The sequence below is a fragment of the Diospyros lotus genome, chromosome 8 (assembly GCF_014633365.1).
Source record: "Diospyros lotus cultivar Yz01 chromosome 8, ASM1463336v1, whole genome shotgun sequence".
In the NCBI taxonomy this organism is placed as follows: domain Eukaryota; kingdom Viridiplantae; phylum Streptophyta; class Magnoliopsida; order Ericales; family Ebenaceae; genus Diospyros; species Diospyros lotus.
The window spans coordinates 27,980,835-28,052,923 of record NC_068345.1 but is presented as its reverse complement, the minus strand read 5'-3'; the positions used below and the strand labels follow the sequence as shown (position 1 = coordinate 28,052,923).

At 36.3% G+C, this 72,089-nt stretch overlaps 2 protein-coding genes across 3 annotated transcripts; both read left to right on the top strand.

Moving 5' to 3' along the window:
* Positions 1-19,184: 19,184 nt before the first annotated feature.
* LOC127807955 (uncharacterized) lies at positions 19,185-48,081 on the top strand. 2 transcript variants are annotated; one of them, XM_052346209.1, is made up of 12 exons: positions 19,185-19,493; positions 20,023-20,096; positions 20,232-20,306; positions 21,695-21,801; positions 28,116-28,176; positions 31,461-31,520; positions 31,616-31,690; positions 33,114-33,260; positions 34,830-34,884; positions 43,460-43,582; positions 46,981-47,207; positions 47,615-48,081. In XM_052346209.1, exons 1-12 carry the CDS (start codon positions 19,478-19,480, stop codon positions 47,636-47,638), a joined length of 1,044 nt encoding a protein of 347 aa, XP_052202169.1. In that variant the 5' UTR covers positions 19,185-19,477; the 3' UTR covers positions 47,639-48,081. The 2 variants fall into 2 exon arrangements, with proteins under 2 accessions (XP_052202169.1, XP_052202168.1); XM_052346208.1 differs by having other exon boundaries at positions 19,187-19,493; positions 19,907-20,096; positions 47,615-48,080.
* A 4,198-nt stretch (positions 48,082-52,279) lies between these two features.
* On the top strand, positions 52,280-52,880 carry LOC127808471 (basic leucine zipper 4-like). Its single transcript, XM_052347034.1, has one exon. The coding sequence runs from the start codon at positions 52,336-52,338 to the stop codon at positions 52,768-52,770; it is 435 nt and encodes a 144-aa protein (XP_052202994.1). The 5' UTR covers positions 52,280-52,335; the 3' UTR covers positions 52,771-52,880.
* Positions 52,881-72,089: the final 19,209 nt, after the last annotated feature.

The following is a 72,089-nucleotide window of genomic DNA, read 5'->3' as shown; positions in this document are numbered from 1 at the left end:
TCAAAGGTTTACTAGAGTGTGAGAAAATAATACTCAATTATATAAAGTATCGTAGTCGATTATAGGTCTAAGAAACATAGCTTTAGTAAGAACATGCTTGAGTAGGTTTCTGTGAAGTCAATTGAATGACTTCAATACTCGATTATTTTAGAAAAATATTACTTGATTGAATCAAAAGTTGTTTTATATTGAAAATAGATGTAGAAGCATTAAAAGAATACTTGAATACTTTTCCTTTAAAAGCTTCATAAATACATATACTTAGTTGACCAAAAGGCTTTTATACTTTTTCAAAAACATTTTCTCAAATGCTTTACATCAAACTCGATCAATACAAGCTCAAATATTCCTAAATTCTTCAAAGTCAACTCCTATATATGACCAAAATACTTTTATACTTAGCCGATTTTCAAAAACCATATTTTGTTGTTTTCTCAACTACCATTAACCTGCATGCAGAGTCAATTGTGTGCTTCCAAGAGTCGACTCCCTTCACAGGGTAGTCGACTTTCCCGAGACACATAACAAAAATTTAATACCTGTAGCCATTAAATGCCAACCAAATTGCTAAACTTGACACATACAATCACGTATATGCATTAAATACTAAGTTGAGACTTTGGTACCACTAAAGGAATTTACTTATGGTGGTGCATGTAAAATTAAATATTTTGTGTGCATCAGACATACACAGTGGAAGCAATAAATACACACACCATATACAACTTAGATATTTAAGCAACACATTATTTCATCATATGAAATACAATAAATAAATACCTGATGTCTAATGCCAGGTTGGATACAAAAATCGTTTCTGTATCGAGATCGAATTCACCTCGAGTTATGGTGGTCCTACTCCATCCACACCTAGTGTGTTATCTGGTATCAATCCGTACACTTCTTCCTGTGCTAGGCTAAGGATTCTGTACCACCAACACCTGTGTGTCTACTGACGCGACACTCATACCCAATTAATTTCCTGTAGTAGAATAAGAAAGGACAAAAGAAGTAGATAAAGTAGAAGCTCAACCAAGCAGAGAATCTCTACAATTTCAATTTCTTTACTTTACGTCCAATTCCTTCACTGCCACATACCACTTGCCTCTCTAATTGCTTGCCACTTAGATAACACCAAGATAGGTTAAAGTAGCATCGAGAATCGACTCCCATCCACTAGGGAATAGTTGACTCCTAGACATGAGGTAGTTGACTCTCAGTGTTCTAACACATTAATAATTAACGTACTACCATCACTAACACTTAATGACATATCTAAGACACAATGGATACATAATGTCGATACCAAACATAATACTATGTGGTGTGTGACTTTCTAGATTCACTGTCCGCTAGCAAACTAATAGCAGCAAAACTCTTTTGGCACTAGTTAACACCTTGACCGATCACAAGAATCTCTCCATATCTTGGTGTTGATCCAAGAGTTCTTGAGAAGCCCCTAGCAGCAGTTCAAGACAATATAGAAGACAGTGAAGTCTCACTTCAAATAAAGCTATTACAATTGACAATTGTCATGTGTTATAATCCCTTCATCACATAACGTCCCAATTGAGCAAGAGTCATAGAATGATAAAGTCACAAACTTAGTAACTATGTGTTAAATCTTATCAATATGACTAGATGACACATCAGGAAACACCTTTTCTGATAATTAATCTACCCTTGTCAATGACTGTCCTGTTACACTAATAGTAGACCACATAAGACGTTTACCTCATCTTAACAACGAGGGTGACAGATCCTATCCCTAAACACATGCCCCTATATATTAGCAATATGGAACCACGCATATGAACCTCTTCATCTAGTAATTGGATGGTTTGGCCCATTAGTAAATCATGCACATCAATACACAAAACAACTATGTTAGTTCAAGTCTTAAGATCAGCTACACTATTGCAACTAGACGATATGACCATTATCCACAATGCCATGTGGTCAGCCATCGGCGTCACATTCAATGCATTGTTCTCTAACAACCACTCACGAGTTTACTAGAGATATACCCATGTCATATGGCATGTGACTCACCACCCTTACCATCTGTAACTCATACTGATCAATGTAGTAAACTCGGTGCTAGTCCATACTTGACTAATCAGAGTCCCCATCCGATTAATCTAAGGACCAAGAATCATTTAAAAAATTATGTCACCGGATAATCTCATCACATATTCTTAACACTTAAGAATAAGATTTTCAAATAGAAGATCTAGGGACTCATTCATATTTCAAACTAGAGAGTTTAATAAACTTGCATTTTATTAATATATATATAAAGATATAACAAATGTATTTCTTACAAGGCCAGTAGACGTCATCTAAATCTAGCATTAGGGCATACTATATTAACACTTTTGACCCTAAGAAGGGGATTTAATGTTTTCTCCTTAGCAAACAAGGTGTAACAAAACTTTATCTCGAGAAATTTTGAGAACTCTAAGTCTTCTTCTCTTAAGAGGAGACTTATTGTTGCAAAGTGACATTAGTACAGACTTGAACATTTTTTTATCTATTTAAACCCTTGGGTTCTTTCCCCAAAACCTTAGGGGTTTGGTCTCTTAGAACTTTGTGTTGGCCTTTTAATGAATGAGGTTATCAGTAAGGCTTTGTGTGTCGATTCCTTGGTGGACAAGGATGGTGACCAAACTCTTTTTAAATTATGCAAGGTATTCAATGGTTTTTATTTGGACATGTTTTGGGGTTTACACTTCTATTCATGAGAATGAAAGAAAAGAACTTGCTTTATTACTAAAAGTTTAGAGACTCGTTTGTCATTGTTGAGAGTTCCAAGATATTCAGCAAGAAGTGAATGAAAGCACAAGGCAAAGTGCCCAATATTTTGTAAATTACACTTTCAAGTGATTGGTCCTTGGTGTAAGTTGCGATGACTATCTTGGCTAAATAAAAACTAAGAAACCAAATTGGCCGGCGGCTGTCGAACCACTCCAGAATTAGATATCTATGTATCTCTTCTCTAGTTTGCAACAAAGTGCACCCTAGGTCGTCTCTCACAAGGAGCCTCACTTTCTTCTACCAACAAGGAGAACCAATATAAACAACAGTTTGTTTAGGGGGGGGTTTGACAGAAAACTAAGTAACAAAACAGAAATGAAATGAAAATCAGTAAATGAAATGCAACCAGCTGTGTATTTGTCCCCTCTGTGAAATCTTCCTCGTTCAACCTATAAATCTTGGCTTGTTAGATGTTTTAATCTCCGAATATCAAACTTAAAGCATCCCCAACAACCGTCCAAGAATTAGAATGATTGGAACAACAAAATGAATACAGAAATCTCTTATAAACAAAATGTAACCATTCACTCTCTATTCAACCCATCTGGAGCTATGCAAGAACAACCATTCAAGCACATTATATTCATTTTCGAGATGTTATACCAACTGGCTACAACACTCTATTCTCTTAAGCATTTAACAGAAAATGAATCCATGCAAATTCACACAAACCTGCCATGAACTCCATGCATTCGAGAATCTGCTCAAACTAAACCAAATGGAAATGAATAAGATTAAAACAAACAAACCAGGTTTTTGCAGCTCATCCGGGACTCAGATTCCACACGGGTTCAAGATACACAACCAGTTACAATAGCTCTAGCCTTTCATTATAGCAAGGAAGACAAAATGGAGACAAAATGAAGAAAACAAAAAAATGCTAACAACAAGAAAACGGCCAGAATCTCCTCTCTTTTTCTCCTCTCTAATCCTTCTAGAAATAAGTGCTAAGAGGCCTTAAATACATGGCTAAGAAAGGAAGAGCTAGGAAGGCTAGGGTTGGGCCTAGCCCAACAGAAAAGAGAAGAAATAGAAGAGAGATAAGTGAGCCCAAAACAACAAAATCGAGCAGCCCAAATCTGCTCCTTGAAAGTGAGCTCAAGCTCCTTTAGATGAGTCCCACAATTACCCAAGGCCGGCCTACCCTCATGAAGTCCGAAATGAGCCACTTCAAGTCTTTTTCAGCTGCTTCTCTAGCCCATCCAATATTCCCTAAAGCTAAGCAAGCTTGGATCCATAGAAGTAAGATAGAAAATAGTGTAAGGACGATTTGAAGTATAATAAAATAGAAACAATGAAAGATCAGCAAAAATTACTTCAAATGGCGTAATAAGACTGAGGTGAAATGCCAAAATATAGCATAAATATGCATGCTATCAACTCTCGTGAAAAGGAAAGAGTAAGGATGAAAGGAACCTAACCAATTAATGGTAATACTTTTTAAGGTTATTCAAGGTCCAGATATGGGAGAGAATGTCTTCATCTGGACTTTGAAACTTGTAGATTGTTGGTTGAATGATTAGATGCGATATCGGTCCTCCCACTTAGTAACTAGCTTCTCGTGCTTTTTAGATTGTGTCAATGAACCAACTTTCCAAAGCATCCAATTTCCTTCAATAAGGTCCCATATTTGCATTCTTCGATTGTAATAGTGAGTAATTCTTTGTCAATATGTTTTCTATTATATGAAATGTTGCTTCTCTACTTTCTTTTAGGAGGTCAAGGTTGGCTTGAATATCCGCTTGGTTAATCTCTTGATTAAAGTTCATCCTTTTATGTTTAAGAAGACTAATTTCCACAAGAAGTAGTTTTTCGATCCCAGAAGTTAGGGAGAAAAGGGGTTCCCTCATTATCATTCCCACCAAGGCTTAGTAGGCTCATAATATGTGTGGGAGTTCTTTTACCTAGAGATCCTTTATCGTGGTCAAATAAGTCTTAAGGCCTCGTAAGATGCTTTGTTTGATAACTTCACCTACCATTGGCTTGTGGGTGGCCAACTATCGAGAACAACTCTATAGTATATGCTTCTCAGATTTCCCTTGTTTATGATAATAATTCATAAGATTCTGAATTAACAAAGGATAAGTCAATTTAAGAAATCTTGGGTCTTTCATATGGTTATCTTCACTAGTGTCTCCATCTCCACCCATTTCATAATCTATTATCACTATCAAGTATCGTTTTTGGATAGTTGATTGGGAAAAGGGTTTGACAAGGTCAACCCCATTAATGAAATGACCATGGCTTGGCAAGTGTTTCATTGATTGAGACGAACAATGAATCTAATTTGAATGTCTCTAGCAACTATCACTCTTGGAGACTAACTCTTCAGCATCTGCAAAGATGGTTGGGTAATAATAGCCTTATCGAAGTACTTTGAATGTTCAAAACCTTCCTCAAAGATGGTCCCTGCATAACCCTTCATAGACTTTGCAGAGTATGTAGTTCACTTTACTTAGTCTTAGACATCGAAAGAGGGAGAGGCTATGAGACCTTCTATAGAGTTGGTAGTCTTTAATCATATAATGGACAAATTTAATTCATATATTCTTAGAATCTATTAGATCTTCTAGAAGCTTTCTTTCTTGGAGATAGGCAAATATTGGATCCATCCAACTAGGTTCATCTTCAATGTATTAAACCTCAAATTTGATGTTGGGTTTTAGAAGGGTTTCCACCTCAACATCTTTGGATAGGTTTTCTCTTGAAAATGACGCTCAATGGGATAATTGTCTACCTTTTCATTTTGAAAGTGAGATATTTAGAGAATAAAGAATAGTTTCAAAGTAGACATAAGCTTAGTTACCTTATAAAAGTAACTCACCATCTTTGGGTCTCTTGCTTCAAAAGTTTTGGAGTACCATAAGTTGGGAGTTGTTATACCCTTTTAGGTTCATTGTCTTTGCTTTGCAAGTTATTTTGAGTTTGGTGAGAAATGACTCATACTCTACTTCATAGTGGGTTGTTGGGAAGTTGAATCTCTGGGTGTATACGAGGGTATCTCCCTCAAGGCTTATTAATAGTACTTTACTGCCCTTACCACTTGAAACACTATCCATGAAAAGAGTCTATTTGGCTAGGATTTTGGGGTTGACTTGCTTCTTCAATGCTTAAATTTCTCAAGTTTGATGAGTTTAAATGTGAAGTCTACTAGTACTTGAGACTTTAGGGTTAGTTGAGGCATGTATCGATATCGAACTTGTTGAGTTTTATTATCCATGCTATCATTCTTCCCTTAAGGTCCAATCTCTTGAATACTTTCTACAGGGGCATATTGGTCAAGGCTATTATGGTATGAGAATAAAAATAATGCCTTATCTTCTAAGGCATTGTAACGAGGGTGAGAGCAAGTTTTTTGATAATGGAATATCATTATTCTACCCCATGAAATATCTTGCAAATATAATAGATGGGTTACTAATGCTTACCACATTGTGGCATTGACACTTCACTTAAGGTTTGCTCACTGATAAAGAGGTATACTAATCGCTCTTCACCTGAATCTGGCTTGGTTAGAAGTGAGAGAGAGGTGAGGTACTGCTTGAGATCTTCAAATTCTTTTTGGCATGTCTTGTTCCATTGAGATTGATTGACCTTCCTCAAGATTTGAAGAAAGGGAGGCACCTATTGATATTTCATGATATAAAATTCCCCAAAGTCATGATTCTCTTGGTTAAGCATTGGTTATCTTTGGTGCTTTTTGTCTCTAGCACATTTAAGATGACCTTTATCTTCTTAGGGTTCAGTTCTATTTCTTCATGCATCACCATATATCCTAAAAATTATCTTAAAGTTACCTTGAAGGCACACTACTTCAAGTTAAGCTTCATTTCGTAACACTAGAGTGTTTTGAACATTTCTTGAAGATTGTCAACATGATCCTCAATCTTTACACTTGAATTTAGGAGATCGTCAACATAGACCTCCAAGTTTCTCCCAATCTGAAGCTTATCACTAAGAGCTTCACACTTGAATTTAGGGGTTGGGAATTTTACCTTCAAGTGAAAAGTAAAGAATTACTACCTTTAGGGTGTTGAGCAATGGTTTCTCAAGAATTGCTTTACAATTGCTAGGTCCTCAAACTACCATGAAATCTACCACGATGGTCCTTCATCGAGGTATGGTTCTCATAGTGAGGCAAAGTAATGATTCCTTATTAGTTATAGCTTACCCATTGGAGTTGATGAGCAACCTTAAGGGTTGTAACTACTTCGAGTCCAATTTTAATTGATTGAAAGCCTTTGAAAGCAAAATATTAGCTAAGCTACCACTACCAGTATCTATAACTATATAGAATAGCTCATAATTGTTAATGATCATTCTTCCAACAACAACATCGTCATGTGGCAGTGTAACTCTTTCTAAGCCCTCTTTGAATAAGGACATAGATAAGATTAAGTCAACCCAATGTTGTTTTTCCACATGTAACACTTCTTCAAGCTACAAAGCGAACTATTATTTTATCCTTGCTTGTAGTCATAGTGAAGGACATCCATATATAGTATGGATGGCTCTTTGTGTACTTTCTAGATAAGGGGGATCTTTGGTCAATTCAAGGTCACCCTATTATTCTCTTCACATTTTTTTGTTGTTCTTTGACATCAAGTCAATAGCTTCCCCATCATAACAGGTTTTTAATTTCTTTTTATAGCTCATGCAATCGTTTGTATGGTGCCCCATCATTTGATGGTATTCACAATATTTAGTAGGACCCATCTTTGACACTAGCATATTTGTTTGAACAGGTCTTTGAGGCTGATGATCGCCACTAACCTCTATAAGGATTTGAGAAGGAAGTTAGTTGTAGGTAGTACGCTCCAAAGATTAGTGTTTTCCCTTCCAACTTGCAAAGTTTTCCTTCATTTGTTAGTCCTTAGTGTTGTGAATGTAGGGTATATCTTCCCTCTATTTAGATCTTGTGGCATCTATGTGGGCTCCTCAACTAGAGCGTTGTTCCTTAGCATTAATGTAATGCTGCGAGCAAACGTATTGCTTGTTCAATTTTTTTGGAGGATTTTTCAATAGAGAGAAATTGAAATTAGTCTCTTTTAATTCATTAAAAATAGTTGTGATGGCAAACAAATCTACCTTATCTACTTCGAAAGTGATGACATAAAACTTCTCTATGTATTACTTTAGTGTTTCCCCTAGCTTGTGTTTGACCTGGAGAAGTACCAAACTAATCTTCATGGGGCGTTGATTCCCTTAGAACCTTTTAATGAACTAGTGTTCCAATTAAGCAAACATTGCAATACTACCTTCAACAATAGTGTTATCAGAAGATAACTGCAAAACAGAGGGTTAGTGCAAACCAGATTCGATAACCAGATTAAACCAAAAAAACAAGAACATGAAGAACAGTAAATAAAACTTCCTGTTGAATTGTTCAAGGCTCAAATCAGGTATGTCCGTTCACCACTTGGGTAATGCCAATGAATAGAGACCACAAAGCCACAAAGAAGCCCCCAATTTGACAGCCTAGAAAACCCCTAACACCTCTCGACCGAAGCAGAACTAAGCGCTCTCTCCCCAATCCATCAAATCCACACAAAGTAGGTCACCACAAAGGTAGATCAGTCACAAAGATGGTGGGTTAAAAGCACAAAGCCAAGAGAGAAACCTTACCCATAAAAGAGACCTAAGTCTCAAATATGTAGAGGTCGAGATTGGCATCGAAGGATTGCCCCTTGCACACAAGGAAAGGCGGTCGCAAAAATGGAAGGATAGATCAACTCACAAAAGGCAAGAAGTCCCAATCACAATCAGATGAACATGGAAGGTGAGAGGAAGCAATCGACCAATAGAAGGAATCATGAGAGGAAAAGATTTTGACCACAAAAGGAAAGACAAACAAAGAAGGCCAAAATGCCCTTTTATATGAGGGCTTTAGGGCTAAGGATAATGGGCTTCTCCCACTTGAGCAAATGGGATGAGGTTCATTTCTCCTCCAAAGTGGGATTAGGGCTTGTAGCACAACTTCTAAAATGGGCTGTCTAAAAGTGGTGATGGACATGGGTTTCCAATCTTGGGCCGAAGCTTATGAAGAAAAATACCTGCCCAAAAAAATTCATCACAGCCTTGGGCCTTATTAGGAAACATAAACCAACATATGGTGTTATACCATCTTACGTCTTATGTAAAGTCTAAGCAAAACCTAAATAAAGCATTGGATTGAAGGCATCTCTATCTTCCATATTATCTTAGCAAAGATGTATGTGTTTGGTTAGATTCTTAGTTCCAGAAAATTTACATGGACATTTAAAGTGATCAAGAATGGGATGGTCAAGTACTTGGTAAGATAGGGGAACCATGGCTAACCATACCACCAAGCATCCTCATTTCCCATGAAGGCTTCACTTAAGATCACATATAACTTGGCGAACTTCTTGCTTATTCATGCTTCGACTTCAGGATTGAGATCAACTCCACCTAGTATAACGATCCTAGCTCCTTCTATATTCATCGTTCCTAGTACAAGAGCAACTTCTCTAGTTTTTGCAATCTCGATTTTCCTTTCTTTAATCTTTGTGATAGCAAGGTGGAAACTATTGAGGCAGAGTATTTCCCTTAATGATCCTTTAATCATCGTGGTTATTTGCTCAGTCTTTACTACATGGTTTCAGAGATGATTGTCTCTTCCCTTACCTTGATTGACTCAAATTTGATTTTTGTGTATAGTGTTGTTACTCCTTGATTTTTAATAAGGATTTGAACTTCTCTCCTTAGCTTATCCAATTGCATAAGAAATGCTAAGGGATCTAGGGCTTTTGGGTGATCATCCAATTGTCTTTCTTCATGATGTATTTCGATATTGAATTGATGATCATTGGTGATGGTGTAAATAGTTGGGTGGTTTTTTACCTCATCAAGTCAAAGAAACCTTTGGTTTTATAGACTATGCCAAATTGATGATGTAGGAATTAGTCAACAATTGAATTTATGGAATTTAAGCGAGATCTCAACCACATGTCAAGTTGATCTAGACTTTGAATACATGTGTAGACAAAAAAAGAATAACTATCCCGAGGCTCAAGTAAACACAAAAGTAGAGAGAGAGAGCGCTTGGAGGCTTATGTGAATAGTGTTGAATGTCATACATTTGGCTCACTTTCTTGAGGTTTTTTCATATCTTTTGGAATGAGCTTCTTGATGAGGATCATAATGAGAATGAGCCACCCCAACTATATTACAAAAGATTAGTTTATTCCTTTTGGTTTGGTGAGTTTATGATAGAGTTGAATTAGAATTGTTAGATGAGTATGAGTTGTCCTATCCTAGGTTTATAGAGACTTTAAGAAAGCTTGAAATGTCTATGGTACAATTCTTCTATACTGGATTTTAATTTATTTGCTTTGCAAATCCTATGGATTTCCTTAAATTGAGGGTTTATCGAATAGGAATTGCCTTTGGGGAAAGGTTTAATAGATAGATCCTCTAAAACCTTCTCCTACTTTGATCATGCTTCTAGAGTTAGCTCTTGTCTTATTTTACAAGATATTTGAGAGCCCTATCTTTTTCTCTCTCTCAAGCAACTTGAACTTTTTAACTTTTTAATTAGGTTGGAAACTAAATCAAAGGATTCACTTTTCTTGTGGGTTAAGGGATCATGAATAATTGTAAAATCATGTACAAGGAATTGTAATTTATGAAAACAATTCTTTCTTATATTAAACAAAAGCCATTCAAAAGGCATGAAAGCCTTTTTACTTAATTAAAACTATTTTTAGGACTATTATGTGTGTTTGGTAATTTTACTCAAAATTACATTGAATTATCTATAATAAATAGAACTATAAATAGCAGAGGTCACTACAAGAGGTTCGATTTTTTCTGGCAGTGAAAAAACTACTGGGAAAAGTAAAAAAACCGCCGGTAAAAGTTTTATCGGTGGTAATTGTATCCGCCGGAAATACCTCCGTCGGAAAATCTTTCCCGCTGGAAAATAAAATTTACTGACGGTTTATGATCTTAAACCATCGGTAAAAATAATCATTACTGGCAGTTTTTGTAAACCGCCATTAATTTCCAGAGGTTTATGAAAACCATCGGCAAAGTCAAAACTTTACCGACGGTTTAGAAACCGCCTTATCGACAGTTTTAAAATCACCGGCAAAGTTATGCATTTGCTGGCTGTCCAAATAAATCGCCAGCAAATTCATAACTTTGTTGGCGGATTTCTGAAACCATGTGGCAAAGGTGAACTGCCGGCAAAAACCTAAAAACTGTCGGCAACTAAAAAAAAAAAGATTTTTAAAAACCATATACACCTGTATAACATTAATTAAATGTATAACAATCAAAACCTGTATAACAAAAAGCCACCAACAATTTTAAAACATTCACCCACTACACACAATAAGTATAACAATTATATACAATAAATCTATTTAAGTAGAACACATTTGATCATTTAGAAAGATCGATCTTGTCTCGTCTCATTACACAAAACTATTTTTGCACATACAAATCAACCCTAAACTAAAACATGTCCAAATGACCTCAGATAACCCTTGATTATGCCACTATGCTGCTTCAACCAAAATTGCATATCATATTTTTTCGATCTGCATTGAAAAACAATAGATCTATTTAAGTATATACATTAACTATGAAATTGCATAAAACATGTTCAAAATTGCATAACAACTGTGTACAAAAACACTTACATCAGAAACCCTCCATGGTATCGTAGTTTTACCCGTTATTAGCATCCTTCAAGACACGCATCCCAGAAAATTATCGAGGCAATGGATATAATGGCTTTAGCACTTTCTGAATACTAATTTCAACAAACTCATTACCTAGCTCTACCCTTTCTACAGACTTGGTCGGATCAATGGACACAATAATTGCCTTAGCAACAATGTAGCGAGGTATTTGTCCATTCATCAAGTGAACAAATTCATTAATCTGTCATATCATACAGAATAATAAGAATTACTTTTTTTTCTTGTATGTAGGAAAAGTGCTTCCACATCTACATATTGAAAAGAACAAAAAATCCTAAAATCTATTTCAAAAAGGTAGTTCCTAAAAAAATTATGAGTTTTGGGCTATAAATTCATAAATCTAAATCATCAAAAAGATAAGGGATTAATAATGAGAGTTGAAATAGTTTCTACACTCTGGCCCTCTCACACGCAAGCAGTAACCTATATACATATATATCTAATTTCGATTAATTTGGGAGTGCATTTCTATGTATGAAAAAGTTTGTAAAATGTGCCAGATGATGATGGAGAAGAAGAGAGGGAGGTCAGTGGTTATCTCTGTTAATTATGTTTATGTATCAAGAAAAGATTTAACTTAAACCCAAAAGATTTCTATGTACTAACAGTTTGCATATTCAGTTTTTAGCTAGAGTACCAAAGACCCATATAGTAAATGTGGTCATTATGCATTGCTCTTTCATCTAGTAAATGTGGTCATGGTAGGATTCAAATTTTGAACCATGAACGATGAACTGGTTTCAGTTGATTAATTACTTCATTTATTTTATCCATAGTAAAATCCTTTATTGTGTCTAAAGTGTGTTAAACATATTTGGTTGTCTTGTTCACTTTTGCTTTCCCTGAAATCACTATATTGCTTTTTCTTTTTTCCTTTTTGGTAGGCATGGCTCACTACAATCTCTCTAGCTATTTGTAAGGTTGGTTTTATAACTTTTTTGTGCTTTATACACGAAATTTTCCATATTAACTATTTTTAGAAGTTCACTACAACCGTTTGCCATGAAATCATGTTATAGGCTTTTGATCTTCTGGAGATGTTAAAGAAAGAAGAAGAGATGCTTTCATCTATTAAGGAAACACAACTGGATTCTCCATTATGATTAAGTAGCAATGACTTTTAGTCCTTACATACTATTTCAAAATCAATAAGAACCTACATGATAAGTTACATTGTCAAGTAAATCCACAATATTTACTTAAAAACGAACAAACAAATTCAGAAATAAAAAAAAATTATGGCTTAATATACCTCTCGACTAGATACATCCACCAGAACATTACTGGTCCCGCAATTTGGACTTTGTCAGGCAGGTGAACAACTAAATGCTCCATTATATTGAAGAAGCTCGGTAGAAATATTTTCTCGAGGTGACAGAGCACCAATATAATGCATGACCTCAGTTGGTTACACTCATCTACTATAATGTTTTTAGAACACAACTATTTAAAGTAATTGCATAGTTCAATCAAAGTTTTACTGACATACTTCCTCTTGAACACCCTCCTAATTGCCAATGGAAGCAAATGTTGCATCAAAACATGATTGTCATGGCTCTTAAGTCCACTCATTATGTGTTCTTCGAGTTAGACACGACGGGATATGTTTGATGAGAATCCATTGGGTGATTTTATACTTTTCAATACTTTTAAAAATATATGTTTTTGTTTTCGATTCAACGTGAAAGATGCAAGAGGTAAATACTTCTTCCCACCTAAACGATCTTTAGGATGCAACTTTTCTCTTATCCCTAGTTCTTTCAAATCAAGACGTGCTTTCAAGTTGTCCTTTGTTTTACCTGAAACATTTAATAATGTCCAAATTATGTTGTCACAAACATTTTTCTCAATGTGCATGACGTCAAGATTATGTCCGATCAAATTGTCTTACCAATATGGAAGCTCAAAGAATATACTATGTTTTTTCCAACCGCTCATTCCTCTCCCAACACTAGTGTCAGAATTCTCACGATTTCTATACATCTTCTTAAAAAATTCAACATCTTTGAATACATCGTAACCAGATAACTGAGGAGGAGCAACACAGTTCTCAATGGTTCCATCAAAATTCTTCTTGTCTAACCGAAAAGGATGACTCATGTCCTCCAAGAATCTACGGTGAGCCATATAACAAAACTTACCACCATGATTTAACCATTTAGACTCCGTCTCTTTCATGCAACAAGGATAAGCAACTCTTCCTTGAGTACTCCATCCAGATAAATTAGTATACGCAGGAAAATCATTAATCGTCCACAACAATGCTGCATGCATGTGAAACCCTTCTTTTCTTGAAGCATCGTAAGTTTCTATCCCCTCGCTCCATAATTCCTGTAACTCTTGAATCAACAATTGCAAAAACACATCAATATTGTCTCCTGGTGCATGAGGTCCATCAATCAATAAAGACAAGATGAAGTAAGGTTGTTTTATACACAACCAAGGTGGTAGATTATATAGCATTAACACAACTGGCCAAATGCTATAGCTAATAGTCATTGTTTGAAATGGATTAAACCCATTAGAAGTCAAACCAAGTCTAACATTGCGACTATCTTCAGCGAATTTCAGATATTGTTCATCAAAAGATTGCTAAGCCAATGAATCAGCAGGGTGCCTCATTATACCATCCTTTGTTCTACCTTCTTAATGCCACCTCATTAACGATACTATTTTGTTAGATATAAACAATCTTTGTAGTCTCAAAATCAAAGGAAAGTGACGTCTTGTTTAGAAGCGAATTTTTTCACCTTCGGTATATCGTCGTTCACGTGCACCTCATATTCTTTGTACCTTGACTCCCCACAAAAAGTACATCTGTCCAACTTTGATGCATCTTTCCAAAAGAGCATACAATTGTTAGGGCATGCATCGTACTTATAGTACTTCAAACCTAAATCCTTACTCAATTTCTTAGTCTCCCAATACGATTGTGGCAATGACACTCCTTCTGGGAATGCCTCATTCAACAACTCAAGCAACATATCAAATATTTTATCTGACAACCCACCCAATACCTTTAAGTGTTGTAAACGAATAATAAACGATAATGTTGTGAAGTTTTTATAACCAGGCCATAACTCTGTTTCTGCCTTCTCCAACAATTCATAGAATCTCGTAGCTTCTTCACTGCTTGCAACATTGTTTTTGGGAACTCCATGTGCATCATGTATCATTCCCACCATATCATCTCCAATATTACATTCATGATCTTGAAATTCTTCTTGACTATGACGAGGCACATATAGCTCTCAATGAACCGTCCATATTATGTAATTAGTGTCAAACCCATTCAGAATGAGGTGTTCCTTTACAACATCTTGTTTATGAAAATATCTGTTAAGACATTTAATACACGAGCAATATATGCTTGCCCTAGGAGACTTATGTCTATAGGCAAATTGAAGGAACTCTTAAATTCCTTGTTTGTATTGAGGATCTAGCCTGTTCGATATATTAATCCAACTCTTATCCAGCTCCATTAGAATAATTTATATATCAAACTTGATAAGAACAATGATTCAAACTAAAGTGACCATTCCATTTAAACATATTTGCGTGGCCCAAACGATATAGGTTGTGCTTCTCATTTATCCACGTTGTGCACTGAATCAGTATAAATTGCCCAATATGAGAAATTCAAACTTGTACAAAATAAAGAAAATAGATGTGGTAAACAACTTGTGCAACATGAGCAAATAAGTGTTAAAAGTAGTTGTCACGCATATTAAGAACAAAAAAATGTGTGATAATCAAAGAATTTATTATTTTACCATTATTAAGTTTTCAATAGTTAATATTAGGAAAAAAAAGTTTAAGATAGTTGGCATGCCGTTTAGTTTCTACCGTGCTTCCTGTTGATTTCTCTAAGTTTTTGATAGGCTTAAATGGTATGGTGTTTCACATGAAAGATTAAGTGTTTATTTTTATTTTATTTTTTCCAAAATTGCATGACCGGCCTGTTTAATTAGTTGGCCTAGCTGGGCCAAGGACAACCTTTGTCCTTTTTCCCGCGATACCCAACTAGAGGACTGAGCAAAAATTTGTTTGCCTTTTAACCTCTAGTGGGCTTCTTTAATTTCATTATCTTATTTACCTCTAATGACACAGTTAAAGACAATAGTGCATGATAAGATGAATTCTAATCATAATGTAAATTATTACTTGATTTCACACATCATATTTCACATAAAACAAACCTCATGCATTATTTACAAATAATATATCACTCAGACAACATAAAATACCGCTAAATCCAAGTTGTCAAGATACATGCAACTGGCCTTACAACACAAAAGAGAACTTTCCCTTGCCCGGCCATGTGTAAATCTGCTGCACATTTATAAAATATCTTACATTCAACAATGACATGAATAACATTTGCACAACATTAGATACAATAAACTAAAACAATAATAGATTGCAAATTCAACATGCATTTCTCAAGCATGGCCATTTCGATATTTTATCAAGCTAAGGCACTTGCAATCTAACATATCATGTAAAAAAATGTTGAATAACTCCAATATTTGTTCTATTCTAGAGGGAGCAATTTAGTTTGGATTTTTTTTTTTTTTTTTGTATTTACATTAGTTTCTGATTTTAGTTATGTACTGAACGTGTATCTGCACTGCGTTGGAAAACAGATTGCACGTTGCATTATTTTAGGAATTCGTTTGCTATATATCTTTCTGCATTTTTCTTGTTGATGTATTAGTCTATTTAAAGACCAGCAATTATTGAATAATATTGTATCAAAGCACTTGTCTTCTCTCAAGCACTACTGTTTTATTTTCATCTATTAGTCATTATCTCTGTCAGTGGTTATCAGAGCTTCAAGAGAGAGACCGTGAAAGCCAAAGAAAAAAAAAAAAAAAAACAAAAAGAAAGAGAGTTTTGGCCAAACAATAATATACCAGCATCTTTGTTTTACTTGCAGTAGCAGTGAACACACAATGGCATTTGACAATAGCCATTGTCAAATGCCACAAAGTAGCAGCATAAACAAATCTAGTTTATTACAGCACAACTCTTGTACGCAAGCAGTAGCCACCATCCACCTCTTAATCTAACGAGGCATAGTCATGTCACATAATAAGTTAATAACAGGCACCCCTCACCAACATACGGAGACCATGGCTCTAGAACAGCAACATAGTCAAAAATAAAATAGCAATTAGCAACTTCACTAGAGAAGCTAAGATGAGATCAAGCAAGTCAGCCCTAAATTAGGCTCGTCTTATATAAAAACAGTGTCAGATACTCTGCAAAAGCCACCACGTAAAACAGTTGAAAATTAAAAGACGTCAAAGAAAACTAAACAGAAAAAAATATGAAATGGATGATCTATGGCGCAACAACAAAGAGACCAAACAGTTTTCTAAGGATAGTTAGTGAATATAAAGTAATTGAGGTACCTTGATGAGGTCAGAGAAAATGGCTGACTGGCTTATAAAGATTGCTTAAATGGCGAGGGAGGCAATGGCGAGAGCAAGGCAAGCGATGGCGAGAGCGACTGAGAGTGAGCAAGCGAGGGCGATGCGAGCGATGGTGAGGGAGGCAGTGGCGAGAGCGAGCGAGAGAGGATTAGGGTTTGTAGGGGGGATTTTGGGAAAGATTAATTTGGGCGGGGGCGTGTGAGGGCTAGTATATAAATCATATTCCCGGTGATTTTTAAAACTGCTAAAAATCGTCGGGAATGGGTCATAATTCTAGGCAATTTGTAAAACCGTTGGTAAAGGTTAAACATCCCCGGCGATTTTTAAAAATCTCCGGAGATGAGTCAACATCACCGACGGTTTACAAAATCGTCTGGAATTGTGGTGTTTTCCTTACAATTATACAAATCGCCGAGAAAAGTTCACCGATAATATCCCCTTTCTTATAATAGGTTGACACATAAATCTTTGCAAACTCGAAAATAGTAATTACGGATTATGGATTCTTGTTGATACAAAACAAGTAATCTTCTATGAATGTAAAGTAACATGTTAACTATTCTATACTTCTATTTGTTACATTACATGTTAGAACAATAGGTAAATTTCACTTAGACTTTATTTATTTGGATTATTTGTGAAAAAGACTCCTGTAGTTCAAAAATGTCTTTCAAAAATTTTGTAACTTATTGTTTTTGTTCAAACATTTGTAGACACTTATAAATTCTTATCGTTTAAAAATATCTTCGGAAATCACATCAACTTAATTTTTTTTACTTAGACTCCTCATCCAATAGACATTTTTAAATTGATGAAGGAAGCGTCAAGTAAAAAAAAAAAAAAAACTATAAAGATCTCCAAAAACATTTTTAAACTGTACAGAATTTTAATTTATGTAAATAATCTAAATTACAGGAAGTCTAAAGACAATTTACTCGAGAACAAATTTAATTGTATTTATGGGTACTTACACAGATATAACACCACAATTATGTATTGGACCATGGTTTATTCTTTTTCTTTGTTTTCTAGCTAAAAAAATCAAATGACTAAGGATACATAAAGGATACATAATACTACTTTATATTAATCAAACTAATGATTAGCCATTTAAATAACCATTAAAACACTAGACTTAATAGGACTTTTTTGAAGATATCTTTTGAAATAAGATCTCACATTTCAAGCCATTTGAGGGAAATTAATCAAACTAAGAGTGATTGTTTAAATAATAACCACTAAACACTAGACTTACAAAAGTTTTTATGTTTCTTTTATAAGTAAACATAACAATTGAGAAAAATCTTATCGTTAAACAAACTCAACCAAAATAAACATTTTTGTGATGATTACCTTTTCTATAAGTCAAGATGTTTGTATATGGCACTGGTATAATATCTTTTAGATATTGATACTTAAAAGGTACAATGTAATAATAAGAGGGGTAAAAGTATCTTTTAAATATGGTACTTAAAAGGTGGAGTTTAGTACATGTTATCGGTATTTTTTGGACTATTTCTTGTGGGCTAGACGCAACCCAACAGGGCGGCCCAATCTCTTGAAGTCTAATAAGCATAAGGCCGAACTCGTTAGAATAAGGTCACACGTCGCTGAGATCCGAGATCAAACCACGGAAATAAGCAAACTCTCAGCGATGCTTTTATCTTGTTGGTCTAACTGATCAGTTCGCATAATAACAAAGATCGCGAAACATTTGGAGGTCGGGATCCACCTACTTTATCTGAGACAAACCAGATCTCTGATAACGAGGAGTCCACTCCTGATTTTATAGAGATGATAGAGACACATTGTCCCCATAATATCATCTTTACATTTTTGTATTTTATTAAAATTGTAAATACCACACACTATAAAATAGGGATCACAAACCATTGTAAGAAAAAAAGGGAGAGAAAGACAATAATAATATATTGTTACTCTGCAACTAGAGAATAGTCGCGGAGTAGGCATCGTTCTGGCTGAATCACGTAAAAACTTCTCTTCGTATTGGTTCTATTTCATTTCTCCTCTTGGTCTTTGGGCTCATTCTCTTATTGCAGACCTAAGACCTAAGACCTAAGAATCATGGTTGACCAATTCCGAATCTTGATAGTATAATAATAAAATTATAATATAAAAATAAATGATATAAGACGAAAAATGCGATAAAAGAACAAAAGACGAGAGGACATGAATAGCCTTGGGTATCCTTTAGAATTGCCCCCCTGGGACTTCACGCTACCAGCATGCAGTAATTGGGGAACAATGTTCACCGTCGTCACTTGCTCTGTAAACAAAGCGAGAATACAAGTTTGCTCTCTTTGTACAGTTCTTTTGACGGTTGTCGAAGCGGCATCCCTCTGTCGTCTTCTCGACAATTCTTCAGCCTAAACCCTATATTCTGTATTGATCAGCGAAGCTCCATAAATTGCTCCGCGAATTCGTTGAATTTGGAAGCAGAAACAGTCCAAAAAGACATGCTTGGTGTTGGAGATGAGACCCCTTCTAGGTACCCTTTCCAATTCATTCTCGATTACGTTCATCATAGCCAAATTTAGGTTTCCCGTGCGAATTTCAGTTTTCGTATATCATATTAAGACGAATTATCCACTTTTTAAATCGGAAATTTGCTGGATAATGTTAAGTCACTGAATGGATGTAGTTCAACTCCTGAACTCGCAATTTGACTTGGGCAACAATTTTGTCGAGGAAATAAACTGATCACTTGCCCACCGGGAAATGAAAGTCTTGTCCTGTCAAATTTGACTCGATCTAAGTATCGATATTTACATTAAAAATAACTATATTTGACTAGTTGATGAGATGTGAGGATGTGGGAATTCATGCTTACTTTTGATTCTTTGAATTGTACTTTTACTATATTTGTTGTTTGTTTTGCGTTTGTAAACTGTTTGTTGTTAGATATGAGTTGTTAAGTATGGTGAAGAAGCATTCCAAGTTATTGGGGCAAACAAATTTAGATGAGGAAGATGGTTCAGATGTTGAAATGGATTCACGGTTTTGGTATGACATCATAGATTTGTATTTCATTCGGGGGAAAGAGTCAAGGGCCCGCCAGGATGATGACCTTTTATTCTTCGTCAGGAAAATGGTAGACCTTCTATCCTTTTGGCACATTGATTCATGGCATATATAACCTTTCAGAAAAATATATGCATTCGTATCATCATGTCTTTTTTTTGTTGTTCCTAGAGATCGTAGTATTGATTGAACTATCTTCTTCCAGAGCTTGCATGGATACGGCTTTAATGATAATGTGGAAGGCAACTCTCCTTACTTTGTACGCAGGTGGGCACCTAAGGTAAAGACAGCATGATACCAATTCAAGGTCACAATTGTGTCCTTTACTACTTGCTTGATATTGTAATAAACATAATCTGGAATTGTTCTTAGTGTAACTGCTTACAAATCAAACCTCCACCCTGCCTGCTCGTGGTTCCTTCATTTCTCTTTTGGGGTGTGCGTGATCCTATAGCATATCTTAAAGTGCAAACATGTCTTCCAAATTTGGCTCCTAACTAGTTGAAAATGCATGGAGAAATAGGATTTACGCAATAATATTCTTGTAATAATTCACACAACAGACATCGTTATTACAGTCCTCCTGGTAAAAGCATTTGAAGAAATAAATAATTTTCCACTCAAAAGGCCATGGGAAAGTTTTTCTAACTGAAGCTGCGCATGGTTGTTAGTATTTCAAGACAGCCAAATTTATTGAGATTAGTTCACAAACAAACTTCAGAATGCCACTACATTGAACCTATCTTCCTATTATTCGAGTAAGTAATCATTATTATTATCTTTTTTTTTTGTCTGAGTAACTAATTATTATTATTATTATTATTATTATTATTATGATTATTATTATTATTGTTATTATCTATTCCTTTTTGGGCTAAGAGTAACTAGATTTAAATGTTTATGTAACTATCAGAAAATTTATAATTTCAGATTTTAGGAAAAATACGTATATAGAAACTTGCAATGTTGCAAAATCTTAAGTGGGCTACTTTTTCAACTGCTAGGTTCTTCCTGGTTTCTTCATTGTAGATGCATATGTGATTAGGACTTGCAGTTTAATTTGACTGCTGAATACTTTTTCAATAGCACTTGATAAGTTGTTGAATATGTTACATTAATATGGAAGTTGATTTTACAAACTCTTGTCTATTGCTTATATTCTTAGCTTTGGTCTTGATATGAGGTAGCAAAATAAAAAATCTTTTCAACTTTGATCCAATTTCTGCCACTGATGAGATTAGTGGCAGAAAACCTGCAATGTTGCAAAATATTAAATAGGTTACTTTTTCAACTACTAGGTTGTTCCTGGTTTCTTCATTGTAAATGCTTATGTGAATGGGTCTTGCACTTGAATTTGGACTGCTGAATACTTTTTCAATGGCACTTGATAAGTTGTTGAAGATATTACATTAATATGGAAGTTATTGATTTTACAAACTCTATATTGCTTATATTCTTTGCTTTGGTCTTGATATGAGGTAGCAAAATAAAAAATCTTTTTAATTTGATCCAATTTCTGCCACTGATAAGGTTACTTGTTACTTTATGGACATTTATGACCATGCAAAGTTTAGTATTAGCTAAATATATACAATAAAATAGCATTTTGATTTTTCTGAATGATTTATTATTCATTTAAGATCATGACCTTATATTGTTGTCTACCAGCTGGATGATTTAGTTGATAAGAATTTTGTCGATGTGGACTGGAGGCGTTCATTTTACTTGAACTTAATTGCTCACACTTCGTTCAGTGTAACAGTTGCAATTTGCAGGTAGCTCTCCTTTTCCTTTTTAGTTGTTTGTACACCTTTTCACTTTTAATTTATACACTTCTCTAACATTGCCCTTTATTTGATCTTCTTTGTCTTCGTGGTTAACTGTTGACTGAAGGATTGACTGTAAGGATGGGGCATGGTCGATTGTAGGTTGACTGTCCATAACTAAAAGGCTATGGAAGAGAAGTCAACTAATCAGATCGACTATTAACCCTAAGGAACTGAAAGCGAGAATGAATGCACTTTCAAGGGGAGGTTTTGCACAATGATTTAAAGGGTTACTCTTACTCATCGAGTAAGGATTCTTGACACCATCACAAGCCTTGGTATTGTGATTCAGGACCACAGTAACCCATACCAAGGTAAGTCAACAGAATGGCATAGCCTGTGATGGAGACAAGACCGACATGCACTGATCCCGTATTACTCTAGTGATGAATGAACTCAATAAACATATCCAAGCATAGGTATATGCTATTTTAGATGATATTGTCTTGGTGAATGAGACAAAGGAAAATATTAATACTAAGTTTGAGATATGAAAGGACAATTTTAAGTTCAGTAGATCAAAAACCGAATATATTGAATATAGGTTTAGTAAAAATGTAAGCCTGGTTATGTTATGATGAGACTTGAAAATCAATTCATTCCTAGAAAAAGATCAATTCAAATATCTTTAATTAATTATCACAAAAAGATAGAGAGATTATTGAGGATTTTATTTATAAAATTAAGGAAAAAAGGTTAAAATAGAGAACTACATTCAGCATTTTATGCAAGTAAAATCCCATTAAAGCTAAAAGAAAAATTTATTGGGCAAATATAAGGCCAGTTTTGTGGTACAGTGCAGAATATTGGGCAATAGTACTACCATGTACAAAATATGAATGTTACGAGGATAAGGATATTACTATTTTTGTGTGGCTATGGAAAAGATAGAATTAAAAATGAGGTTATACATCATAAGGTCAGGGTGGTTCCTATCAATATGATGTGTGAGACTTGATTTAGATGGTTTGACAATTTAAGAAAAAGACTGATTGATGCTCCTTGGGAGAGAGTGGATGGAAATGAAGGAATTTTTAGCAAAAGAGATAGAGGAACACCAACAAAGCCTTAGTGAGAAACTCTTATGCATAACATGTGTTACAATGGCCTTGCTAGAAGATGTGGTCATGGATGGAGATGATTGGCGAGCTAAAATCCATATGGCCAAACCCACCGAGTGGGATTAAGGCTTGATATATTGTTTATAGGGGGCATAGATTGTAAAAAGCAAATGAAGTAACCCGAAATTCAAATCTTGGCTTAAGTCAACTTGAATAAGAAACACAAAGGATCAGGATCAGAAAGTGCTGCAGAAGGCTTACATTCCAAACTGACCATGTAGTCTGCAACACAAGCTTAGTGGAAGATAACCATAAATATGCTGAAAAGTTAAAAGTCATGTCAACTTATATAGACTACCAAGCCCCAAGAAACCCTATTACTTCAAAAGGGACATGGAACTAGTTGGTTATATTTGTTATATGACATAATCGTCCCAGGCTCTAAGATTTACCAGTTGACTAACAGTCAACTGTCATGCCCTCAATTGACCTCTAGTCGACTATAAGGCAGAACAACTTATTCATGAGATATAAGACAGAACAACTTTTGTAATCAAAACAGAACTAATATTCATATCATATGATTGACTTGATATATCAACATTTAAGCTTCTACAGAAAGTGACATGCTTCAAAAATACCTACATAATATCATGCATATCATCTCCCCTCATCTACCCCCAGGCTGGTCATCCTCTCCTACTCCTAGCATGGTTTGAAATGTTAAAAATGCAATACACGTGAACAAAATCTCGGTGTGGCAATGCGTTGCAATCTCACACAATGCTTATTGATCACACATTTCATAAAGGCGGCCTCTAACATTGGCATTTTGTCATTCACCGGATGCAGCTCCTTCTAGGCTCAAGCCCCTTTATTGCTTAGCATTATTCGCATGGACTAGGGGTCCACAACTGGCTCACCCTTAGCCAAACATTCTCTACCATTGCCCAAGGGTCATCACAACACATTCATGGCGTTGAATCTTTATTACTAGCACATGCTAGACTCATACTTTCATGCAGCATGCAAACTTATGCATACATATCATGCATGCATTTCAAATTGCACATTAGGCTGTCATAGAAACATTATGTGCATCATGCCATTCTGTAAGAACCATAACCATGCACCTACCCTAAGCTTTAGCTTCTCTAGCCTTTCAGCAAAGTTTCCTCCTTTCCTCAGCTTTCCTTCACTCTTTTTACCTTTTCTAGCAATTTCTCACTCTGAACTCTTTCCCTTTGAGAGCCTTTCATTCTATGATGATTTGTGCTGAGAATGGAAATGGGATGGCCTAATTATATTATAGGCCAAGAGAAGCAGCTAACCAGCTGCTAAAGCAGTTGGACAATTATTTCTTCCTTCTCTTGCCACCCTTTTCTCCTTTAGCCACTGCAACACCTGCTTCATCACAAGGTGGTAAGTCACACCTCATTTTAGATGTCTCTACTAGCTTCTCCCACTTTCCCAGTCCCCTACATAGCTGGACCATGAAGCATGGACACGGATGCGGGCATGAGGACAGGACATTTTTTAAACAAGTGGGACATGACACAATCAAGATACATCAATTAATAAAATAATTTTTTAGATTTTTAATGGCTAATAAAGTATCATAACTATATTTCAAACTAATAAATATGCATTTAAAATTAATAAGCCAAATTCCAAATGAATAACTCTAATCTAATTAGCAACCAACCCATAGTCTAGTCGTTTTTGTCCTTCACAATCTAGTTGATGTGTAAAGAGGAGCTGCAGAATAGAAGCGTGACATGTATGAAAACTAAATAATTATGGAATCAAAAATGAGGAAAAACAAAAGAATCATGCAATTGCCAAGTCGGAAAAGTGAAGAGTAAAAAAGAAAGCCCTTATTTTTTAGTCTTTGAAGTGCCCACACAGGGGACATGCATGTCCTACGCTTGTCTGCTGATGTATCCTTTTAAAAAATTTTAAGAAAGTGTCAAACACACCACATGGGCATGTCAGACTGTCTGACACATTGGTGACACTGGTACAGCAGCCCCCGGGAGTGTCCCCAGTACTTCATAGTAGCTGAAGCTTCACTAACTTGGTTGATTATCTTAGTTCCTTTATTGAGTCCTTAATCCAACTCTCATGCATCTTCACCAAAATGAATGATTTTTATATCATTGGAATCCTGTTATTATGCCTAATAACATATCCAAAATGCTACTAATTATCTCTTCATCTAGTCCTCTAAATTTGAGTTTAAAGTCAGCTATTTATCTGAGTTTAAACCTGCTTGCAATAGTTAACCCATTAATCAACTTTCCTCATTGATTGCTATCTTCTATGTGGCAGGTGACCCTCACAGTTGTCTGTTTTGTTGATTCCCGAGCCTCCTTTTATTTTTTTCTCCTCTTTTGCTCATATTTACTCATAGGGTGTCACAGTGCATATCCTTCATGTAATCCAATTGTAACTCAAAGTATTTGTATGTCCTATACACGTTTTAACACATATTTTAACCACATGATACATATATAAGCAATTCAAACTCCTTTTTTTATTTTTCTCTCTATAACCCCTCGACTCCACCCCCATAAGATTTCTTTGGGAAGCTTGTTATAAGCTTCTTCTTCTTCTTCTTCTTCTGATTCATAAACATCATGTCGAAATCTTTTTGTTTATCTTTAGACACTTTCATTGTCACATATATAGCCTTCATTATTGATCTACCAATTATGAAATCAAATTGATTTCAAATACCTTGGTTTCTCTGCTTAACCTTTGTTCAATCATTTTCTTCCAAAGTTTCATAGTGTCATTAGCTTGATCTCTCTATAAGTTCCAAAATTTGGGATATCTCCTTTGTTCTTATAGATTGATGCTAGAGTGTTCATCCTTTATTTGTCAGGGATCCTCTTAAATTTAAGGATCATATTACATAATTTCATTAACCACAAAAGCTTTTTAATCCATTTTTCGTGCTTCTATCGAGATATTATCTGGTTGAACTGCTTTACAATTTTTCATTTTTTTTTATGGTTTGCTTCAAATATGTCATTCGTTTTTCTTTAAGAATTATTAATATGTCTTAACATAATATAAATGTTTTTTTCTCCACATTCATTGAATAGCTTTAAGAAATTTCCTTCCATATCTCCTTGATTACCCCCTTATTTACTAGTTCCTTTTGGTCTTCATGGTATCTACACTTTGCTCAAGTCCCTTATTTTCTTTCTCTTGCTTTAGTTAACTTACATATATCTTTCTCCATTTATTGTGTCAAGTTGGTTGTGCAATTTTTCATAAGTTTTTGACGTTGCTTCACTGAAGTCCTTCTTTGCTTGTTTTTTGGCTAAAATATACCTATTAAAATTTCCTCATTAGGGCATGCGTTCCAAGTATTGTAGCAAGTTTTCTTGTATTTTCTCACACCAGTACAATGGTTCCTTTTGGTTTAGCACTTTTATTTTTGACTCTTCTAGAGCAGTTTTCCTTACTTTCCAATTATAGAAGCTATCCCATTCAACATTAAATTTGCCTTACCTTTCACACGCCAATCTCTTTTGTCACACATTTTTTTTCTTGAAAATAACTTGCCTTTTGCCTTTTGAATCCTACAATTTGATGCTTGGGCTTGCTTCTTCTCATCCTTCCTCTATTTTTTGATATGGAACTCTAGGACAATAAATCTATATTGAGTGGTTTTGCCCTCTCTTAGTAAAACGTTACAATCCTTGCAAGATAAGCAATCTTTTTGCTTCATAAGAAAGATGTCTATTTGGATTTTGGGTAGTCAATAACCTACTTTTGTATGTGATCAAATGTTCATCCCATTTCTTGAAAATTTTATTAGCTATAATCATGCCATGACAAAATCCAAAATAGCTTTACCCTTGCTATTTCTTTCTCAAAGCCATAACTGCCACGCACATCTTTTACCTTATTCGTTTCTCTACCTATATAACCATCCAAATTACTTGCTATATCTATCTACTTGTCTTCAGGTATTTCATGCAAGTGCCTCTCTAAATCTTCCAAAATTTTGGCTTTATCTCTTCTCTCAATCTAACTTTTGATTTATGTGCATTGACAGTATTCATAATCTTCTTTCCTAGAACAACTTTAACTACAACAATCGTATCTCCCAACCTCTTTACATCCGCTATCTTATTTTTTAAAGTCTTACCCACAATAATTCTCACTCCACTTGTATTGTCCTTCTTTTGTTCCAGAGTTTTTATCTTGACTCAACTAACATTTTAGATTATCTGAAAAAAAAACTAACATTTTAGCATTCTTACTAACCCATCTTGTCTCTTGGAGGCAAACAATATTGACTTCTTTTAATCATCGCATCTACAACCTCCATTGATTTCCTTTTCAAGGTTCCAATATTCATGATCCAACCCTAAGCTTTTGAATCTCGACTAACTTATTTACTCTCATCCGTTTGTGAAATTGTGAGAACCCTTTCAATTCCTACATTACATCCAGGTGTTGTTGTAGTTGCTCTAGGCAATTTTTCGCCATACATATTCAAACAATACAATGCCCCCTAGAGGGATACTGCCAAATAAAACGATATTTTGTCTGATAAGATATAATGATCCAATGATTTTGTGTTAGTTGTTGACTACCTAATGCAAGTCTCCTTTATTTGGGCTTAAGACCCATTGTGGTTATGAAAGGAATAATATTTTTAAAGCATTAAGGGGATTACTCAACCTACAGGCAAAGATACAATTTGTACGCCCTAATAATCTTACATTTTTATTTACTAAAGTAGTTTTGAATTTTCATTTCATTCTTAATTATGTTAAGTAGAATAAATCATGATTCAGTCTCATCCATAAAATCTTTAAGAGAATTTCATTTGGATGGTTTGTCTTGTTCAACTAGTCTAGTATCTTTATCAGAAAAAGGAATCTATCTCTCATCCACTGTTGCTTCCGGTAGAAGATTTTGTATTATAACTTTTCAGGAATGTATGGAAGGAATAAAAAATGGATGATTTTACTGTTCCTATAAGGATGTTTGTAAGACGTTCTTTGACATACAATGATGCTTCACTCTTGGTGTCGTTGCATCCTAATTCCAATATTCTCATTTTGCATCATCTGAAAGATCATAGTTCATGATCTCTATCGTTTTACATTGTGCAATGGTGTTTGTGCATGTGCATTATTTTTGCATGTAATCAGAAACAGTTTGTTCTTTATTCAGTCATCAGGTCCTTACAAGTCACCAGATGGGGCAAGACACACCTTTGTCTTCTATATACAAGGTATCTAAAACCTAATTCAATGCTTGAAACGGTTTCTGAATTATCTGACTAAATGTGCACTTGTTGAGCTTCTCTCAACCTTCGATTTTTTCTGTTTAAACATATTGCCAATCTATATGATACTTTACTATTGTGGAACATCTGCTCCATTATGTAAAATTGGGAAAAAGTGGGGGGCGAGGGAGGGAATATTAGGCCATGTTCAATTGGCTTGATAAGGTTGTGGGATTAATCTATAATCCCATTCCCAACTTGAAGGCTATTGGTTTGACCTTTGTGTTTTGCACAAGCAAAACCCATCCATTGGAACACATTTAAGGAGGAAGCGAGACGTGACACACCAACATAACCCTTATTCTAGTTATTCTATGTTCTATAGCACAATTTGTTCTATTACAAATAGCATTGTTTAGATGAGTTTGAATTGCCAGGCACCTGGCTTGCAAGTGACCTGTTAACCTTGACCCCCTCCCATCCAACTACTTCAATGGGCAGTCCTTTAGAAAGGAAGGACCTTGAAGTGACCTACTTAGGCTACCAAGGGTGTTGTGGGTTGGTGGCTAGAGATTGCAGGCCTGTCATTGGCATTACCCCTATCAAGGGATGCCGATCTTGTCTAGTTCAAAGAGATTTGTGGCATCCGAGTTATGACCCCATACATGGGTGTCAGGAACCTAGGGTTTTAAGAGGAAAATATCGAGAACAAAGAGATTTGGAGGGAGAATTGGACAGAAAAAGGGAGATAGCACGCAGAATTGGGAGGGAGATGCAAACAGAACAAAACAAGAGAGAGAGTCAGAGGGAAACAGGAGAGAGATCTGAGAAGCTGAGAGAGAAATCATAATTCAAATTATCATTCAACTATGACATTCTCTAACTAATCTGGCCTATTTATAGACTTTCCTATTCTTTCAATTACAATACAACTGAAAGGTACAATTACTATAACAAGAAGTACAACCACCAAAAGAATTATATAGAATACATAATTACTACCCTATCCTCGGGGTTATGATAATAGGAACCAACCCAAACTACCACCTGACATTCTAGAACCTTTCCTAAGCCACTCCTTAGATTTTTTGGGATACAACAACTACCTTCCATATGTTGTTGAGGTACAATAATCTTATATTTGATACTATAAAGATCTTATATTAGGTATTATAATCTTATTTGTCCTCAAGAAGCAAGCTAAACTAGGATGCATCAGTAAAATACATGGCTTGACATCGTTCCTCAGTTAAGTTGATTACTAAACATGTGCACAACTATTTTTTCTCTCTCTCCTTGATAAGTATCAAGAGGACACATTGTACATTCTCCTATAACTAAGAGATGCATAATATAAATATGAAGCTTTTAACCCTAAGAAGTTTTTATGAATGTTAAGAAAAAAGGGTCGAGTAACTTTGCAAGTCCTAATTTCACACCATTTATCACCTTTCATCTTTGTGGTCTGAGGGGCCATATCCCTGCAAAATGAGCTTTTTGGCTACTACCTCAACTTAGCAGTTTTCTACTTATTTCGATATAAGAGAAGACTATAGATAGAGAAGACCAGTGAGCTAGAATTCATGTAGCCGACCCCACACATTGGGATAAAGGCTTTTTATCTTGTTGTATTGCCAGTTTGTGAGTTTCACTGGAGAACCATTTCATGTATTGTTTTGGGTGAGATTTATTTACAGATTATGACCTGTTGATTTCTAGCTAACACCTTTTAAGGGAGTTTTAACTCTTATATTGTGTCTTAGTAGCTTTAGGAGTGGAATCAGTTTCCAATCATGCCCCAACTTTAGTCATATCATCTACATCACCAATTTCCCCACTCCCCATGATCCAAGAATTAAAAAAAAAAAAGAAAAGCCAAGGAGTGTATATTTATTGAGCGATTCTTATAAATATGAAGCAAACACTTTTAAGAAGACATCTTGTGTCAGAAATTCTATCTTTTAAATACTCTACTACATGTCTAAATCGTATTGTTAGTTTTTAGCTTTTCTAAATGGAAGACATATACGAAACTCATGGCAGCTTGGGAGGGAGGGAGGTTCTGCACCTACTTATGTCACTCTCTTTTAGGCTTTTAAATTTGGAATTTCTAAAGTCTAATACCTTTTATTTTAAAGAAAAACCTAAAAATTCTAATTTAATTTGTAAAGCTTTTATAAAATATATGATACAGCCCTTTCTGATAAAATGATTTGTTATTATTTTGCTACAATAAAACATAATCGTATTTGTAACATAAAAAGTAATCAAGATATATATATATATAAAATATTCATGTATTCTTGTGTCTTTTCTTTTCCTTCTTTCTTTTGTTTTTTTTTTTTATTATGATCGTTTCAATGTTTTTTGTATGGTTTCTCATCTGCATCCCATGTTAGTGTCCATCCTTTCATTGGTTTGCAAGAAGAGTTTCTAATAATAGATTTGACAATAGCTTGATGTGCATGTGGTTTAATATATGGTTAATCATCCTGTCATCTTTTGTACAATTTCATATTGCCTGTCATTTTTCCATTCTTTCAGATGCTTCTTATAGACTAGGTAGGTTATTGGCCATATTTAACAGATTTTGGTAGTTCTCTAATGGAACCATTTGAAATTGAAATAGTCTGTTTAGTTGTGGAAAATTGATTTCCAGTTTTTTATGTCCAATTTTCTATAAAATGGCTAGTTTTCTTTTTCCATAGAAAATTTGAGAAATGCGAAAAATACAGAAAACTAATTCCAATCTAAAAAATTGAAACATATGTTCAAAAATAGGAGAGATGTTTTAATTTATTTTATGTAACTTGTATTAGAGAAGGAGATGGAGATGATTTGGGGAAATTTTTTTGAAAACATGCGACTTCCAAATTTCTAAATTGATATGGAAAACCTAGAAAACTTATTTTAGGAGTCTCCCAAGTTTAGCTCAATTTTGGAAGACAGAGTTTTCCACATCACCATTTTCTATTCAGAATTTTTTTGTATTTGAACTAGTTTTCTAATTCAGTTTTTTGTGGAGTAATTTTCTAGAAAAGTGTGGCTGTTTTCCACAGCTAAACAGCCCCAAATTGAACTCAATCATTGTATAATGGATATGATTGTAGTTCCTATCCCTTTTCAGGCTATTTATCTTTTTTACCTCAATCTTGAATGCCTAGTCAGTCTGGCAACAATATCTCCATTATCAATGCTTCATTTTCTCATGCTTTTTTTGATTACTTGAAAGTAAAAGCTGACTGCATTTTGGTCACTGACTTCCATATGGTTTATGCTTCAATCTCTAGGTTGTAAAGACTGTTTATGCTTCTCCAAGTCGTGTTGAGTTCCATTTGGACTCCACAAAGGCAAGTTTCTGTTATTAAGAAGATCAAATTTTCTTTTATTGTTTTTTTAACTTTGTGTTTTCTTTTATCTGACACAATAATTGCAATCTGTCCAGGAAGTACAGACAACTCCTGCTTATCCAGACATATGTTTTGCAATTGATGACTTTGATTCCACATTTGATGCAGTGGTAATGTGTTTTTTTGTGACATATAACAAAAGTAGCTTATTATGCCTAGTACTTTGAGCTCTCTGTGATTTTTTTGTTTTAATTTTTAATATCCATAAAAGTTTAATGGCTTAAACAGAGAATGTTTTATAGAATATTAGCACAATTTCATGCAAATCTATACCTAGTAGAAGGAACCTGGTGTACCAGGACTTTTTAGTTACATGTGAGGAAGAGAAAGGAGAGTACTTGTGAATGGTACTGCCAACAGTATTGTCCATTGCAGAGACTTTTCATTTCAGATGATGACGAGAAACAAGAATACTTATTGCAATGAGTTCAACCAATAGGAAGCCCTCATCACAAGTCATAGTATATTTTGTTCAGCAAAGCCTGTTGCTGAGAGGACCTATGAAACATGTCTGTAAAGCTTTCTTCTTGTGTATTTTCTATGAAAGAATTATTTTCTTTTTCCTTTTACTGCTATATTTTTCTTGGAGGGGTGCAGCGGGGGAGTGACTATGTAATTTCAGTACTTCTTGTGTATTAAGAATTTCATGGTTTAGTTAACTATTTTAATTTGGATTTTTAGTTTGGCAAGGTCTCTTAATATTTTGGTTTGGTTTCTTAGATTAATTTGGCTTTCTATACAGATCTCTATGGCTATAAATACCTCACAAGGGTAGGGAATTTTCAAATAATAGATTATTGAGTACAAGATTTGGTTCTTTCTCTCTGGGTATTCTTTGTCTCTTCTCTAATTCTTTCTCTTCTTTTCTTCTGCTTTCTTCTTCGTCATCTTCTTCAATTTTATATCACAATAACCCAAAATTTTAAGTTTTGACTGACTCATAATTGCACTACAACCAAGACACTATTTATCAGAGTTCCATTTGTATCAGAATTTTAGTTTTGCTGCCCCCTATTAGTAGGATTAAGGATTACTGGTTGTTGTTGTTGTAAGTAAAGCCTATAATGTTGGGTTTTCTGGATATAGTATTGTTATCAGGTTTGACTAAACTCAAATCACTCAATTTTGTTTTGAATTTAAACCCATTAGGTATACTTCAGATTTGATCCCATGTTTTGTATCTCTGTGCTGAATATCAGCAGTTTTACTGTTAGTGTCAGATTCACAAAATAAAATATGAAGTAAAGGGAACGATTTATACCATCTTACAACTTAAATAGTAGATGTCAGGAATATTATGATTTTGGCATCCATGCTCTCTCTAAAATTGGTTGTAGATGTACATTTATTTTGTCCAATTCACATGCAAAAAGGTTTTTATTTTTCCTTTCTAATTAATGAATCCCCAGTCATTTTCAAGTGCCTTCTCTTAAGATTCAAACAAGGACAAGATTGAAATCTATATGGTTATATGGTTGATTACGTACTTATTCATGCATTATTTCATTTAATCAGTATTTTCCTTTTTGCCAGGTCTTGACCGAGACAGATCACTGCTACTGTGTGCTTCTAAATGCTGATGGTGGGGCAGCGTTTCCCAGTGAAAGAACAGCACAAGATTGCAATTCTTCTGATACTTCGAAAATCAACACAGATTCTAGAAAGAGAAACAAGACAAAGGTTCCATCTTCTGTTACTAAAGAATACTGGTTTTGTTTTCATATTTTTCCTGAATTTATGATTGATTCAGCTAATCATCCCATAATTGAGATGATTATATATAAGGTTACATTACAACATGCTTGGAATTAACTCTTATAAAATCAAAAGTTTAATTCCATAATTTTAGTGAATTAGAATTCTAATTATTTCGTTTGAAACAAAACATTACAGAGTAAAACTGAATTCTAATTTTTATGTTTCGAACCAAGATGGAAATGGAATTAAGTAAAAAGTTTGACCATATTATGCTGACAACTCAATCAAAATAATAAGTTAATATGCAACATTAAAAATTTGGTTTTAATTTTTAAATGTCAATTCTACAAAATAAATAACTGAGTTACATACTTTTATATCAACTCTACAGAATAAAATATTAAGTATTAGAAATAATATTACAGAGATGGCATCACATATGCAATCATGACATTGGTCTTTTGGTGAGAAAATCCATATTTCTAAGATGGAGGAGAATGAGATGATGAAAAAACCTTATGAATATGAAAAAACCCTAAGAGCATAAATATATTAGGGAAGGGTATTTTTGGAAATAAAATAGATAAATAAGTGTGGCTAAGAATTCCAATTCTTTTATTTAACAATTCTGACAAACTTTGGTCGGAATGATGATATAGAGTTTTGAGGGTAAATAGAATTCCAATTCTTGTGACTTCTTATTCCAAACAAGAGAATTCATTAAAACTCTGGAATCAAAATTCCAATTCCGGAGTTGTATAGGTTTCCAAACAGGCTGTTATTTAATCATCTTCAAGGTTGACGTAATTTTTCTTAACTTTTAAAGAAATACCTTATGTCCGGTCTAATTTCTGTGAACCACTGTTTTATATCTTAGCCTGAAAATTGACATGCATACTGTTTTCTACATCAAAAAGCATTTTTTATATCTTAGACCATTTATTGACATGTGCATTTAGATAAATCATAGACTTTTAAGTGAGCTATAATTGAAATGATTAAAGGTGGCCCTGGAGCAGCAGTAAAATTTGCTACATTTATCATCACATGTTCGAACCGTGGAATCTTCCCTGTATATTCAGGATGGAATATTGATTAAGCTTTTATTTTTGTCTGAGACAGTTCCTGATATGTCTCTTCAACTATTTCTGCTTCATATTTTTCAATTGTTTTCAATATGTTTTGCATCTAAAGCTAAATACGATTACATACTGGAATGAAATTTTAAACTCATGGATAATATATAAGCAAACTCCATCTGTCTCTCAAGAATTCAGAGTTCAATGAATTCTCAGTCAGGATTAAAGTGTCTAATGACCAACTTAGAAACAACAATATTAGAAATGCTCCATTACAACCAGGATTATCAACTGATAATCCACTACCAGAAAATTGGCTAATCAAAGGGTGGCCTTGTCCATTCTCAATGTGCCACATTGTCTCCCCTGCCCCCTGCTCAAAAAAATAGAAAAAAACAAAAAAAATGGATGGTGATTTTGGTTTGTTCTTTAATTGTTAGCATCTAAACGAGTTGGTAGTTTGTGATTGCAGATAACTCTTTTCTCAGGATTTGTTAGCTATCAAATGGTTCGCGATGCATATGAAGGTATACTTATCTACCTTAATCATATACACCTCAAAAAACTATTCAAGTTACTGGAAATTCCTTGTGCTCATTAATTATAGTTTTATCATCATTTAACATGTTAGGACTGGGTCCAGATATTGTCAGGAACCGAGACCTTGCCTAGGGTTTTTAATGGAATTTGGAAGAAATCAAGGGAGAGAGAATATAAAGGGAGGGAGAAATCAGAAGAATGGAGGGAGAATTCTAAAGGAACAGAGAGAATTTGAGAGGGAAAGAATTCTGTTATCATTCAACAATAATTCCCATCCTCTAAGATTCAGCCTATTTATAGGCTTCTATCTTTCAGTTTCAGTTCTAAACTGAAAGGCACAACATGAACAACAGCAATAGAGTACAATATAGTAATTGCATTAATACTACAATTACTAATATATCCCCTTCCTTGGAAAATTTGTTGTCCCCAAGAAATTACAGCAACTGGGCTGCCCTTGGACATTGCTTCAGCAAGTCTGGCAAATACTCCCATGTTGTATGATCCGGAAGCAAGTGTGACCACTGAACTATTACTTGAGTAAGGGGCAGTGTATCTGATATATCGCCCTTTTATCCAAGACAACCCAGGGCTTAATATCAACTGTAAGGTCTTCATCTATAGGAGGAATATTAGGACTGATGGTTGCATTGGGTTCCACAGATTTCTTGAGTAAAGATACATGGAATACAGGGTGAGTATTCACACCAGCTGGCAACTGCAGTCTATAAGCCACTTTTCCCACCTTAGCCACCACTGGAAACGGCCCATAGTATTTAGGACTCAGTTTAGAAGCAGGATTAGTAGAAAAAGAATGCTGCTGAAATTGTTTTACCCTTAGGTACACCATATCACCCACATTAAATGTTCTTTCACTTCTCTTTCTGTCAGCAAACTGCTTCATACAATTTTGGGCTGTGGCTAACTCGTTCTTAAAGTATTGTTAGTATCTCCTGCCGATGTTGTAAGTACTGGTTCACCATAGTCATGGAATTTGGATAGTTTATCACAGCAGGTAAGAGAGGGGGTTTATATCCAAATAATGCCTCAAAAGGAGTTCTCTTTATAGAACTATGATAGCTGGAGTTATACCACCATTGTGCCAAGGATAACCACCTATTCCAGCTTTTAGGTTGTGAGAAACATACGCATCTTATGTATGCCTTGCCTCCAAACACCGATTCGCCCTTTTAGTTTGTCCGTCAGTCTCAAGGTGATAGGTTGTGGACATATGCAGCCCAACCCCCAAACTCTTAAACAATTCCTGCTAGGAAACACTGGTAAATATCTTGGTAGTCACAAAATCCATAGAGATTCCCTCCCAAGCCTGTTCGGGAATATCTAATTGCTGCAATAGACCAAGATAAGCAACCTGTTCATGTTTGTAACATTGACTGCACAGGTCGGTACAAAATTAGCCACATCCCTTTTTAAGGCCAGGCCAAAAGAATAGCTGCCTCACCTTATAGTAGGTAGCTCTCAGTCCAGAATGTCCTCCCAAAGGAGAATTATGCAACAACTGTAGAATCCTGCCTTTTAACTGCTCATCTTCCCCTATTACCAATCTTCCTTTGAACCTGATTAAACCATTTGAAAGTGTATAACCAAGTTTACCAGCTGGTCTGATTGTTAGGTGGGTCAAAAGATCTTTCACCCACCCAGTCTTTTCATAACTCTCAGAAATATCTTGCACCCAATCTGTTACAACTGCAGTAATAGCTTGTCAATTTCCTTTTTCTTCCCTCCTTGAGAGTGCATCAACCACCTCATTTTCCTTTCCCTTCTGGTATTGAATTATATAATCCAGTCCTAGTAGTTTTGATACTCCTCTCTTCTGTAATTGTGTGTGCAACCTCTATAGCAACAAAAGCCCGAGGCTTTCATGATCAGTTTTGATAATAAACTGATTCTCTTCTAAATAGTGCCTCCATTTATCTACAGTTATCAACACAACAATCAACTCTTTATCGTAAACACCAAGTCCCAAGTGTTTCGGGGCAAGAGCTTGACTAATGTAGGCCAGTGGTTTTCCTTCTTGCATAACACAACCCCCACTCCTGTGTCACAAGCATTAGTCTCCACCACAAATGGCTTAGCAAAATCAAGTTTTCAAAATTTGAATTAAAACTTCTCATGCCTTCCTTGGGGACGATTAGCCTTTATTTATATTGATTCCCGAAGTGACATGGGAGTTTTTTCCTGTTAAAAGCAATAACCACTTGGGTACAACCATACAAAGGATACACTTAGTGCTAGGCTTCTCAGCCGTTATTTCCCCCCTATTCCCGTGTATATCATAACAAGTAGGTACATAACAGTTTCATCTTGATTTGATGATACCCCGCCCTAAGGTCCAGTTTGGAAAAGATGGTGAGACTGGTTAACTCATCAAGCAGGTCTTCAATGATAAATATAGGAAATTTGTTTTTAATAGCAATGGCGTTGAGTTGACAATAGTCAACACAAAACTACCTAGTACCATCTTTTTTCTTTAAAAGAAGGATAGGTGAGGCAAATGGACTTTGGCTAGGCTAAATTATAGAATTTTTTTTCTGTGAGAGAGATTCATAGAACAAAAAACCAACGCTGAATCAGCTACAAACCAAAGCCAAGGCATACCCTGGACCAACCAAAAAACTAGGGGCAAGAACACAACAACGATCACCCTTTGGGGCAAAAAAAAGAAAAAGAAAAACTAAGATAAGAAAAACATAGGAAGAAGCAAAATAAAAGACATTATGTATATAAAATAAATAAAAGCCTGGGTGTGATTGAAAACAACAATCCATCTCGGAAGAACAAGCCCGTTGTGCTGATCACGAGCAGGAAAACTGAAAACAAAGCCAGCCCCAATTGGAGAGGCTGCATTGAACACAAGGCACCGGAGGGACTGGCGCTGAACAAGAGACTCTAGGATCACAAAAGCCAGCCCCCAACAGCAAGCAAGCAGCAACTCAATGGGGAGGGAAAACCTGGTCCCTCGGAAGCTGTCAAACATGACGAAGAGCATAACTCTGAATAGACGGTCTGAATCGGAGAGTCGTCAAGCTGGCCCTCATAACGCATTGAATCTGATGAGCCAACTGAGAGGCAGATCTCTTCTGATCACGAAAGCACCTGTTATTGCGCTCTCTCTAGGCGAAATACACCAAAGCATGAAGCACCAATCTGTTCGCCACCTGCCACGGACCCTTGCCACTCCATCTTTCAGTAGCCCAAAGCACACTAGTATCCCATCGACGTCAAGGCCAATTGAATTTCTTTGATTTGCGGAAGCATGTCAGCACATCTCTGGAATAAGGACACTCGAAAAAAAGGTGATTGTGTTTCCGTATTCATCTTGCAAAGGAAACATCTATTCGAAAAAGACAAAAAAGGTTAATACAATCAAGTGTAGAAAGACGCTCTCGAATCGCTAACCACAAAATAAAAGAATGAGCTGGAATACACTCCGACAACCACACAAGCCTATGCCAAGGAACCTGGGGACGCTGTTCCTGATAGTCCTTAAGCGTAGCCCTAACCAAAAAACCACATTCGCAGCCGGGAGCCAAAAATTCTCGTCCCTGCACAGAAAGCGGGGAAGGCTAGGAAGGTGATTCCTAATAAGATCGTAAGCTAGACAGGGGAAAAGGTCAGGCCAATTCCAAGAGCCATTCTCAATGAAATCAAAGACCTTGGCCAAGGTATGGATGCCTAATTGTCGGGGCAATTGGCGAGAGAAACGATCAATAAGCACACCCAAAGGGTGCCATTGATCATGCCAAAGGAACAAGTTGAATTTTAGAATTAGCTATCATGTCTTTGACTAGCTGTTCTATTTCAGCCTTTTGTACAGGAGCATATCTCTAGGATCTTATGTTCGCAAGTTCTAAATTTGGTTTGAGATGAATGGAATGGTCAAATGGTCTAGTTGACAGTAAGGAGGTTGGCTCAGCAAATAAGTCCTCAAATTCCATCAAAAGTAATTGTAAAGAGTCAGATAATTGTACCTCAGTAAGGAGTTGAAGAGTAGCAGTGTTTGCAGCCATTGAATGTTCTTCCTTTGCCCCTATCCATTCTTCCATCTCAACAGCCTGTATAGAGTACAGCTGTGACACCTAAGCCCCTTTCTTCTGTAACAGTTTCTACAATTTCTTACTGGTGATCACCTTGCATTCACCAGTTTCAAGACTCCCCATTAATGTCAATTTCCTTCCGTCTATCTCAGCAGTGACTTCTAATTCGTTGAAGTCAAAGACTAGAGGACTAACTGTCCTCATCCAGTCTACTCCCAAAACAATGCCACAGCCTCCTTTTCTCCAGAATTCTCAGATCTGCTGTAAACTCGGGCCCTTGCATCCTCCATACAAAATCAACACATTTGTATTTGCCGTACATTTTGCTACCGTTAGCCATAGTTACAGATAGAGGAATAGTGGCAGTCAATTTACATTTCAAGGCTTTTACAGTTGCTTCATTCAAGAAGCTATGAGTACTGCCTCTATCAATTAACACCATTACTCTTCCTCTTACCTGCCATTCCCTTCATCTTAATTATTTCCCTGGTAGGACAACCTTTTAATGCATTGAAGGAAATTTCTCCACCTTCATCTCCTTGTACTTCTTCTTGGATAATTTTTGTCTCCTCAACAACCTCTTCCTCTTCTTCTTCTTTTTCTTCATTTAATCCTTCCATATTCAGTAATTGTCTTCTGCACTCGTGGCCGGGACTGAATTTTTCGCCACATTTATAGCACAATCCTAACTGCCTCCTCTGCTCCATAGTAGGAGATTTGACTGAATTAGGGTTAGTATAAACACTAGGATTCAAATTTCCTTGGTTCAGTCCTACTGTTGCAGTCTGAGAGTTTCCTCCCAACTTCTGACTGGTGGAAGGATGATTTCTTGGTAGGATTTTGTGCTTTTTGAAAATTGCCTCTAACGCAAGCTCCTGCAACCTTGTCATCTTGGTAGCCTTCTTAACAGTTGCAGGCTGCATCATCTTTACAGCTGGCCTTAATTCATCCATTAGACCACTGAAGAAATTGGAAACAAAATAATGCTCTGTTAAAGCAAGTTGTGAATTCAACATTAAAGACCTCAATTCTTCAAACCGGTTCTGATACTCCATCACAGATCCTTCCTGCTTTAGTTTATTAAATTCTTCAATCACATCTGTCATAGATTTCTCTCCAAACTGGTCACATAAATTCCCTGCAAATTCAGTCCAATTGGCCTCAAATCGCCTCATTTTAATCCAACCTTGATACCACAAGTCAGCCGTAACATTGATATAGGCCGCTGCAAGGTTAATCTTTTGTCCTTCTGCTATATTATAATATTGAAAAAATCTAACATTATTGGATCCACCATCTCAGTTTTGTTCCTTGAAAAACCGGTATCTCCAGCCTTGGCATTGGAGTATAATGAGAGGTTTGAGAAGAACCTCTTACCTGGATTCCTGGCTCCAAGACTGGTAATTCCTCAGCTTCTTGCAATCTGAAAGCACAAGGAAGAATTCCAGCATCAGATAGGATTGGATTGGCAGTGGATCTAGGTGCAAAATCCACTGGTAAACTAAATTGAGGCAATTTTGAAAGCATGTTGGAAATTCCATTCAATTTTTGGCCAAAATTATCAAGATCTTTCTGCACACTTTCTCTTCTTACAGTGGTTTCTTCTCTGCTGCTACTCCCTTCTGAGTCTGCCGCAATCCTAACTCCATTGCCTCCATTCTAGCTTCAAGCTGCTTCATGCGAGTACTTTCTGCCATCTCCACTACTTGCCTCAAACTTGGACTCTAGATCGCTACTAATGATTGCCTGAATTTCACATGAATCACAACTGAGAATCAATTGGCTCTGATACCAAATGTTAGGAACCGAGGCCTTGCCTAGGGTTTTTAATGGAATTTGGAAGAAATCGAGGGAGAGAGCATAGAAAGGGAGGGAGAAATCAGAAGAACGGAGGGTGAATTCAGAAAGAACAAAGAGAGAGAATTTGAGAGGGAAAGAATTCTGTTATCATTCAACAATAATTCCCATCCTCTAAGATTCAGCCTATTTATTGGCTTCTATCTTTCAGTTTCAGTTCTAAACTAAAAGGTACAACATGAACAGAAGCAGTAGAGTACAATACAGTAATTACATTAATACTATAATTACTAATATATCCTTGGGGTCATGATAGAAATTTCTGAGAGTACCTTTTAGCAATTGCATTTAGCATGCTTGTCTGTACAGATTCCTGTTTCTGTGACTAATGCAGCCATTCAACTCTTCATTAAGGAATATTAGTTCTTATAGAGGTTGTTTACAGTCCAAAGAAATCATTCACTAGTTACAAAATATTTGAACCCACAATTATCGTTCACTGATAGTGAATGAATAAGGAACATATTTGTGCTTGAAGCTTGTTTTAGTCAGAGAGTTTAGTGTTTTATAATTCAGTGGACTACCAGTACTTGATGGGACAATATTTTATCGATGCATAAGTCCAAATGAAATAAGGCAAGTATTAAAAAAGATGAAAAATCATAAGGCGGTGGGACCGGATAATATACCAATAAAAGCATGGAAATGCATGGGAGAAGAGGGTATCTCCTGGCTAACGAAATTATTTAACGCGATTCTTAAATAAAAAAAGATGCCAAATGAGTGGAGGAATAGTACTTTGGTCCCTATATATAAGAACAAAGGAGATGTTCAAAACTGTGAAAATTACAGAGGAATTAAGTTAATAAGCCATACCATGAAACTCTGGGAGAGAGTAATAGAGCAGAGGCTCAGAAACGAAACAGAGGTCTCAGAAAATCAGTTTGGTTTCATGCCCGGTAGATTAACAATGGAAGCTATATATCTACTGAGGCGCCTAATGGAAAGGTATCGGGATCATCAGAAGGACCTACATATGGTGTTTATAGATCTAGAAAAGGCCTATGATAAGGTCCCTAGAGAAGTATTATGGAGGGTTTTAGAGAAGAAAGGAGTCCGAATAGCCTATATACAAGCCCTTAAGGACATGTATCATGGTGCAGAGACAAGGGTCAGAACATGCGGAGGGGATACTGAATCGTTTAAAATTACAATAGGATTGCATCAAGGTTCTGCACTAAGTCCATACTTATTTGCTTTAGTAATGGATGAACTCACTAAAAATATTCAGACAGAGGTGCCATGGTGTATGCTATTTGCAGACGACATAGTGTTGGTGAATGAAACAAAAGAAGGAGTGAACACTAAGCTTGAGTTATGGAGAAACAATTTAGAATCTAAGGGATTTAAATTAAGCAGAAAGAAAACAGAATATATGGAATGTAAATTTAGTAAGAATGCAAGAGTGGATGATGTTATAATAAAATTGAAAGACCAAATTTTACAAAGAAAAGACCATTTTCGATATTTGGGATCAGTGATTCAAAAAGATGGAGAAATTCACGAGGATATCACATATAGAATTAAGGCAGGTTGGCTAAAATGGAGAAATGCATCGGGGGTGTTATGTGATGGTAAAATCCCATTAAAATTGAAAGGAAAATTCTATAGGACAGCTATAAGACCAGTTTTGTTGTACGGTTCAGAATGTTGGGCAATCAAATACCAACATGATCAAAAGACAAGTGTAGTGGAGATGAGGATGTTAAGATGGATGTGCGGCCATACAAGAAAAGATAAAATTAGAAATGAAGTTATTCGTAATAAGATAGGAGTAGTGCCAATAGAGGAGAAGATGAGAGAGACTAGACTAAGATGGTTTGGTCATGTGAGAAGGAGACCAAGAGACGCTCCTGTGAGAAGAGTTGATGAAATGGAACAATTAATCAAAAAAAGAGGTAGAGGCAGACCTAAGAAGACTTTGAGGGAGACATTAAAATTTGATATGAAGTGTATGGATCTCAATGAAGATATGACAAAAGATAAAAATACATGGAAGTCTAGAATTCATGTAGCCGACCCCATATAGTGGGATAAAGACTGGATATGTTGTTGTAATTACAGTACTTCATGAAGGTCTGATATACAGTCATTTCTAATGTTGATGATTCATTATAGCTAATAATATCTCAATGTAGATGCAATTAACTTCTGGACTGCTAATCCACCGACAGGGTTCCAAATGCATATTGGTTGTTGGAGAATATTTTAAGCTTATCTCTTTGGTTTAAATTACTTTTTGTTTGAATATATTATTTTTTATAACTCCCCTCGAGATAACCCTTCCTCAACACTGAAAACTAAAAGTGAATTAATAAGAAAAGAAAATAAGTAAAACCTTTTTTTTTTTTTTAACGGCTGGGTGAGGTAAAATCTTATTCATAGCCATGCATCCATGTAGAAAATATTTTCTCCCCCTTCAGTCCATAAACAAAGACTTCGACATCAACAGTTTATATTTTTACTAAATTTGTGGTTTTTGATATTTTATCCCAAAGTTTACAACTAGCAAAATAAAATTTCAACTCATGATCTTTCCATTAAAAAGTTTGATTTGATCAATGTCCCAGAGTTACTCTATAATGTGCTTAAATGTTATGTATCATGCATTTTTTATTGGCCTCATCCTTCTCTCTTGTCATTACAGCTGGGAAGTCTGGCTTTGGCAGCCTTCTGTCCCTAGGACAGTCTCCTGGGAAAACCGACAGGATTTACATGAAGGGCCCTGGAGGACGTGGGGAGGTGGAAGTTGCTGTTTCTGGTGTTATAGGTAAATAAGATGGTTCCCCCCCATCCCCACAAAATAAAAAATAAAAAAAAATTCTGCATGTCCTTTCATTTTACTTTCCCTTGATTGTGGTCTTGGTTTTCTTAACCTTAATTGTGTGGTGGTGATAACTGTATTTCCCAGAGGAATATGAACTGATTATTGTTTGATGATGAATAGGGCAGCTTTCTCCCAAACCTTGATTCTCTTTGCAGCCATTGTCACAATTTAATTGAATGGTGTATTGCTGTGGCAGTTTTCTATTTAATTTGTATAGCTGATCCAACTCCTCTGCCGTGTAACACCATACCTACCTTTTGGTAGAAAGGGAAAAGGCTGAAATTCACACGTGCCCATAAAATGCAGTTTGCTGTGCTTTTATAATGGCTTGACGTTAGTGTAGAAAAGGTTGTCTAATAATTTAAAGTTGTAATAAATTCTAATACATAAATGACCTCTCCTGGCATTGTGAAGTGGGGAGCTTTGTGCAAAATTAATAATTTTATTTGAAACTTTTTGATAGGTCATACTCTTTTGTACTTTTATGGCTCATCTCAGTCCGCAATATTTTCCTTTTTTTTTCTTTGTGTGTGTGCGTGTGTGGTGTTGGGGGGGGGGGGGGGGGGGGGGGTAAATGTTGTCTGCCTTTTTTTCTTATTGCAATGGAAGAGAGCTTTACTATGTGTTTCATGATGTAAGGATGATCCTAGAGTCGACTAGGCGGAGTTTGGTTTGGGCAGAGCAAACGTTGAACTGTGACTTTTCTTGTTCTTTGCCTAAAATTTATTGATTTTCATGTTATGTTTTTCAAAGTCGAAGTATATTAGGGTTTAAAACATTTGGTGTACAGACATCCTTTTCTATATACTGACTTTTACCTTGTTTTCACTTGGTGCCAAAGGAGTTTTACATATTTTATTTCAAGGATCAGTACTTCCACATATCTCACTCTTAACAGATAATGCACAAAAATTGTATTATTGGAGTAAATGTGCACCACTGGCCATCCGTCATTTCTTTTCTTTTTCAAATTTGATAAGCAATGCAACATACTTCTTTCATATTGAGTGAAAAACTAAAAAAATAAAAGATTGTTTAAAAGGATGAGGGTTTAGCTGTTGTGTAGAAATTAGGAGTAAAATCCAACATTAATGAATTTTACTAAAAAGCAAGGAGATCTGAATTATTGTTACAAATCCAATACCAGACAGCTGAAAATAGAAAAAGAAAAAACTTATTACTTTTGGTTAGCATTTAGGGACCTGAGTTGCATATCTCATTTTGATGAGGTTGTTCTAGAGCTTTGGGAGGTTTGGTTGCTGAAATAAACTGGGCAAAAGGTAAATAATATGTAGGCGCTATAAGTTGCTCTATGTTTCTAGAAACCATTTTGAGTTTCAAAATAGGTACAGCTGTTACGCCTAGCATAACAGCCTTTACACGTGAATTCCATTAGGTTAAGCTTGAAATTTTTAAGTGTCATTTTTTGTAGCCATGTCTAAGAAATAAAAATTGGTCCCTGATCATTTGCTTATTCAACTACATACTTTGTGTACTTTTGGCTCAACTGTGAACTCTCCTGTTAACTAGACTATAACTTCAGAAGTTGGTCAATTTTCTCATTCTGATCATTGTGTCCCGATCTGATAAGAAATTGACATCAATTACTTGTCAAAGAACTATAAGAAAATGGGGAGCATTGCTTTGTGAAGTAGTTAAACTCTCAAGCTGTTAAACATGAGATGCATGCTCAAGTTTAAGAGGAGATGAATTATGAAGTGCTAGCAAAATTTCAGTTTTATATTCAGCTTACCCCACCCATCTCCCTTTCTTGCCAGAGATCCAGAACCAGGAAATGGTTTTTGTGCAATGAAACTGTGTGATGAGTAGTATTAACTGCTGTGCATTACCTCATTCATCATCTTGTTGGAAAGGTAACCTGAACTGCTAGAAAGCAAGACAATTGACTTTTGCCATGGGCTGCAGCCGCTATTGGACTTTCTTTGCTGATAACTGATAAGAGCTCCTTTGATAAGCTTAGTAACTCTTCATTGTGCAACTATTGTGGGTTTATGATATTATTGTGTCTAGAAACTGTATTACTCCCTTGGTTCTTCAAGCAACAACCTAAGATTTAGATTAAAATGTAAGCAGATTTATTTGATGTATATCATCATATGCAAATGATATGTTCTACTTCTGCATAGTGTTTGATGGTCAAATAAGATCCATGAGCTGATCCCCAGTAAAGAGTGGAGTACTTTTTTTTTTCAATTGAGTTTCAAGAAAGAAAATTTTCTCTTTCATGTGGATATTTTTGTAGTCTTTTATTGAAGATAAAAATATTTCATTAATTATCCTTTTTTTTTTTATTCACCTGGGGTGTCCGAGTTTTGCTCAACTAATCCCCATGGACGGGTGACCTTGCCCCTGATGCATCCCCCGGATAAATCTGGATGTGGTTACAGTGTATATACACTCAGAGCTAGACATTCGGCACAGTCCACGTGGAACTTACCGTCTAGCCTTACTGTTGTCTTCTAACTAAATGTTACCTTCCAGTAATAATTCTTCCTTCCAAGTCGCCGCACTGATTTGAATGCCGATACTCCATGTGAAACTTAAGTGCTTTACCATATGCCATGCCCGTGGGGGCTAATTATCTCCATTTTACACAATATATGAAATGCACCTGCATGACATTCTTGTAGCTGCCTTTTCATGGTATGTTCTTTTTAAATTGGTTGCTTTTGAGACAGTTGTGAAAGGAAGGTGCTCATTGGAAATCCAAGATAATGGTCTTGTTACTCTTTTTCTTGAATGATGAATAAAATCAGTTATAAAAGTATGTAGGAAAGGAATTGTGAAGATTTCAATGAATTTTCTCTCTGTTTCTTTGTTAGTTCAGCTCATTAGGCAGTGTCATTACTCCATGGATCTTTTTTTCTGTGATGGAAAGTACTTGTGCTCTTTGTTCTTGTAAGAGAATTTCATGTTCTATGTTCTGGTTGATTCTCGGAAGTGTTGTAGCCGACTCTCTCTTCTTTTGGGCTGTTTTGTGCTTGTGTCTACAAATTTTTATTCTTGCAATATGCATATATATATATATATTTGATATTGGGATAAATGTTTTGAAATTCCTCTAATTTTGTCCCCTTTACTAATCAAGTCCTACTTTTGTTTGTATAGTTTTAACTTGTCAAACTTTTTAAAATATGTATCAATGAAGTCCAATTAGTAACTGCGTAAACAGTTGCGGTCAAGTGAAAATGGGATTTAATTTTGTATCATTTATTGGCTACTGTTAGATAATGAGACAAAGTTAAAAGGACTTTCAATGTGGTTATCCCATATATATTTGTTGGATTCTCATCTTCTGAACTTTGGCATTAAATTGTTAGATCAAAGCAAGGAGTTCTCAGGCTCTTCTTCCTCGGCTCTTAGAAGAGGATTCAGTTTTGGTACAATTGTTCGTAGAGCGGCATCTGTTGCATCTGTGGCAGCGAAGCATGCCTATGCTGCTGCTGCTGCATCCCGGGTTACTGGGGAGGAGATGCTGCCCCTAAAGTGCGGCCTAATGTCCATATCATTGCCTTGGGAGTGCATTGCTCATGATCTTTTATTTAAGGTCAGATACATGTCTGGAAACTACAGAACAATGCAATATAATTCATTTTTGGTGCAAACCGATTTAAAATTTAGCGAGCTCCATCTTTTGTTAATACAATGGAGCCAGTGGTTGTCTGATTCTTCCATTCTTGAAAGAAAAAGAGACCGTTTGACTAATTTTTCAATTTCTGTTTTAGTTTTCATTTTCTGTGTTTAGTTTTCTTTTCATTAATAAAACTAAAATTTAACATATTATTTGATACCTTTGGTTTATTTTCAGATTGTGTTTAATTATTTGTATTTCGTTTTCCCCTTTTTGTTGTTTTCAAAATAACGAAAATGAAAACAGAAAACTAAAAACAAAAACAAAAAGTCTACCAAAGAGCCCTAAGTGTTTTATTTTTTATTTTTTTTGGTGTTGAGCAGGGAAGTCCTCCAGTTAGCTTGTAGCTTATATGAAGAGGCAAGAGACAACCTTGGATTCCTTCTTTTATGTATCAAGGGGTAAAAGACTGTCTACATCCTGCCTTGACAAGGAGGAGCAAGAGGACAAATACGAATCAGACATGGAGCATGAACCTGCCAGAGAAAAGGACTGGAATTTTTTCTTTCAACTTGTATTCTCTCTCTCTCTCTCTCTCTCTCTCTGTGTGTTGAAATTCTGGGTGCTAGTTTACCTTCGTGAAAAATACTGTAAATGGTTGTTAGTCAAAAGGAAAAAAGTGAAAAAGCAGAAAAGGGCAGTGGGCTGTGATCTGTATCTATGTGTGTCAATAAGTGCAGATTGATTGTTTATCAGGCGGCTGAGAAAATGATTGGCTAATTCATAATTGCTGTCTCCAGTTGCTTGGGTTTCAAGCTTTAATTTTTATGCTGCATCATTGCATGAAGTCAAGTCTTTAATTGCTTGCTTTTTTTTCTTCCCAACTGAGCCCTATACACCACCATTTCTTTAGGGCAGTTTGATTTTATTTGAACATTATGCCCCGCCCTGCCTCTTTACATTTTTGGCCCTCGGATTGATGCTGCTTCAATTTGGGCAAAACTTATTAGGATGGATGAACGGTAGGGGAGCATTTCTTCCTTTGACAAAACCCTGCGCGCTACCTGTTAATTTAAACAGTTTTATTAATTTTCTGCGATTCTGCTGCTGCCATGCATGCCGACCTTGGTAGAAGCTAGCTTTACATGACCAGAACAGAGAATAATGTTCGATGAATCCGATGTTATTGTAAAATGAGTTCATGTGGCTCACACATTCATGTGACTCTGTTTTGAAGAATTATATGACCGCTGTAGAGGTCGCATGAAATAAATAAATAAATAATAGATGTTAGAAGTGGTTTAGGGATGCAGCAAGGCAGTTAATTGGCTCTCTCTCTCTCTCTCTCTCTCTCTGGTTAGTAATGGTTTCAAAGGACAGTTGTGGTGATCCACTCTCTATTTGATATATTTGTTAATCAAGATAAGAAGAGAGAAAAAGTCAAATATGAAAATTGTTTTAGATTTTAACTTATTCAACGTATTTATTAAATTTATTCGAATTTTTTTAAAAAAAATCCTTAACGTGACCTTTTCTCTCTCTTTCAAAATAAATTTATCTGATATTTTGTAAATAAAATTTAATTACTTATATGTCTTTTATAAGATAATTAATGTTATTTAATATATTTTAAATTTTAAATTTTATTAAAAGAATTTATTCATTTAAGTCTTATAATTAATATTATTTAATATATTCTTAAATTATTATATATTTTGACAATTTTTTAAATTTAAATGACATTATTCCTTTCACCGATTTTTTAAATTTAAATTTCTCCCTCTATATATATTTTATTAACTAATATAATTACTTTCACCAATTTTTAAATTATTTTATTTAATTTTATATTTTATTATCTATTATAAAAATATGTTTTGTCTATTTTTAATTATCTAGATGGAATTATTATAATTTTAATAATAATTATTTTTATTTCTTATTTTTTTAAAATTTATTATTATATTTTGATAATAATAATTTTAAATAGTTCTTGTATTAATTTTTTTAATTAATACTCGATGCGTATATATTTAGTTTTATTATATGTAAAAGGTTTTAATTATTATTAGTAGTAGTAATAGCAGCAGCAGCAGCATAAAGATGCATCGTGGTGTTGTAGACCATGAATTCCTGCCATCTTCTTGACTCCACGTGAAACCTGGGGATAGTCTGCCGTTTGACCAACTCCTGGCCCTGTCACCACACGTGTCCCTCCTCCTTCATGCCTTTGCTTGAACCTTAACCAAACTCAATAATTGATTCAAAAAGTGAGATCGTTCATCAAGGCACCCTTACACCCGGCTCGATAAGACATGAGAAGAGATTAATCGTGGTGATCTAGCCAGATGCAGTGGCTAGACTCGAGTTCACCACGCACAAGAAGCTCCCCTCACTTTAGAGAGAAATACTCCCACACTGTCGCTTGCGAGACTCAATCCTTGGTTTTGGTCGAAGATTCACCACGAAAGACACTTTATGCCCCCTTCTTAACCAATTAGGCTGCCCATACGAACTAACCAAACTCAATAATTACTTAAGCTAGAAGCTGGATTCTTCCAGAATACACATATATATATATATATATTCTCTGGGCTATACAGTTATTCTCTTGATGCAATAGTATAATTTAATTATATATTTAAATTTTAAGGTGATAAATTAATATAATATTATTATACTCTTATCTATTTTTATAATTAAAAAATAACTAATATCAAAATTAAATTGAATATTTTCTCAAATTGCTTCTCCATGCATGCATGCTATATATCCTCCTCCAGTACTCCAGTGTGCACTGTGCAGTTGGTGATATATTCTTCTTCAGGCGGCAACTGATCATGAAGTGAGCGGCAATATTAGTTTAATATTAATATATTATATATATTCTAATTAATTAGGTATCATAATTAAATGCCAAGAACAGATCGAAGGAGATAGTAATTGCTGCATGCAAGCACATGGAACCCACTCCACTTAATTGACACCGGAAAGAAAGAGACAACAAATTAAAGCCATTAATTATTCATATATGTATGTATGTATGTATATATGGAGTGGAATAAAGGGAATCATGTCATAATATATATATATATATATATATAAAGAGATATGATAATTAAATATATTAAAATGAAGCAAGCAAGCATGCATGCATTTGCACGTTGGTCTCCACTACATATAAATGGGCGGTGGTCATGCAATTAAGCAGCTGGCTGTCAACATGCAGCCATGCAAGCACCCTGAGAAATGAACCCTACCCAACTGCCAACCAACAAAAACTAACCTCTTTTCAGCCTTGGGGACCCTCCGGAGGGCAAGTCTTCGTTTCCCTCCCCACTTGCTTTCCTATTTGGTGGTGCTTCAGAGTCCTTCTCATGCATCTTCTTTCGGGACGTCTTTCTTTCCTTAATTTTGGGATGTTTCTTGTTGTTATTCCATGCATATTTTTGTTTCTTTCTTATGTTTTTTCTCTCCACATTATAGTTTTGAGGAGGCTGTAGATGTGGTTTCTTTTATAGTCCGAGAGGGTTGGTCTGTTTCTGTGCATCTTTCGGGATATACCCCGTTTGTCTTTCTGTTAACTCTCTTATGCAGTTTCTTTTTGTTATTATATTTTCATTTACACACAAAAAAAAAAAAGAAAAAAACTAACCCAACTCAAAAACAAATTAATCGTTCCCTCTCTCTTCACTTCTATACATCTCCAATATTTAATTTTTAAACAAATTTCTCTTTTCTTTTCCTTTTTCTTGTTAACAGGCACACCAATTACTATTTTTTAATTAGATGTGTATCAGATAGATGAATTATGCACAAAAAGATAAAAAAATAATAATAATAACTCACGAATCACATGCACTATATATGTTAAATATATAAAAATTAATTTATATTTAAACCTACTCTCCACAATAATTAAACGTGAACTTTTGACACAATAAAAATTACTATAATAACTTCACCTTTTTTTATTTAAATTGTATATAAGAGCTTATATATATATGTTCCTGTAGCTTCAGCTTTTATTTAATAAAAGTTGTTGAAAAAATTATAAATTAGGCATCTCATAGACTTTTTCAAGAGTAGGAAGAAGCTTGTACATATATATATGTGTCCGAGAAGCTAAGACATTACCAGATAAGAAGAGGGAAGGATAGAAAGAAAGAGAGATTAAAGGGGTCGTAGACGTTGCAAAGACATCTTTCTTATCTCTAAACCTAAAAGACGACAAAGGCAAAAGTGGTGGAACAGTACACGTGGTGGAAGCATTACTGCTAACCACAAGCTATTCTCACTTGCTTAACCCATATGTCCTTGCCTCCATTCCGTCATCTCATCTATACTTATTTATATGTATATTATTTTTAATTTCTCTTCTTAATTTGGTTTTGGATTCTTCGTCGTTAAGGTTTACTATTTATTACATACGTACGTACCTGCAGGCTCATGAATCCCTCTTCCCCCCCCGGCCCGTCGCCTCATGTATATGAATTCAATTGCTTAATTACAAGTTAATTAATAATTAATTTGACTGTCAACTCCGTCGCCTCATGTATTTGACTGATCATTTTGATTCATCTTCACTCGTTAATTTGTTTGTTAGTTTTTACTTATAATGTAGGGGGGGGGGGGGGGGGGGGGGGTATCTAGCTCATCTCTTTGCACCACACCACCCATGCATCTTAAGAGTTTCTAATTATTATTCACTTTTCCTAGTCTTTGTGCACTCTTTTTTACATTAATTGTTATTCATCATTCCTTGCAAGACATCTCTATTCATACTCTCTTCACTTCACCAAACCATAAATTAGTAATGTCCACAACAAATATAATGATAGATAATAGTTGGGACTATATAAATAAATGATATTGGGTATAAAGTTTGCCTCTAATAATTATATAATAACACCTCCATCAATTGCTTTTTGGAAAAACACAATACCCTTGCTTTTCCAAAGTTGGATGTTAAGTGGATCCCACGTGTCCCTTCTCCTTGCCCATAAATTGCCTCCCCCCACATTTCTTTCCTTCCGTTTCCCCCTGCTCTGCTCTACTGCGCTTAGTTACCTCCCACCGGTTCACTCCTCTCTCTTTCTAAGCCATGCTGCTTTCACAAGAACCGGCGCTTTTTCACTTCCAATTCCCACTCTCTGAGGTCACTTTCACGCCCACTGAAATCCACGAGCTCTTGTCTCTCTTTGACTCCGATTTTCCGGCCAACTCCGCGTCCGGTTCCGAAGCGGCCCGGAGGGTCTACTCTGATGAGGAGCGGAAGCGGCGGCGGACCATATCGAACCGGGAGTCGGCCAAGCGGTCCAGGTGGAGGAAGAAGAAGCATTTGGAGAACCTGACGGGCCAAGTGAACCGGATGAGGACGGAGAACCGGGAGCTCAAGAACAGGCTGTGCTTGGCCTTGCAGCAGTGTCATATTGCGCAGAGAGAAACCGAGCAACTTCAAACCGAGCGGTTCTTGCTGCAGCAAAGACTCTCCTATTTATGCCAAAACTTGCTTTCCATGCACTTGCAAGAACAATAATCTTATTGATATATATTATATATTCTCATTACAATTTTGAATAAATCTATCATTTTCCTCAACTTTAGACAAATCATCATGATCTCAATCCAATATGCATACTCTCTCTCTCTCTCTAAACCACACACACACATATATAAAGCAAGTAAAAGGAGGAAAGGCGTTGTTTCAGTCCATATTCTGATGCTACGTGAAGAGTGGATTGGTTGCATTCGTTTTCTTCTTTTGGGTTTGATCGAAGCCTTAATTTTTTTTGAAGTTCTATCAATGGTGTTTTTGCAGCTAAGTTTATGGCCAGCTTGCCATTATCAAGTCAAAAGCTATATATTAGTGAGTTGGGTGAATCCATCAATGCTCTCTCTCTCTCTCTCTCTATGTACATGCGTGCATATATATATACACACACATACATATATATTAAGCATAGAGCTTTTGAAGCGAAAGCTATGATGCAAGACGTAGCTTACATGTGGGCTAAAGAAGCGTCGGACCCACACGGATTAATATATATATACACATACATGCCTAAAAGATCGATCCACAAAAAAGTTTGTATGATTGTGGCATTTCTGTTTTTTTTTGGCTTTCATTAGATCTTATATAATAATCGTTCACAACAGAGCCACTGCACTGAGGAGGCTTTTAGGCCAAAGAAAACAAAGACGCACAAGAGCCTAACAAACAAGCACATAAAAAGGGGAAATACAAGTACAAGAAAACCAAACCATTTATATATATATATATATATATTATACAGTCTTCAACAAACTTAACCCAACCAAATCCAAATTACAAATTCCAAAAACACTTCCTTAATTAACTACAAAAGATACACCTCCCTCCCTCTCCCCGTCTTCATCAATATCAATATAAAGATGAAGAGCCAGATCTAGCTACTAGCCCTTGCTGGATTCGACGTCAGCTAGCTAGCAATGCAAGAACCCACAAGCAGCAGCCTCCTCCCGGGGATATTAGAGAACCTAAGCCAAAATGCGAAAATGCAACAGAGCTGCTGCTGCTGCTGGGAGCTCTCTGCCATGGCAAGCTCAGAGGAGGATCATTCAAGACTTCAAGTGGATCCTATTAGAGAATGGACGTGCAGGCAAGACTTAGCAATATATCAACTACTTCTTTTCTTTTTCCTTCTTTACGTAGGGTAGTAGGCTGTACAATATAATATTTAGGTGTAATAGCCGTAACAGTAAGCGATAACTTTCATAGGACAGATGGATGGCACTGAAAGGATTAATCTACTTTTTGTCGGAGAGAGACTTACCGGCGGACTTATCGAATGCGATCAAAAGACCCAAATACCTTCGCCTCTACTACTGCTCTCTCCTCTCTCTTCCATGGCACCTCTGCAATTGCCGCTGTTGTCTCGCCGTCTCACCGACCGTCGTTATATCTTCTTAGAGAGGCGACGAGATGTAGCCATGAGGCAAGGCGACGACAACGAGATTGCAAGGCGAAGGCGGGGGCAAGAGGGCAATTGCAGAGACGGCCATGAAAGGGAGAGGGGAGCGAGCAGCGGGGGTGAGGGTATTTGGGTCTTTTTGACTCTATTCGATAAGTCTGTCTGTGCATCTCTCAGGCAATATAGAACGACTCAAGTAGAAAATGCTTCTCTCTTCGTCAATTTCACTTGCCTTATATGAATATTCCTATAAATTTCATAGTATGCTACAAGCAATTTGTCTAATTTTTTTTTTCTTTTCTTTTTTTTTGTAGAAGAGAGATGAATAAGACTTATTTTTCCTTGAGACCACTGTAAAAAAAAAAAAATCAGAGAATAATAAATTTTATTACTGAATAATAGAGCAAGAACTTAAGATTATTTATTTTAAATCACGTTCGATTGAAAAAGTCTTTTTTTAGTAATATTCTTCTGTACTTGTGTAACTAAATTCTCCAGTGACATAACAAACAATTTTACTGAAAACATAGTCCTATATATATATAAAACGTGACTAAGACTTATTAAGAATCTTACCATCCATCACAATATTTTATGAGCATTTTAAGTCTTGAAAATATAATCTTTTTAAAAGTAGTAGGAAACAACATAATGTTTCTAAAATTAATTAGAAAAGAAATAAACAAAACAAATTGAAAACAAAATATGTTAATTTCTAAATCTTCTAGAATAATATATTTTAAAATATTTCTATTATTAGTCGACAGAGTCCAGATTCAATAACAATTAAGTTCTCTAACTCAAAATCTATTGTATTGTAAACAGACGCCTTGCCACCTGATGTTAAGTAGATTCATGGTCATAGCTCACATACAAATGTATGCTATATAAGCATACATTTGTATAGTTAGGAGTCATTTCTAGAGCTTCTCCTCAGTCAATGGTAATGAACTGCAATAATTTTATATAAAATTTTTATTTGAAAGTATATATTAAATGTTCCAAGATTTTTCCTTTTTAATTTAGTGATAAAAGAGTGATTTTTTTATTAGGAGGAGAGTGAAAGTTAAATATTCCGATTGCATTCATATGAATAGCAAAGGATATTATATTGTTAATTACCTAGCAAAGCGGTCTCAATCAACTTGGGGTCCTAAGCGAAAAAGTTTGTCGGAACCTTCTTAAGATTATTAATTTTTTTTTATAAAAAATAAATAATATACATTTTTATAGGAAAATTCCATTATTTCATTAAATTAAAAAAAAATTAAAATTCAATTAACTACAAAATACAATAATCTTTTAACGATAGTAAATTTTCAACTAAAATATAATGTATAAGAAATCAAACAACCTACTATAATAAGTAAAGGAAAAATAAAACTAAATTTTTCTTGAAACTCTAAGAATAAGAAGTAAAGATAAATTTACCTTACAGTGATACAGTTTTTACGAGTGACTCGTCAAATTATTTAAAAATATTAAATATTCAAGAAAAATGAAATAATGGAAACAAGAAGAACAAAAACATATGATAATTGTTATTGTTTTTGATTGAAAGTTTGTAATTGAGAGATTTTTTTAGGGCTGTAATTGAAAGATTTATAATTAAAAATAAATTTACAGTTTTAAAATCTATGGGATATTCAAGAAAAAATTAAAAAAAATTAAAAACAATAAGAATAAAGAACATAAAAATGGGGAAGACCAAATGGGAAAAACAAAATGTTGTAAATTATTTGTTGAGCAAATTGATTATTGGGCTTGGTATCCATGTATCCATATGAAATTTGAACTAAAAGTTAAATTTTATTTTGGGCTCAAATTATTTTAATGAAATATTTATTATTAAAAAAATAAAAATATATAAATTACAAAATTTTGAGGTTTTCGTAAATATAGAATCTTAAACAACTATTTAGATGATTTTATAGTTGAGCCGACTCTGTTACCTGAACAAAGAAAATATTGTAACTGATTTAGTCAAGTAAAGGATCCATAGAAAAACTTAGAAGAAAAAAGTAGTAGCATGCATGCAATTAAATTAATGTACTATTCATCTATAGGCTTAGACTTTGTGCATGCACTGCAATAGCTTTCCAACCACCCAAGGACTGATTGCAAACATAAAAAAATAAAAGAGATAGAGCAAGCGAGGAATGGGTTCAGATATGCAGTCCCCATCAAATCAAGCATAAATATTTCAGCAAGCACCAAAATGATGATGAAATTAAAGGCAACTATATATATATATATATATATATACTATGCTCGCCCATAAATGAACACCAACTATGGAGCCATAATTGCCCTTCTTTTCTGGTAAGATCATGAACCAGCTGCATGGCAAGTTGCGATCGATGGGGTCACTAACATTTTTATACATTTAAGGATGATAATGTCTTGCATGGCCTTGCTTGTCCATCTCTCGCAGCTGCCTGGTTGCCTCTGTTTCTTCCCATGCAAGGTCTTAAAAGTTGGGAAATCTTCTTTTTGACTTACTAGATGCAATGGACGAGTGCATGGAGCTAGAAAGTTGAATTATTGATACCCTCATCTTAACAAAAGGTGAATCCATGATTGGGGACTAAAATAATGTTATACAGGTGACCACGGTCTTAATTTGGAGTCATCGGTCAAGCAATTAATGTTTGTAGACGCAAAGGTGCGTGCTAAATAATTATAATATTCCTATATGAATATGAATATGAATATATCAAATTTTCATATATCGCCGGGATGGTACGTAAATCAAATGGCAGTGAGTGTCGTTTGTTGGAAAAAAGTTTTGAGGTTTGAGTCCCTCATTCTGTCCTTGTGTTCTAGATGGTTCTTCAGTCATTTGACGTAAGAATTTAATGGGAAGATGAGTCCATCATCATGTCTTTTTCCTGTAAATGAAAATGTATTAATAAAAAAAAGCGCTCAAACATTTATAAAAGACAAGCGGGGCCAATCCTGCAAAACAATAAGAAATATACCTGTACTCACATTAGAAATGAAAACAAAACCTCAACAGCCACCAGCGATCTAGAATTACGGTTATATTGTGATCAATTTCTTAATAATAAGATAAATGTTATGAATTTAAATTTATTTTAAATTTATTAATATTTAAATTTTAACAATATAATAGGATAAGTAATTAGAATTTGAATTAGAATCAAATTCCTAAAGAAATATACTCATTTATATTGTGTGATACTTATAAATAGGTATAGAGTCTAATGAAAAATACACGACAATCAGAATTAATTTCTGATCGTTCATATACTGTTTTCAATATCACCATTTAAGCCTTGGGCGAACAAGGGGTGAACGTATAAGAAAACTTTTATAATTTTCTTCCACGAGGTTGTTACGCAAATCATATTCGATTATTCCGCTACGATTCAGGTATTTTACATACCGTTTGCTGTTTATCCAAAAGTTCTATAGTGGTATCAGAGCTTTTGTTTATTTGTCGACCATTTATATTGACGAGCTTTTGTAACTTGTGATATTTTACGCATACAATTATTTTCTGTGTGAAATAATTTGGTCTCTCTGTTTGTTTCGATCCAGTCACGTTTTGTTTGTAACTCGTGCTTAATTTTTGCATAAAATTTTTCTGTCCGTTGCTTGCAATACAGACATAACTGAGGCAGTCCCCAGCGACCATGTTTGTCATGGTAGCTGGGCTTGCTGCTCCTCGATCAGCCTCACAATGGCTAAGGCACTGTCGGAGGCGACCGCGTTTATCACGACCAATGGCTGAGTCCATCCCCAATGGTCACGTATGTCTCGGCCAGTGGGAGATCCGTTGCTGGAGGTTGAAACAGCCATGGCCGTGGTCAATGACGCCGTATGTCTCGGCCAGGCGGCCACGGCGTCATTCACCACGGCCATGGCTGAGACCCTTTGCTTTCTACCATAGCTGAAGGTCGGTCATTTTTGCCCGTCGTCGGCGACTGCCATGGTTGCTGCTAGTAGCAAGTCGATGGCCATTTTTTGGTGGGTCTTAGCTCGCCGTTGTGAATGCTCCGCCATGGCCGATGCCTCTGTCTTCTACTCTTCGTCATGGGTTCGACGTGGGTCGTCAAACGACTGCCTCTATAGCTGTCGTTAATGGAAGGAAGACGTTGTCCATGGCTTGATCTGTTCACCATGGACGTGACTTCTTTTGTTTTCGGGCATGGCCGATGACCGATGGTGGCCGTTGCGAGCCACTGAGTGGTCGTCAGACTTCGCGGCCAGCGACGATGAGAGGTGAGGGGAATGGAGAGGCGATCGACGACGAGGAAAAGCAGAGGAGAAGCAGGCGACGACGGCGCTAGTTCAAGGCCCAACAAACCCTATGTGTTGGGAAGAAAAAGATCAACTTGAGTGCTGGGTCGGATCTAGGTTGGGATGACCCGGTCTATTAATAGATCCATGAGTGGATCTAGAACTGGGCCAAGTTATTGATTTATTATGCTGGGCTTGGGCTTGCTTTTGAGCCAATTGTTTCATTAATAACTGGACCAGTTGTGATTTAAAATCATTTGGGTTTAATTTTGTATTGGGCCATGTTGTTGGGTTTTTATTTAATTACTTAGATTATATTTTTGGGTCATTAATTAATTAGTTTAATTTTGTGCCTGAAATTATAAATTAAATAATAAATCCATTTTGAGACTTAAAAAAAATCAGAATTATTTTAGAAATAATTAATTACTAGTTTTTGTAATTAGTAATATTGTTTTCATGACTTTTGTTGTGTATTTTAATTTTGTCATGATAATTGTTTGGATTATTCTTTTAAACCATAAATTAATAAGTTTAATTTTGAGTCTAAAATTATAAATAGATGTGATGTGGCATTTTTGCTAACTTAGTTAATTATCTGTTGTCTACAAATATTTAGTTTTATTTGTTTATTGATAATTAATTTCGGTTTAGTACCGATCTTGGGCCTTGTGTGGGTCTTAATATATTGTTGGATATTGTGGATTAGTTCCACATAAACAATTGAGTTATAATATTTTAGTTGTACATTAAGGGTGATGATTTTGAAGCCTGATGATTTGTTGATCCCGAAGTGCATTACTAAATGTTTGATTTAATTGTTATCTTGAACATGTGCATTGAATGTCTTTTTGTTGTTCTTGATTCAGTGATCAATGGCCACCAGTTCAGTTGCTGTAAGCATGACCAGGATAGATAAGTTGGATGGGTCCAACTACTCCACATGGGAGAAGCAAATTCAGTTTCTAGTTCAGATGGAGAAAGTATGAGACATTTTGGAGACTTCACATCCCGTGACGCAAGGGGAAAATGTTTCCTTGGCGACACAGCGTGCTTATGACAAATGGATTGAGAGGGACCGTTATGATCGTTTAGCGATGCTTGTTAGCATGCGGGCTGATCTCATGGGCCAGTTTGAGTCTTGCCAGACTGCCATGAAAATGTGGCAAAAATTGAAGATCACTTTTGGTCAAACATCTGCAATAAAGTTTCGTGCTTTACAATTAAAATTTCAACAGTATGTCAAAGACCCGAGGCACAGTATGGCTGAGCATTTGAGAGTGATGGGTTCACTTATCAGAGATCTTTAGAGTACGGGAGTAACGCTTATTGATGAGCAACAACTCCTAGGGGTGATCAGATCCTTGCCTGACCCTGAGTGGTTTCAGATGAAGCTCCTTATGACACACAGTGAAAGTATCAAAACTTTTGATGATATTTCATGTCACTTGGAGCTTGAGGCGGAATGCGTTGAAGCGAACCGTGCGGCAGCTTTTGTAGCAAAGGTCGACAAACGTGAGGGCTTCGGGCCCAAACACAAGAGACAAGGATCAAAGGCATCAGGTCCTACACCTAAGACTGGCAAGAACAAGAAGGCCAAAAGAAGGGCACGTGGAAAGAAAGATTTGTCCAAATTGAAATGCTATAATTGTAAGAAAATGAGTCACTTCGCTCGGGATTGTTCAGAGTCGAAGAAGGTACATTTCTCTTCTTATTCCCCTTTGATTCATGTTTTCTCGCATGCATTAGTTGCATACTCACATCCTGAGTGGATTGTGGATACAGGAGCAACACGACACATAAGTGTTGAGAAAGAAGGGTTTGTGGATTACCACCGAGTGCTAGCGGGAACTCAGTACGTCACGCTTAGGAATGGCACACAAGAAGAAATTCTTAGAGTTAGTTCGTTCCAGCTCAAGTTAAAGATGGCAAGATTATACTTCTGAAAGACGTTGTGTATGCTCCTAGAGTCCAGTGTAATTTATTATCAATAGCATGTTTATTAGGACTAGGTTATTCTTTTCTTTTCCGTGATACTAGCATGAACATCTATTTGGATGATACATTCTTTGGTGGTGGTTTCTTAGCGGATGGTTCTTTCAAACTTAATTTGGATTATGTTTATGATAACCATTCTATTGCTTTAGTTTCTTCTACTTCTTCTATCGTAAATGTTGATTGTGATTTATGGAACAAAAGACTTGGCCATGTGGGTCAAGAAAGGATGGAAAGGCTGGCGAGAGAAGGTCTATTAGGATCTATCAATAAAGTGAGACTCATTGTGTGTGAGCCTTGCTTAGCCGGTAAGGCCAAAAGGAAACCTTTTGGTAAGGTTTCTCGTGCATCTTGTCATTTGGAGTTAGTACACTCTGACATATGCAGTCTTATGAATGTGATGGAACGACATGGTGATCATACTTTATTACCTTCATAAACGATTATTCACATTTCGGTTACGTGTATTTGATTTCTCACAAGTCAGAAGCTTTAGATTGCTTCAGACGCTTTGTGTATGAGGTTGAAAATCAGATGGATAAGAGCTTAAAAACTCTTCAAACCGATGGAGGCTGTGAATATCTTTCTGATCAGTTTAGAAGTCTATGTGAGGAAAAATGTATAGTTCGACACCTGACAATTCCAGGCACTCCACAACAAAATGGTGTTACAGAATGCCGGAATAGGACTTTGTTGGAAATGGTTAGATCGATGTTGGCGCAGGTGAATCTCCCGATTAGTTTTTGGGGAGATGCATTGTTGACTGCAACCTACATTCATAACCGTGTTCCAAGCAAGTTTGTGCCTTTTACCTCTTATGAGTTATGAACTAGTAGAAGTCTAAACTTGGATCACTTGTAGCCTTGGGGATCAGTTGGATATATTCATAGCATGTCCCACAAATATGGAAAACTTGGACCAAGAGCCAACAAAAAGGTGTTCATTCGGTATCCTGCAGGTTCAAAAGGATACGTTATGTATGGTGAACATCCTAATGGGGGGTTTGACTGAGATAGAATCTCAGGATATAGAGTTTCTTGAGGATGAGTTCCCAAGAATTGGTGAGGTTGATAAGGACTCCCAATTGTATGAGTTACAAGAGGAAGTTCCTTTTGTCAGTGGGAGAATTCCTATAGTTAGTGGGAGTGAACCCATAAACAGTACTTCGGAGACTCAAGTAATTCGACACAGCCAGTATGGGGTTATCCCTCGTCGTTATTTCGATGATATTGAGGGAAGGGTACTTATGTGTGCCATGTCGGATAACAGTGAGTCGACTTCTTATGAAGAAGTCTTAACCTCCCCAAACCGAGATCAATGGTTGATTGCTATGAAAGAGGAAATGGACTCGATGGATAAAAACAAGGTGTGGGAACTTGTTGATCTTCCACCAAATAGAAAGGCGATTGGTAACGAGTGGGTCTTAAAAATCAAACGCCGAGCTGATGGATTGATTGACAAGTATAAAGCCCAATTGGTAGCAAAGGGTTACACCCAAATTGAGGGTGTAGATTTCTTAGAGACACTTTCTCCTATGGTGAGATTTAACTCTATTCGCATGATTCTAGCTATTGACGCTCATTTAGAGCTTGAGCTACACCAGATGGATGTCAAGACAACATTTCTCAATGGAGAACTAGATGAGGAGATATATATGGATCAACCTATCGATTTTGTTACTGAAGGGCAGGAGGGCAAAGTGTGCCGTCTCAAATGATCTATACATGGTCTCAAGTAGTCGTCTAAACAATGGTATCTAAGGTTTCATGAAGCCGTCACCTCCATTGGTTTGACCATAATGGAGGAAGACCATTGTGTGTATATCCAAAGGACAAAAGATGGGTTCTTGATTTTATCCTTATATGTAGATGACATCTTATTAGTTGGAAACAACTTGGAGATGATCAACACCATTAAGGAATGGCTATCCTCTGTCTTTGAGATGAAGGATTTAGGGGAAGCGAGTTATATTCTCGAAGTTAAGATCTTGAGGCATCGCTCAAGGAGGATTTTGAGTTTGTCTCAAGAGACTTACCTTCATAAGATCCTTGAACGGTTTAATATGGATAACTCAAATCCCATTGATACTCTAGTTGATAAGGGTTGCACCTTGAGTACTAGTCAGTGCCCTAAAACAGAGGAAGAAAGGAAACTAATGGAAAAGAAACCATATGCCAGTGCTGTCGGGAGTCTCATGTACCTTATGAAGTGTACTCGTCTTGATATTTGTTTCGTCGTTGGGCTAGTAAGTAGATACCAAAGTAATCCTAGTGAGAAACATTAAAAAGTTGTCAAGAGAATCATGAGGTATCTACGTGGTACTTATGATTATGCTCTAGCTTTCCAGGGTGGAGATATGAAAGTACATGGTTACATTGATACTGATTTTGGCGGAGATAAAGATGATAGTGTCTTCACATCAACATATGTTTTCACTCTTAGTGGATGCGCTATTTCTTAGCAAAGTAAGAAGCAAGATTGTGTTGCTCAGTCAACCATGGAAGCAGAGTATGTGGCTAGCTCAGAAGATAGAAGACATGTATCATGGCTTAGTGTTTTTCTTTGAGAGCTTGGGGTAACAACTCAGGCTGATGAACCTGTCAAAATTCGCATTGACAACACGGTTGCGATGTAGTTCGCACATGACCCCAAGTTCCATGATAGAGGAAAACACATAAGAAGAAGATATCACTACATTAGAGGATTGATCAAGGACAAGGAGGTGATTTTGAGTTACATTCCTAGTGCTGAAATGTTGGCTGACCCATTGACAAAGCCACTTAGCAGGAATGTATTTGAATTACGTAGAATTTGAGTTCTACATTTGATCATTGTTTACGACATTCATTATGATTTATGCTGATGGATATTTGTTATCTTATTTAATGGATATTTGTTATCTTATTTGATGGATATTTGTTATCTTCTTTCTGTTTTCATTATATGACATTGTGTTATTGATATGGAAAACACGGAAATAATTGCATATGTTCGTGAATGTCATCAAGCTTGGATCAGTCCACTCACGTGGACAATCGCCCTGACACCTGTGTGGTGTTTAGAATGAGACTACTTACTCTTGGACTTATGTGGTCATTGTAAGTGACTTGATACATGAGGGGTATTCAAGGTTGTTATTGTCTCTTTAGTACGGCTAAGATGAGAGTTATTTGAAGAAGTCGAATATAGATATATTCTGAATTTTATATTAAGCTTGAGAATAGCAAGATGTGAGTACTCATGAGTTGAGTGACTCAGGCTAGTGCCTATGTGGTGACTAGGCCGACATCTATATAGCGTTTTGAGTGTGACATCCTTGATTAGTGGGAGCTCCACCGTAGCATGCACATCATATAGCATGCGCTTGTAAGACCGCTATAGGGAAGTGACAAGATTGTTCTCTCTTTGTCACTGCGTGAGACTCTATTCACATATGCCTTCTGAGCTAAAATTGTTTCATGAAACTGAGGTTTAATTACACTACTTTAGCATGTCACCCAATTAGCTAGCAAGAAAGCAGCTAGGCGGGCCATTTCTGGGTAAGTGGTTGAACCAAGAGATGAATTGTTTCAAATTTTGAGAAAGATAATTTATACCACATCATGTAAGTTTTGCAACTCACAATCCGGACGATCATCTGTGTGATGATCATGAGTGCAAAAACTTCGATTGATGATCAAATGTTGTTTATAGTTACTCTCGAGAGATTGAAAGTATTTGATAGATGTGTTATTTATTATCTAAGGCATAGATGGCATTGCCCTCGTTTATTTCTTTTTATAGCAGTACTATGTTGGCATTGGTGATTGTTTGATATAATACTCTTATTATTGTCATCAAGGTTGCACCCTTTGACATCTTGTATGAGGAGATGAGTCGAGTATTATCCCATGTACCCGAGTGAGAGAATTTTAGAATTATAGTTACATTAGGATAAGTTTCCTAATAATAAGATAAATGTTATGAATTTGAATTTGTTTAAAATTTATTAACATTTGAATTTTAATAATATAATGGGATAAGTAATTGGAATTTGAATTAGATTCAAATTCCTAAAGAGATATGCACATCTATATCTGTGTGATACTTATAAATAGGCATAGAGCCTAATGGAAAATACACGACAATCAGAATCAGTTTTTGATCGCTCATATATTGTCTTCAGCATCACCATTCGAGCCTTGGGTGAACAAGGGGTGTACGTATAAGAAAGTTTTTATAGTTTTCTTCCACGGAGGTTGTTAGGCAAATCAGATTTGATTATTCCGCTATAATCCAGGTATTTTACATATCGTTTGCTATTTATCCAAAAGTTCTACACAGAGAGAAACAAAGCTAGAAATAAAATAAAATAAAAGCATAGGAGCCTGATAATAAATGTCCCAACACAACAAAAAGGATGAGAACCATGGGAAGATCCCTGAAGAACCACTAACCAAAGATGGTAACTAGTGTAGATAATGAAGGCTGACCCACATCAGGCCTCTTGAGCACTCCAGGGATGAACTGCGAGAAGAAAGGAACCGGTCAATCAAAAGGAGCCTATTCACCGAGACCAACTATTATGGTCCATTGTAAGGTATGAGACTTGTCCCACATTGGAAGTTCAGGCTTCTGGTGTGGGGTTTATAACCTCTTGGGCACCCTCTCCTTAATATCTTGCTTTTGAGGGTGAGTTCTACTCGAGGGTTGTAACAGTGGTATCAGAGACGACCCCATGGCTCCCAGTGCAAGCGAATGGTGACGGAGGTGACATCAACATTGCACTGTTCGCCCAAGACTAGCAGTGGCTACTGCACAGCCTGTCATCATGGCCGTCGAGTTGCGGAGCGTGGTTTATAACAGCCTGCCGGTATGTTATGGTCCACTGTAAGGTATGGGACTTGTCCCATATTGGAAGTTCAGCCTTCTGGTGTGAGGTTTATAACCTCTTGGGCACTCTCCCCTTAATAGCTAGCTTTTGAGGGTGAGTTCTACCCAAGGGTTGTAACACTAACACCATTCCCCCAAAAAAATGATGCATAAAAAATTTGATCCTAATGATAACTACAACATAAGAAAACTACAAGGAGGATAGGAACATGGGACAACCCTTCCAGAAACCTTGTAAAAAAGTCACACTCATAAACAAGAGAATCAGCAGCATTTGAAAAAATATCAGGACAGCGAGTGAAAAAAAAAAACTAGTTAAAACAAGAAGACAGAAACCACAAAAAATAGGCAAGGCCAACCCTTACAATGAGCGGGGGACTCACATAGAGGAGATATAGAGTCCAAATAGAGATTTGGATTTGATAAATAAGTTGAGCGGGAGAATGTTCGTTATCACAAAAAGCATCAATTATTATGCTCTTGCCATAAGAAATAAATAGTTGAGTCCATGATCATGTCCTTTAGGATTAACACAGGCTTCATTAATCAACACACTTGAATAGAGTAACGAGTTGTTCCTAAGAAAGGTCTACAAGTATAGACATTACTTCTGAACCTAGGGCAGGGTGCTGTGTATTCCAAGTCCCAATCAACAGTTTCTTGCATGTTTGGGGTTTTCCATTTTACTAAGGGAAGAAAAGGATGAAATTTTCATATGAATTTAACTTCATATGTAGAATAATGTAATTAACTTAACAATGTGTACATCAGTAGAGAAAATCCTATCAAAATGACATCTAAGTATAGATGTCTTTGCCCCCCCTCCCCTCCCTCGAAAACCTAGAGGGTTTGTTCGAATCCTTTCCACATCCTCAATGTGCTATGGTCCCCAACAATCACAACGAATCCTCCTATTCCTGGTCTCCTCTTACACTTTTAAAGTTGAGTTGTATCAATGAATATATAATTTAGCCTTCATCGTTGAAAATTGTCGTTTCATTTATTGTTCCATCTTGGTGTAGGGACCCAAAGATCAACATAGATCAAGCTAGAGTGGGAGAACCAATCAGTCAAGCAAAGATTAGCATTGTCTTCAAATGACCCAGGGGTCGCTTCAACCTACTTCTTTGATGTCCATTGCATATTGGGCATTTATGTTTATGTATAGTCAAGTCTGATATTGACCATTTGGTGTTTTCTTTTCCCATGTTAATGAGTCTCCCATTGGATAAAGGTTATATTATCAAGGTCTACTCCAACTATATATATCAATTAAAGTGTTAGGGTATTAGGGAAACCCCTTGTTCATGGGGCTCAACCTACAAAGTTGGGTTTGTTTATTTATTTTTCACGTTAATTATTAGAAGCAACAGAATACTCATATGCCTAATTCTAGACCGGGTGGAAAATCATACAAAAGAGATAAAAAAGAAGGTTCCTCACATCAAGTATAGAATGGAATTGCATGGGTATATCACAAACATCAATGTACTGGCATGAATAAAAGAGCTTCAATGCTAATTTTAATACCAAATGGATGTGCTTAACATAAATTAGACTAAAAAGGGACAAAGTACAAAAAATTATCAAGCAACTTCCATTCACCAAATTCAAAGTCATGGAAGCAATCGAAAAAACATGTGGTCTTTTATTCTGGTGAGACCTTATTTACAAGGCATGTTGCATTATCTCTTTAGAGAAGGAAGGGACTGACAGCCCATATTGGATTCTAAATTGTGTCTATCCATGTAACCCTCATAGTCAACTAGATTATATGTTACGGATGTCCATGGAGGAAAAATTGAACACCTTTGAAATATCTATGGTCTTTGTGAGGGATTTTAATCATGTAAGAAGCCAAAATGAAAAGTAGGGACGAAAAGAGTATCAAAGTGAGGTAGCATTACAGGATTCATAAATGAGGGGGGGTATCACTCATAAGGATTTTCAAAGGTCAAGGTATGTTTGGTTAAATAAAACATTTGAGAGCCACAGAATTAAAGATAGATTAGATAATGGCTATGTTCATCAAATTGGCGTAATGAGTTCCCAAAAGCCTTCATTGTGCATCCCTTTGCAATAAGCTCAAATCATAACATTCTCTAGTTAAGGTTTGAAGGTGAACACAGAGTAAGGAGATGATGTTATGGTTAAGGGACCCAAGATGTAAAGAAGAATTTAGGATGGGATGCCAACCGTTTATTAGACCTACAAGAGAGGATGGCCAAAAAAAAAAAAAAAAAAAAGCTTTGAGGAGATGAAACAAAAATGAATTCAAACATATAGAGATACTGTATTAAAACAACTGTAATCCAAACTCTCCAATGGTACCAAAACCATAATACCCTCACAACTGGGCAACAATATGAGGAATGACAATTAAAAGATGAGAAGAATGAAATAGTAGAAAAAAGAAAAGCTATAGTGCAGTTGCTCAAAGAAGGTGACAAGAACACTCATTTTTTTCCCGTCAAGCTTGAAATAAAAATGAAAATGAAAAGCTAGAGTGTAGTAGCTCAAAGAGGGGTGGTAAGGACACTCATTTTTTCCACATAGACAACATATATAGCAAGGAGAAGAAGAAATTATATCAGCAAGATCAAAATCAAATCTAGAGAATGGCTTCACCAAATTGAAGACATGAGCCAAGATTTCACAAGGTATTATGCAAATTTATTTTCTTATGTGAACGCTTTTGGATTCAATGTTCTTACACGTCTCTTCCCAACCACCATAAATGAGAAGAAAAATGAAATATATATTTGAGTCTAATTATGCATGCATAGATTAAAAGGGGGTATCTAATAAGCTCTTGTTGGTTTTCAAACTTTGGTCACTATAATGTTACAATTGTGACCCAAAATTCAAATTTGTCTATGATTAGGTTTCTTAATTTGATCGTGATTAGCGTTTCGAATTTGGCTATAATTAGGATGTTGTTAAATTCAATTTTGACTAGGATGTCATTTAGAGGAATATCCTCATAAATCATCTTTTAATCAGGATAAATTTTTTTATGTACATCTATAGATAATTTAGATCTATAAATAGGTGTCCAATGTACTAGAATTAGTTGCAACTATATGACTATTATAGTGGCAATATCACTTTTATTGTAGGAACATCTAGCGGACCTCGAGTTATCTCGGTCTATTGACTTTGGCCTCAAGTAATCTCAGTTTATCTCTAACAAAGATTTGTAACAAACAACCACCGACAGACCTCGAGTTCCCTCAGTCTGCTGCCTTTAGCCTTGAGTAACCTCGGCCTATCTCCAACAAAACTTTGTAACAAACAAGCACCAGTGGACCTCGAGTTACCTTGGTTTGCTATCTTTGGGCTCGAGTTACCTCGGCCTAACTCCAACAAAACTTTGTAACAAACAAACACTGGCAGACCTCGAGTTATGTCGAGTAACCTCAGCCTATCTCCAACAGAGCTTTGTAACAAACAAGCACCAGCGAACCTCAAGCGAGTCATCTCAATCCTGCCCAAGTTACACCTTTTATCAAGTAGGCATCAGCGGACCTCAAGCTGTCTCGGTCTCGTTTCAATAAAGGAAGCTCTAAGGTACCTGAGCGTTCTCCATTTTTCATTACTTAAGTGACCATGTGTATATACAAATACCAGCAAACCATAAACTTCTTCGGCCTTGCCCAACACTACTACAAAATAGGCGGATACAGCAACCCTAACTCGCTCAGCACTCGCAATGGTTGAATTATCAAGCACTAAAGGAAACAAAAGCAAAAAATACAAGGTACTCATACTTGAAATTTTTTTATTTCATTACTCCATTCCGTTACAACACATATCAAAATACAAGATCCTTTATTACACCTGTGGTAATCCACTTACAACAAAAATACAACCGAGCTAGCTCTATACTCCAGCTAATCAAATCTTAGCACAATAGGACTAACACAACTAATCAAGTCTTAGCACAATAAGGCCGGCTTGGTTGTTGCACACTCACCCTTCATAGAGCCCCTAACAGCTCCCCAGCACGAGCTACCAAAAATTGACGTTGACAGCATGGCTAACGCTAGAGTTGACAACCCGGGGCAGATATCGACTGGAAGCCCCCTCGGCTGCACTCCAACTTAACGACACCTCCGTAGGTTGCCCCTTAGTGATATAGATCCACGCAAGTGAAGACATGAGAAAGAACTCCAGAGTGAGGTCTAAGAAATGCGAAAACACCAACGTGATGATCGCAGACCCCAGGGAATCTGAAATTCCACAAAAGGCAGAAAGGTGAAGGTGACAGAGGGTGAACACCTTAAAGTTAAGGAGTAAATCGACCATCGTATCGCGACCACCCAAAACCCCCAACCCACGTATTGCGAACACCCAAAACCACCAATCACGGCTAACTTCGGCCATCATCGCATCACCTGAATCGGCAACGTCAACGCTGGAGACATTATTGTGGATCGACAAAACCATGATTCGATTCAACATTATCAACCATTAGACCCTAAGATATCTTATAGAAAGACTGACACTCAGGCACCAAACGAAGGATACATGAAAATGAAGGAGGAAAAACCCTTATTTATAGGCGTAATGGGGAACACCTAACATCATCCGCCCTCGCCCATGATAACACCACCTATCCCAACATTAATGTCCCGTATTCGCCAGCAAAAGAGCCACCATCGAAACAGGGTCACTTACCCAAGTAGTTAATACTTCGCCCTAGGGAATCGATGCATTTTCTGGGAAAGCACCCATCACCGTTTAAACACACCTCCTGGGAAAGTAGTGCGCCATGCACTGTCAAACGTTGTTTTACCCTTGCAACCACGCACTCCTGACTCCGTGCCACACACGTCCCCAAAACATGGCGTCCCAACTGCTGCATTTAGGCATCCCAAGAAAAGCCGAGGATAAGACACAACCACCTCACACCCCATTGACTCAGGGGTACCAATCAACCTCGACACCCCGATCCCGGGCTTATACCAACAAGCAAGGAAAAGCAAGGCGAAAAAGAAGAAATGCAAACCAAACCATATCTAGAAATATCTCTTTTATTAAAACAATAGGGCCAGAACCAAGATGTCAACCATTTACATAGAATGAAAAGCAAAGGAAACCCTAGGGACCAGTGACGGGTTGATCTGCCCAAATGGGATCAGGAGCCTCATCAGGCTGCTTGACACCTTCCTCCGAATGAGCAGTCGCCCCCTGAACCCCCTCCAAAGCTTCGCCTTCGACAACTGAGTCCTCCGAACACAGGTCCATGAGTAGACCGCCCACTACCTCTTAAGAAGGGTCACACCCAGTAAGATCTGCCCCCGGGTAGAATAATGAAGCTTGCGTTAACGCCGCGTTGAAGCCTTCAAGATATTGCATAAAAGCTTCCCTTGTACAAGCCTCCAAGCAGGCAACTTCTTGGAAATAAGCATCTCTTTCTGCCTTCAGCTCCTTAACCCTTTCACCCATATCGATCGACTTCTACCGAGCCTCGTCCCTTTGACCGACCACTCTCTGATAATTAAACGTTAATCTCTTCGCCTCGTCATCAGCCAAGGCAACCTACCCGTAAAGGCTGTCTGACTCAGCCTTAGCCTTAGCTTTCCTTAGCTTCAACTCCATGAATAACAAATGGGTGGCACTAATAGCAACCTCTATGAGGAGCTGATCTTGGACAAACTTCCTCGACTAAAAGGAATGGCTCTAGAGGCTCTGAGGATTATCCTCGGCATCGTCGCAACCCAACAAGCCCAACCTCAAAGTGCGCATCAATCGAGGGGGGCTGCCAACTCGCCATTAACCCAACCCGAGCTCAAAGAGCTTGAGGCATCGGTAAGCAGATTCAAACTTGAAGGGCTCGCAACGTCAATAATCAGCCTAGGACCTGAAGAGCTTGGCATATCAGCAGCTTGGCTCAAAGAGCCCGACGCATCAGGATCTTGATTTTAGGAACCCGGTTCGACAACTACCCTATGTCTCTTTTACTGAAAAGGCACCTCTTTGGCCTCTGGTGGCAAGGGGGTGCCAGCGACAACTGCAAAAATCGATCCGGTGTGAATAGGACATTTCGACTTCACAGCAGTGGCTTTCCCCTTACTTACAAGAGTCTCAGACAGTACCCCAACACTCTTCTCCACTAAGTGCTTCGCCACCTCTTTCGTCGTCAAGCTCATGGCCTTTTTCCCTAAAACATGAGGTCCCAATAAGAGCCACCGATTAGCAAAGCCAAAACAAAGACACGTTGTAGCGACATACCCATATACTTGGACAAAGCTTGAGGATTCGCCCCAAACTCCACTAGCTTTGCAGACTCGAGTTGGGGGGAGAACATAAAGGCATCCGTTAGGGCTTAGTCCTCTAGATCGAGACTTCCACACTCTACATCCATAGGGGGGTTCGATTCTGGCTGCCAATACAAGGGATATTTCTCCTTGCCTCTCTCGTCTAGGAAAAAGCTTAGCTCCTTCTCGTTTGAGCCCACCTTGAACAAGCTATCCTTAAAATGTTTAAGGGATATGGTAAAAGCCTTCAGCACCGGCTTCCCCATACAACTGGTCAGAGAAATCCAACCACCCCGGTAGACCCCTTTCCAGTGATAGCAATGGAAGAAGACAGCCTTGGTAGGTTTACGACCAAGAAACTTGACCAACACTTCGAAACCGCAAATGAAGCCCCAACTGTTTGGGTGTAGCTGCGTCGGGGCAACGTTCATCGCCTCTAAAACCAAACCCTGAAACATAGTCAGAGGAAGCCGCAACTGTAGCTTCATAAACAACATCTCATACATATA

Excerpts from the sequence above, each read along its gene's own strand:
- LOC127808471 (XM_052347034.1), top strand. The coding sequence starts at position 52,336 with ATGCTGCTTTCACAAGAACCGGCGCTTTTTCACTTCCAATTCCCACTC.
- LOC127807955 (XM_052346208.1), top strand. The coding sequence starts at position 19,462 with ATGCTTGGTGTTGGAGATGAGACCCCTTCTAG. Across the intron at positions 31,691-33,113 it reads ATTCCACATTTGATGCAGTG|GTCTTGACCGAGACAGATCA; the intron begins GTAATGTGTTTT and ends CCTTTTTGCCAG. Across the intron at positions 47,208-47,614 it reads CTCATGATCTTTTATTTAAG|GGAAGTCCTCCAGTTAGCTT; the intron begins GTCAGATACATG and ends GGTGTTGAGCAG.